Below are 72089 nucleotides of genomic sequence, written 5' to 3' on the forward strand. Positions count from 1 at the left end.
AAAAATGAATTTCATTGATATTCAATTTTATCATTTGTTTTCTTAACCGTTAGGTACACAGATGCAATACAGATGTAATAATCTTTTATAGTCATATTGCAATTTCATAACTACAAATTCCAATAAAACTAGGAAACTTTAATTTTAATAAGTGAGATCATAATGTATACAGAGCTGCCATAAGGTATAAATTAAATCATGTATATACATAAATACACATACACATTCCAAAAGCACTTTGAAGAGTTCCAAGTGTTTCTTCTTTAGCTATTGTTAGATGTTTCCAAACACAGCGTAAAACTGCTCATCACAACACCCTGTGTGGTAACGTCAAGAGGAGAGTCGAAATGGGGTGCAAGGCACAGAATTCACAGTAAGACACAGCTCACTGTGTGGACAAGGAAAGCCAGATTTGTGAGCACTGATGATTCAAACAACAATGCGGAGCCGCTGCTTTTCTGAACTGACTGTAAGAAATAGCAGTTCCTAGTACTTATACAACCTTTTACATAGGACATCATACCAGGTGCCACCCAAGTATAAAAGATCCATTCAGTTGTCTCAAGAGGTTAAGTTACATACAAATCCCAAGGACAAGAATGGGCACCTGAGAGACCAGTCCTCCTGTGGCTAGATGGTGTGCCATATGGCCCTTCTTTAGTGAGGTCCCGCTAAAGAGAATGCCAACCTTTGGCTAACGCAGGATCCTTGGATCAAACTAACAACAGTTTTCAGCCTACAGAATAAAGCATATTAAAGTCTGAGCCTTACAAGTCAATTCAGGAAGCTAGAAAATACATTAAAACATTTTTTTTTCCAAGATGGTTTAATCAGTTTTCAGAGAAACAAAACTTTCCAATGACCAAGAGAAAGCACCCCCAAATCTTCCAACAAGGTCCTCTGCCACTATCTGGGTACTGTCACATTCTTCCTCCAAAAGAAGTGTTCAATTTTCATCACCAATGTTCTTAGTAGATTCACTTTTCACTGAAAAAATAAGGAAACATACAGTCAAGTGTGTATACTGTTTCTGTTTAGCCTGTTCTGTTTTTCCCTCTTCTCTCCTCCCTTCTGATTCATACCAACAGCACTGCTCATGGGGACAGACAAACCATGTCATGTCCCAGGCAGCTGAGATATACAATTCTGGCCACCATAAATACAGAAATGATGTCTGAAAGTGGCAATTATATTTTGTGAGGTAACATCCTTCCTGCCTCTGTGGAAGACTCAGGAATGGTCACTTCACAGTGTGGGTAGGATCCGATACTTGCACCACTGGACAGACCACTATTATCACTCAGGCTGGCCAAGTGTGGTTGGCATAAATTTTTCCAGGATTTTTTTTAAACTTAAAATTGAGGGTCAGTATATATTGAATGAATGTGGGCTGACAGAAGACTAGCTAATCGCCATCTCCTTCTTTTCACAGGAAAGGAGACTGAGAGCAGAAATGGAGCTCCTTTAAAGGAGCTGTCTTGACTACAGCAAAACTATGATTTACTCACTAATGCAGAGTTCCACGAGGATAGACACTGGGCCTTTCTCTCCTATATTTATTTCCCCAGTGTAGCATGTATACTGAATTAATATAACTGTAAGCTACTCCAACTTATAGACTGTTTTTTTTTTTTTTCAATTTGCAAAATGGGAACCAGAATAACTGCTCTCTTTATTTTATTGTACAGGGAAGCTAAAAGGAAATGGCACATAAACACTTTGAAAACTGTTAAGGTTAAAATATAGATTATTTGCTTGAGGCTTATAGCCCTTTATCTCCATTGTGTAGGTAAGGAAAATAAAGCTCAGAGGCAGACTGAATGCCAAGGACCCAGCTAATAAGAGGTGATGTTAGAACCATAAATTTGGATCTTGCTTCATATTCCAATTGCCAAGTTCCTTGGGCTTGTCAATGGTACCTAGATGTAACATTGTACCAGCAACCAAACTGGTGTCCATAGGGTCATTTTCACAAGGAAGGCATTGAAATAGGTTCTACCCAAGATATGGTCCTGATCTTTGTAGAAGTTCATAAAGATCCTAGCAGAGTCCTTCAGGTCTCTCTTCATGATAATACAGGTTACTCGTCTTCTCCTCTGGCTTTCTCAGGATTGAAACCATTATAGACCTTATTGCACTGTAAAGTTGCCAAGCTGTAAAGATGGCCTGAACTCCATCCCCATCCCACTGCCCCCCCTCTCCCTCACTGCACCACATACACACAGAAACAGAAAGGCGGGGGGTGGGGGTTAAAGCAGGAGTGAGGCAGGAGAATGGAAGAAAGGATTTATTGGCCCAAGAAAAGACTGATGTGGGAATTCCCTGATGGTTTGGTGATTAGGACCCAGTGCTTTCACTGTCGAGGGCCCAGGTTCAATCCGTAGTTGGGGAACTAAAATCCCACAAGCCTCCTGTCACGGTCAAAATAAATAAATAAGAAAGGACTGATAGGTAAGTAACTTCTATATTAGTATTTTCACTAATCCAAGTAATCATTTTTGGGTTGTGTGCGTGCATGCTAAGCCACTTCAGTTGTGTCTGACTCTTTTAGACCCTATGGACCATAGCCAGCTAGGCGCCTCTGTCCAAGGGATTCTCCAGGCTAGAATGCTGGAGTGGGTTGCCATGGCCTCCTCCAAGGGGATCTTCCTCTTAAGTCTCAGTACTGGCAGTGCCACCTGAGAAACCTAAAAAGGCAGAAGTAGTCTGTGATTCGGAGTTATATTAGAGAAAAATATTTTGCTAAGTTTTAAGTTAGTGGGCTCTGTCCTGTTTGGTATTGCAGTTTGGGATGCTTTTCCTTTTGTTGCCTACTGAAGTTGCCCAGTTTTCTTCTTTTAATGGAGCTCCATTCTTTTTTTTTTTCCCCTTAGTCTGAAATGTAGCATGCCTTTACTGTGTCATTTAAATCTACCAGCTAAGTTTGGCAAACAGGACCTGTGAGACAAGAAACACCATTCTGAGCATTTCCCACTGGACTGATACAAGGTGTGGGGACAGCACTCTACACCTCCAATCCAGTGGGGCTACATTAACTGCTTAACCTTTTCCATTTCATAAAAAGCCAAAAGCAAACAAAACTTGTCTATTGCCCATAGATGGAGGCAGACTTTTTAAAAAATAAACTATGGCCATCTATACTCATAACAAACATTTTAACAATCATCAAATGTGAAAACAACTGAATCCCAGGCCAGAAATACACATTCCCCAAACTAGAAGAGAAACACCATTGCTATGAACTCAAGATCAAAATCCAACTTTTTTTGCCTCTGGAGAGAGAAAAAATTTCAAGGCTTTCCAAAGAAAATGCCCCGTTCTTATATAACACCCCCTTTCTGCCTCCCTCTGCCTCCCCCCCCACCCCCGCACTAAGGGACCACCCTGTAGAATATCCAGTGCTGTGAGAATGTACAAAGAAAAAGACACCTTGAGGTGCTTACACAAAGAAATGCATCTATAGGAAAACCTGGCAGTATTTTTAGAGTCCATGTATTCACGATGTGACAGCACTGATGTGGTCCTTAAAATCCTGCTAGGTCCTCTTCAGTTCTCTGCCACAGCAGCTCTAAATAATCCTCTATACTGAAAGCGCAAGTCACTTGAGGTTCGTGTAAATAAGTCAAATATCGAACAACCACCAAAAAAATACCAAATTTTACTTCACAGGGTTCCAAGTACACTACAAAAAGTAGCCTTTTCTTTTTGCTTCGTGACAGGAAGCCTTACTTCAATGTGCATTCCTAAACAAGGTGAAAGAGGAGCTGTGTGTGCTGTGTTTATTTACACAGACAATGTTTGCTCTGGCTAGTAACCCATATTACTAAACAACTTTCCCTGAAACCAACATTTAGAGAGAGAGAGAGCTATGTGAATTATATTAAGGAAAAAGAAAGGTATAACACAGTTTAAAAAAAAAAAAGTGAAACTGGCCATTTAGTATTGAAATTTCTAATTTAATTTGAAAAAATAAAAATGGATGTTCTCAAATTATTAAAAAAAAACACCAAAACATAAAGTCAAGAATTAACCTAAAGATTTAGAGAGCTAATTGATTATTAGAAACTTCATGTTTGCCAATTAAAAATTTGGCTTCAAATTGTGGCACTAACAAAGTTTGGCTAGTTTAAAAAACTTTTTTCTATTAACTTTCACAAAGAAAAAAAAGCTACCATACACATATACAGAGAAGACCTTACAACAAAGGCTATTAAGAGTCTATAATGCTGGTATAACAATAAAACCTGAACCATATATTTCTAATCCAAGGATTTTATGTTTCTCTGGAGTTACAATGAGACTTGACCTGTACCTATAATTCTTAGCTGAAAGTGCTATCTAGTGGTTCTGAGTTAAGGTAAGTAACTTCTTTTTCTTTTTAGAAGTAATTTTTAAATTTTATTCATCTTTTAGAATTTACATTCAGCTACATAATTAGTTTCAACAGTAACTGCAAATACGGATAAGTCACCTTATATACGAACATTTTACACATACCATTTCCAGTTTTGGTACTTCCTCCCAACTTCACTACTCATCAAAGAGGGAAAAGTATAGAATACTAAAAATGTTTTGTGATCTCTCATTTTAGGAATCTCTAAGGAGTTTTAACTAGGGAATAAATTTATCTGATCTTAGACAGACTGTTACTTAAAGATTATTACCTTAGAAAAAGACAAAATACAAAAAATTCCAAAGAGGCAAAGGACATCTTTTTAGAGGCAGACATTCAATGATTCATTCATTTTAAGTTGATAAAAGCTTACAAGCTCTCAAACAGGACAGAAGCAACAGCTCAATCATATTTTTCTTTATAGCATTATCTGTAGTTACAGAGGAAATTCAGTTAAGTGTGTAAATACAGTGGAAAAATATATAAAGACAATCACGTAACTGTTTCAATTTCACCCGTTATTTAAAAGTTACCAGGAAGAAATTTACACTCACCTTGGTGAAGAACTTTCATGTCATTACTGTATTCTTTTAATACTACATGTAATGTTGGGTACTCAATGATCACTTTGCCCCTCAAATTGTCAAGGAGACTTTTGTCAGGATCCAGCTCATAATATCTTTTAGAAAAAAAGCAAAATAAAAATAAAAATACCCTTTTATTTGAAGTTATTCATAAATAAAATGAGTTCCTTATATTAAAAAATTTTACATGGAGATGACAATAATTCAATAACTGTTTCCTTATAATATAGTAAGTTTACCACCACTAAGAAAATTGAGTAAAAGAGCTATTATTATGAGATCCCAAAGTAAATCAAAAGCATATCAAATAATTTGATATTAGGAAAGCTCTAGAATAAGTTATTCATTTTCATCTTAAGGGATAAAGGCTTTTATATAATATCTATATTTGATGTGTCATTAATTTTTCTTGGATACAATACTGACTAGCTAAAAACTCAAATTCCTCAAATATATTTAGTTTGAGCCTTAAAAGATAACCAAACAACTAGCCCTGATAGTTTATAGTAATATATGGCAGTAAAATAACTGGCTATAAAATACTCTGTGAAAATTTAATTCTAAATTATATTTTCCAAAATTTATATTACTATATAATTAATCTGGCTTTCCTTTATTTTGAAATTAAAAAAAAAAACAGGTTTGAGTTTATGAATGAGGTAAAAGCACAAAATATAAGAAATATGGAGTTTATCTATAAAGAGTTGGACACGACTGAGTGACTTGCACTTTTTGGGCTTTCTTGATAGCTCAGTTGGTAAAGAATCTGCCTGTGATACAGGAGAACCCAGTTCAATCCTGGGTTTCGAAGAGCCGCTGGAGAAGGGATAGGCTACCCACTCCAGTTTTCTTAGGCTCCAGTTTTCTTAGGCTTCCCTTGTGGCTCAGCTGGTAAAGAATCTGCCTGCAATGTGGGAGATGTGGGTTCAATTCCTGGGTTGGGAAGATCCCCTAGAGAAGGGAAGGGCTACCCACTCCAGTATGCTGGCCTGGAGAATTCCACGGATTGTATAGTCCATGGGATCGCAGAGTCAGACACATTTTCACTATGACATAAACCAGTAAATGTGTCACAGGAAATTAGATGTTAATATTCCCTAAAGACGGTAAAGCACTCGGTAAAGCGTCTGCCTACCATGCGGGAGACCCGGGTTCGATCCCGTAGTCGGAAAGATCCCCTGGAGAAGGAAATGGCAACCCACTCCAGTATTCTTGCCTGGAAAAATCTCATGGACAGAGGAGCCTGGTAGGCTGCAGTCCATGGGGTCGCTAAGAGTTGGACACGACTGAGCGACTTCACTATCTATTCCTTAAAGCATGAAATTCTCAAGTCATTATTTAAAAACATTTTTTTTTTCAGTTGATTAAAGATATATGCCCCTAGCATTCTTCCTTGCTTGCTCTCTGAGGTAGGAGAATTTCAGCTAGCTCATTAGGAGCTGTTTAAGATAATGTGCTGGCATGTGACTATCACATCATGACCAAGAGGAAAAACCTCAGAACCTCCACCAGTGTAGTGCAGAAGTTCTCCAACTTTTTTTCTCTTATCTCCACAGATGACAGATGATACTCACATGCAAAGCACATATACCAAGAGATACCAGGCCTGACAGCTGAAACACCATCCTCCTTTCTTCCACTCAAGAAAGTACTCTGAAATACCAGTGATCAAGAGTGAGGCTGCTATTGAGATACATTTGAATCTGCTGTAACTTTAAGAGTAAAACATTCAAATTTTGGTATTTCTTAATTAGCAACAAACTGTTTGCACCACACTTTGCAGCTGACTGGAGACAGGCAGCACACTACACTCTTGGTGTAGCGATTCCTCTGTATGCTAACTCTGTCCCATGCACTAGTTTTTCAGTGAGGGAAAACAGAATTTCTTCACAAAATGCAAAGCTGAGCCCACTACAAAAACTGATTTCTTTTTAAGAAATGACTGACAAGTGAGAAAACAACTGTAAACCAAAACTTTACTTATGTTTGCATGACCACAATTAAATTCTTTGCTTTAGAATCACAGAATATTTTATCTGTTGAAAAGAAACTTGAAATGCAAAACATCAGTTTTCCTAAACTAGTCACCCTCGTGCCCATAGGCCACAGAACGTGTACATTCTTTTCCCTGTGTAATATAATACAGACGTGTTTACGATATTTTAAAAGTGGTTCCAGCCTTCAAGGAATAAATGTTTCACATCTTTTGCACGTTATTTCCATTTGAAACAAGCCATATTTTTTTTTTAAGTTAACAGTGATTATACAAAAAAGAGAGACTGAATTAGATATAGATGTATACAATTAACTTTTATAAAGTAAAATATAAAAAGGATGTAACTCAATTTTTCTTAGGAGAAAGTAAGACTTGAACTTTCAAATAGGAAGTTTTCAAGTGGCATCCTACAAACACTTGTGGTAACTTATCTTCTGTACATTTTAACTAAATCATAAGGCTTCTATTAAGAGACATTTTCCAAATAAGGGAATGTTTTCTACATATTTAATTATTTTTGGTAAAGAATTTTCAGTTCATATCTAATGTTTTAGGTATTTTCTTTGTAAAATATTAAATCTTCGTTAAGCTTCTCTAGACTTCCAAAGTTAAACAATTAAAATAAACCTGGTCAGTTGTGTGGTTTTAATTAGAATCACTGAATTTTACTGTTTACTAAAAGATGTTGCAAACTTATCATAGCAATATTGCTATCGAGTGTCAATCAGCTTGGAGACCTGTTTTCCAGTTTGTCACTTAAAAGAGGTCAGACTTCACTGAAATTCTGAATTTCTTTGATTTTTCTTACTAGTGGTTACTCTTAGTCTACCATTAATATTTGCCAGTAATTAGGAAGTAAATTATATAAACTGTTTTATAAAGAAAGGCTATTAAACAGAAATATGGTAATGTTTTGTGGACCTGGCGTTTAGTTAAAGGAGGAAGTAACTTTTGCTGGTTGCTTGGGTTTGGAGTCTAACACTCAAAGTCCTGGCTCCATCTCTTACTGGTCTGTGATTCTTGACAAGTTACTTCTCTAATTCCTATTCCATGCTCGAAAGTGGAGATAATAACTGTATCATTTCAGAGAGTTATAAGGGCTAAATGATAAAACACAGATATTGTTAACTCATTTACTTAATCTGTGAACACAGTTTTACAGTTGTATTTACATAAAATAACAATGCATTCTTACAGAAACTTTAGTTCAAAACAGTCAGTCAACATTTTCAATAATGAAGAATGGCACTTATGTAGCACTAAAACACTTACTTTTTTATGCGTTCTGCATTTTAGAATGTAGCCTCACAGCCTTCCTCACAACTTTCAAATCATTGTTTCATATTACATTTACTTCCAAGAGGCTGTAACTACTTTGAATGCTTCTGTTTCCATTATCTAGAGGCAAGCTGTACAGTCTAGCTTGGCACTGCCCAAAACCTTTAGGAGTCAGCTCCTTTGCAAACCATTAAGTCACTGAATCCTAAGTGAAAGCTTCATCTTTTTAAAAAATTTTCAAGAACTCTGGTGTTCCCATTAGTAAAAGGGTTCTACTACCACAAGACAAACTACTTGGGTTTGAAAGAATTAACATACCAACATTTGTCTTTTCTTTTTCCCTTAGGGACTCTCTTAGACATTTCCTCTTGTTATTTCACTTGCTTATTACTCTCACAGGCTGACTAGCCGACCCAGCTCTAGGCATCTTCACCGGGGCATTGCAAGGGCAGCACAGCTCAGGAGGCTAAACAGGTATTACAGTGATTGACATCATATACGTAAAAGGGGACTGATATTCAAGGGTATGCTTTTAAGCTTAGCTCTGTTACTAACTTTCAAAGAAACTGGCCAAGTTCTTGAACTTCTTTCTCCGCACTTTATTAGCAAATTAGGATTTTTTAAACTTCCCATAACTCAAAAGGAGACAGATTTAAAAAAAAAAGAGAGAAGAGTCACAAACCACTCTATTTCCTATCTAACCACTGACAACCCTTAGATCACCTTCCCTTTCACCCCCTTAAAAAACAGGTGAACTAAAATTGAATATTCTCCAAATTTAACAGTTTAATAGCAATCCTGAGGCCACAGAATTTTTCCACCACAAAATAAGGTCATTGGGTGAGGTGATCACCAAGCTCCCTTCAGCTCTAAAACTGTGCAAGTTTTTTGACATTTATCTACAAAAGGCAGCACTTAACCTATATTCTTCATAGTTGTGTGTTATTTCTTAATTTAGGTTTCTAGGTTAGAAGTGCAAACTGAACACAGTCGAATCTCTTGGTGTTTAGAAAGACTTAGCCTTAACATAAATCAGTTTATTGTTATCTTACAGGCAAATGTTTTTCAAGTACGACTTATCTTGGTATAAACTGAATTCAGTAATCAATTATAAACTAAATGTTTTAGATTCATACTTATCAAATTCCTTTAAAATAAGTACTAAATTTATTTCAATAGAGCAGAAAGAGAACAGATTAAGTGAACAAACTAGTTTTTAAAATCCAAATGAAAAGGAAGAAAGAAACCAGATTGGTAATGAAGACCCAGAATAGGGGGAAAAAGGATACATAAATTCTAACTAACACATGTAAAACCAAACTAAATACAGGGGTCAGACAGTTTTTTTTAAAAACTCTTCTGTTTAAAAGAAAATGGCATTAGTTAAAATTTCTCCAAATGATACTCCCGTGTGACAATTTTTGCAACTCAAACTGTCCATGTCACATTAGAAACAGGTTTTGCCAAAGTCAAATTTTCTTCTTACCTAATTTCATTTAGTTTTCATATTAAAAATATAACAGTAGTTGAACCAGTAGTTTGCTGTGCCTTGTTTTGGGACTTTCATGTAATTTATGTAAACATGTAAATGAAGACTCCACATGCTTGGCATGGAGCACTGGTCATGAGTGGGGGCAGTGCAGACACCTGCCTCCGTTCATAAAGCTCTACAGCTCAGAAACACACAGGTAGATGATCCCAGTCTATTGATGACATGAAAGCTATGGGATGTAGTGAAATAAACTGACCAACTACACAATTTAAAACATTCTTTAAAGAGGGCTTTACGAGGCTCTTATTCTACATGCCATTAGTAGTAAGCTCAATTACTTGTAAATCCAGAAGGCTTGGGTTCTAATCTTATCACAGATCCTTACATGCTCTGATTTCTCAAGAGTATTCAGTTTTCCTCATCAGTATAATGATGGAAGTTATCTGGCTTGTAAAAGCTATCTAGCTCATCAGCTAGCTTGTAAAGATTATATCTAATAGGTGAAAATGTTTCTAAAATGTAACTTGCCAAACTAGTATCAGTAATAAGACTTTGCACTTCAAAGGTAATTTTGTCCCTTTAGCAGGGAAATAACATACTTTTCAGGAATTATGTTCATCATTTAAATGATGGACAAGTTAGCAGAAAAAAGCATAAATTCTGTAGACAAAAAGACCTGAGTCCAAATCCTGGCTTTGTAACTGTAATTTGGTTTCTTTGGGTAACTCAATTCCTCAGAGTCCACAATCCCTATCTTGTAGAGATACAGTACATGCTTCATTAGAATTAACGCACATGAAAATGTTGTCAACAGTCCCTAGCATTCATTCATCAATCAATTCCTCAAAAATTTATTTAGCATCTACTATGTAAGGTGGCTCAGATGGTAAAGAATTCGCCTGCAATGCAGGAGACACAGGTTCAAACCCTTGGCTGGGGAGATCCCCTGGAGAAGGAAATGGCAACCCACTCCAGTATTCTTGCCTGGGAAATCCCATGGACAGAGGAACCTTGAGGGCTACAGTCCACTAGGGTCGCAGAGTCAGATATGACTGAGTGACTAACACTAAGATAAAGATAGTCTCCTAGGTAATAGAAGTTCACAGAAATAAATCCTACAGTTTATTGGAAGTGCCAGTTAAAGAAACAAGCTATCACATTTCATTGGGACACGTGTCATGATAGAAATCTAAACCTAAGTAGATACTCAATAAACCTTCTCTCTTATCCCTTATTCACCTCCACATGTTCTTTCAGGCTGCAGAGGTGCCTGTAGTATCTAGGCACTTCATTTGCTAACTCAAGCTCCTTCCCTCCTTAACTGGTTTCTTAAAAATCCTTCCCCCTGCATGGATTTTCTCCTAATTAACACAGGGAATTTTAAGTAGTCTTTCTCCTGTTAACAAAGCATATCCTTCTTCTGGTGCTAGACTAAATGCAAGAGTATTATACACCTTCAATCTTCAATAGGAAGTATCACTTTGGAAAATATGATCCTGTTCCTCCAAATAACTTGCTTAAATGTTAAGCAGTTCATGAATTAACTATACCACAGAATTATTTGCCTGTTTGGTTATTCCTCACTCAACACATACTTACTAAGGTCTGCCACGTACCAGCTGCTGTTTCAAGAACTGGGAATACAATGGTGAACTATTAGGTATTCACTAGAGATGAAAAGATGAAGGCTTTCTAGGAAGAAATCACATGTACAAGGTATTAATAGAGAATATGGGAACCCACACAGAATTCAGTTTTGGTACTTATGAATTTCAGTGAGAAGTCTGGTTGAAAAGGAGATGAGGTACTTTGGCTAAAATGAATCACCTAGAAATTTCAATATGTTGTTATTCTCTCTGCAGAGTATATAAAATTTGGCACGAGTTATTATGTAATGTAACTAGCATGGATAAAATTAGTGGATTAACATCAAGCCGAGACTTAAAATTTATTTTCCAAGTTTTTAGAGAAAACTTTTTATGTTTTACATAATCCTCCTAATCAATAATCGAAATAGTATATAGTTGAAATGAGATCATTACTATGGAAACTGTAGGCTTATCATCTGTTGAGACTTTGACTGTCATATCATTTTGGATCTACTTTTCTGTACAATCTCTGTGAAATTAATATTCACAAGTTCACAGCAGCTGAAACTTCAACCACTCATCCATCCAGCTGAGTTTCAGCTTCCCTGGAGCTAAATAAGAGTCAACTTCTCTAAAGCTATGTTTACAATTCTTACCATAAAACTGCCTCAAGCAGAATGCCACACATGAAACCCATTTCATCACTGGATGTGTTGTGAGATGATGAAAATATTCAGCAACCTGTGCTACATATTTTCTTTATGTGTGCAGACATTCTTCACGTTGATTCTAACATTTTCTAGTTTTGAAATGATCCCTTGCTTCCTCTGTTCTAGAGTCTAGATCCAAAATGTGGCCAACAGTTAAGACCATTTGGAGCATACTCATCCTGCTCATGATTCTCACTTTGGAAAATAATCAATAATCCCAGCAATGGATAACAAAGAACTGGGGTTGAGTTCTACATCTTCCAAGAATGTATACTCTGATCATTTATGGTGCTGAGAGCCATGTGTTATATCGAAAAGACCATACCAAGGCTTTGGAAGCAGGTGTGCCTATGTTTGGACCTAGGTTTCACTAGTCAGTGGTTACAAATTTGCAGTCAGGGCTTTCTGGGTAATAAAACATATTTATGATGTATAATGTATGTATGTTGTTGTTTAGTCGGTAAGTCGTATCTGACTCTTTGACCCCATGGACTGTAGCCCACCAGGCTCCTCTGTCCATGGGATTTCCCAGGCAAGAAAACTGGAATGGGTTGACATTTCCTTCTCTAGGAGAACTTCTGGACCCAGGGATTAAACCCTCATCTCCTGCAGTGCAGGAGGATACTTTACCACTGAGCCACCAGGGAAGCCCAAGGTACATACTGTGTAACATAATTGTAATGTCTATAAAATGCTTAACAAAGTACTTAAAAAACAGTAGGAGGCACTCAATAAAAGTGTCATTAATACTTATATGTTCCATAAAGACATCCAGCAGCCTTTAGATTAACTCTGATTTTAAATACCCTTGCAGCAAACATTTGTGTATGTCTCCATTTGGGAAAACTTATGCACGTTCTTCACATTTTTCTGCTTATCATAATCTAAAATAATTTTAGAAAACAAAGATACTTTTGTACATTTTAAAATAGACATCTAAAATTTCATTTAAAAATCTTTATTCACAAGTTTAAACAGATTATAAAGAACATAATTTGTAGTGCAGTGCAAATACTGATAATTTAAAATGAAAAAGTTATATCACTCTTAAGCAAATTCGCTGGAATTTCACCAACTTAAAAACTGTTTGAACAAGTTCTTCCTTAATAGTTAGAAATCTTATATGGTTTCCCTTTCTCCTTGATTGTCTTTCCATTTCAATTTTCCACAGAATTTTATCCTAAATATATTCATGCTTGAAAACCTTTTACTTATCACCCAGTTATACTTCCCTATAACAAAAATGTGTATGTTAGGTAAAAATTTCATTTTATTATCTATGACCTTAAGGCTTTACACGTTAAAATTTCTTCTGGATAGAATAATTTTAATTATTATTAGTACAAAAACGATCAAAACAAAAACATATCACAAACATTTAAAGTACAATTTTACTGGGAATGCATCTCTTAATGAGATGAGTGAGTGCTGATGATGGCATCTTCTACTAACCTGCAAGGTTTTTTACAACTGATTCTTAGAATAAGTGATTTCCCCCCATTTATCTCTGCAGAATTCATTACTAGAATTAAATTCCAAAAGGGAAACAAAATGAAGTTTAAGTAATCTCATCTAGAGAGCACACTGCTGTTAGTCACTAACCCTTCCTTCATCACAGTTATTCTCAACGGATCTAACTAAAAGGCAAAACCGGTTTCTGGCTATTTACATAAGACAAGGCATCTGAAAGTAGTTAATGCCATTCTTAGAAATCCTGGAATTCCTTTAATGTTCTCTGATATATATTTAATTCTATACCATTATTATAAAAATAACCTTAAGTTCAAAGGTCTTCAGTTCCTTAATGGCAGGATTTTTTTAAAATCCTTTTAACATGTATATTATAAATTTTTTATTTAGAATATCTTCAGAGTATACTTTTCAATCATTCTCTGTAAGTCTGAAATAAGATTTAGTTTCTTACTACTAGTTTGATTAGGCAAAGGGTACAGGCCCTATCTTTAAGGATGTAGAAAATATGACTTCAAAAATTCATCCTCAGTTCAGTTCAGTTGTTCAGTCGTGTCTGACTCTGCGACCGCATGAACTGCAGCACCCCAGGCCTCCCTGTCCATCACCAACTCCCGGAGTTCACTCAAACTCATGTCCAACGAGTCGGTGATGCCATCTAGCCATCTCATCCTCTGTCGTCCCCTTCTCCTCCTGCCCCCAGTCCCTCCAAGCATCAGAGTCTTTTCCAATGAGTCAACTCTTCGCATGAGGTGGCCAAAGTACTGGAGTTTCAGCTTTAGCATCATTCCTTCCAAAGAACATGCAGGACTGATCTCCTTTATAATGGACTGGCTGGATCCTAATGTTACACATTTCTACATACAACTTCAACAACTTCACTGCATAAACATCTACCAAATACGTTTTATATAGAAAATACATTAGATACTTGTACGGGATTTAAAAATGTCCTCAAGGAGTTTACCATTCTGGGCAGTGTTTCTAAATGTGGTTCCAGGGATAACTTCTGTCAGGGTCCCTTAGGAGGCAGAGATTAAAAAATGCAGGTTCTGTGTAAGATTGACTAAACCCAAAACTCTGAAGGAGGGCTGAAAATCAACATTTTCATCCGTCCTAGATAATTATGATGGACACCGAAATCTGAGAAGCAATGTTCTGAGAAAAGAAACACAGGTTAAATAATCAGTTGTAGAGATGCTTATGCTAAGTGAGCAAAATCAGCCAGTAGGTGTCTGCTGCTGCTGCTAAGTCGCTTCAGTCGTTTCCGACTCTGTGTGACCCCATAGACGGCAGCCCACCAGGCTTCCCTGTCCCTGGGATTCTCCAGGCAAGAACACTGGAGTGGGTTGCCATTTCCTTATCCAATGAATGAAAGTGAAAAGTGAAAGTGAAGTCGCTCAGTCGTGTCTGACTCTTAGCAACCCCATGGACTGCAGCCTACCAGGCTCCTCCGTCCATGAATTTTCCAGGCAAGAGTGCTGGAGTGGGGTGTCATTGCCTTGTCCAGTAGGTGTCTGGGCGAGGTGAAAAGCAAGGAGAGACCTGGAGGAGGTGACACAGGCAGGAGACCAGGCTCTCAGAATCGACAAAGTCTGAGAGGTGGTGCCTTGCAGGCAGAATTCAGAGTCTAGGAAGTCAGAAGCTGAGCAAGTAACCTGAGCTGGGGGGTCACTCTGCTTTACGGTAGAAGTGGGCGGGAGGAGGTCTTTGCTTGCTGGTGGGTGGGTGTTAGTGAAAATAAAAAAGAAGTCAGGAGGGTCTCACTTGAGGCCTTTATGGAGGCAAAACCGATTTCTCTAAAAGGGCATAGGAGAAAGTAACCTCTTAACCTCTTAACTTCACAGTAAATGATTTTTAAATATTTCAAGTTACAGATCCAAAGAAAGTAAAGTAACTTTAGTTTTTTATTTAAAAAACATCCTCTCAGCATGGAAATAAAATCATCCAAGAGAAACAGGTCATTCTTTTGCTGGTTGCTTTTTTGCTTAAAAAAAAAAAAAAAAAAGTGTTCCAAAATTATTAGCTACAACCAACAACCAGCATAGTAGGAAACAACTAATAGAATCTGTTCAAGTACAATAGGTAGTCCCCACAAAAGAGTAATAATGTCTTTGTGATGTTCATGAAATCAAAGCTTAGACAATATTTTAATTTGGTCTGGGTTTAAAGTCTCAAATCCTGGCTCTATATGCCGATTTTTGCAAGTAGAGTGAAGACAACTGGTCTGTGCACCGATCAAAAACTGACATGCAAAGATGCCCATGTTTTCTGCTATGCCATATTATTAAATACAAATCTATTATAACATTTATCACATACCTATCTCCATTCCTCAACTGTGAGCATCTTGAGGGCTAGTCTTTTAGATGTCTATGTGTTCCTAAGGCTTAGCACTGTGCTGGCATATGGAAGGGACTCAATGAACATTAACTGAATAAATGAAAAATAAAGACTTGATCAATCTTAACCTATTGATACTTCAGGTCAAGGTTACATATCAAAAAGCCTGTTCTCTGAACAAGTGCTTTTTCTAAAGAAACTTTACATTATACTTGGCAGTTGTTTTAATAATCTATCTTTCTCTCTCATTTTAGAGAACTGAGAATTGCAGCACGCAGGAATTGGCACACAGTCAGCAGGCCAAATTCTGTCCATCGTCTGTTTTTGTAAATAAGGTCTTACAGTCATACCCAGACAGTAATTTATGTCCTGTCTACAGCTGTTTATGTGCTACTGTGGCAGCTTGACAACTGCAACTGTACTGTCTGGCCACTCGCAAAAAAGCTGTCCGAACCCCGCTTTAAAGTGGTATCAACGCCTAGCACATAGCAGGCACACATATATTTAAATGAATTAGTATACTACCTACTGGGTCTTCCCTCATGGCTCAGTTGGTAAAGAATCTGCCCGCAATGCAGGAGACCTAGGTTCGATTCCTGGCTTGGGAGGATCCCTGGAGAAGGAAATGGCAACCCATTCCAGTATTCTTGCCTGGAGAATCCCATGGACAGAGGGGTCTGGCAGGCTACAGTTCCTGGAGTCACAAGAGTCAGACACGACTTTGGAACTAAACCACCACCACACTACTTATTGAAAGAGTTAAGACTGAATTCCTACTATGGGAAAGTCACTGACTCAGCACTGTCAGGAATATAAAAATGAAGATGCATATGGCAGCCACTGTTTTCAAAAGGGAGTTTATCACCATACGGGATGTTTCATTGAGATAAATATAAGACAGGGATGCAGGAATCTATGAGAAGCTTTTGATGCTCAAAGGATATAGAAATAGGGAGCTTAGTAATAAGGGATTAATACAGAAAGGCCATTCTTTTTGAAAGTAATGACTGAGAAAATGATGACACTTCTACTTGAAACTCAATGTGCCTTAACCCTCTCCAGACCTTATCTCCATCTCTCAGAAGACAGATCCACACCAGGCACCCCAGTCAACTTTGCTTCATGTCTATTTTCTTCATTACAACAAAACTGTACCCTACTCAGTCTTATATAAACCCCAATTTTTGTAATTTATAGGCCAAGGATAGTAAATGTGCTTAATTAATGGCTTTTGAGTAAATCTGAAAAGAATGCATCCCACAACAGCTTAAACCACATTGTTATCAAAATCAGGATCTTATATGAACATCAAAGCAGCAACAAAGTAAACATAAAACAATAGAAAATGCATCTGAATTTCTTTATGGAAAATAAATGATTCTTTATGGAAAGTAAATAGTAAAATATAGGTCTAAAATTTAATAGTTTTGAAAAATTACAACTGAATGAACAACATCAAAGCTGGGAGTATTCTAACTTATTTTGTCAACAAGTTAGCAGCAATATAATGGCTGCCTCTGATGGTGCCTAGCATTACTGTCATAGCCTTTTCTGCTTCAAAACACTCATTTATTCTCTGAAAACAGAAACATGGTGAGAAATGATGTGCAAGAGAGTATCTTACATGAATTCTCCTCCTTTGGGAACATGAGCTCCACAGAGTCAAGAATGGTTTTCCTTGCTGCTATCGGTTTAATGTTCATAACACCTGGGCCACAACGGGTGCTCACTAAGTGTCTGCTGGATGAATGAATGGATTTGCTTAAGCAGACACACTTACACTTATAGTGAGCGAGTGAAAGCCGCTCAGTCACGTCTGACTCTTTGCCCCCCTATGGACTATGCAGCCCATGAAATTCTCCAGGCTAGAATACTGGAGTGGGTAGCCTTTTCCTTTTCCAGGGGATGTTCCCAACCCAGGGATGGAACTCAGGTTAGGTGGATTCTTTACCAACCGAGCTACAAGGGAAGCCCACTTACTTTTATAAGAAGATACAAATTCAATCCTGTGTATTCTGGAAAGAAAACGCCTAAAGAGCAACAAATTCCTTAGGGTGAGATACACATTCTATGATCACCTCAATCTAAACATAGAAGTTGAATAAAGTACAGCTAAAGCATGGGAAAATTTAAGATTGCTCTAGCTGATCAGTTACATAATGGGACAATTGTGATAAACCCTCCAAGAATGAAAAACACAACCAGTGGAAATCACCAATACCAAGTATTTGGTCAAAAGACTACTCTGAAGTTACTGGAGTGCTATAAATCGTATGATATATTTAAAATCAGAAAGCCACAAGAAAAATATGTTTCAACCTTCTAAGCGCTTTTCAGGAAATAATAAAATCCTCCTTATCTTAAATTAGAAGTCTGCATTTTATAACCTATAATAATCTTACTTAGATGTTCTCTGAATGTACTTTCCTTTAATGGTGTAACTGTAATTAAGTATACAATGAAGTGTAAATGCTCATCTTAGCCTATCTATGAATGTATAATCTGAAGAACACAGGTTTAAAAATCTTTAATAAAAAAAATACTTCTAAATGTATCTCCATAGTATCAAATATCATTATTCATGATTCAGTTCAGTTCAGTTGTTCAGTCATGTCTGACTCTTTGCGACCCCATGAACTGCAGCACGCCAGGCCTCCCTGTCCATCACCAACTCCCGGAGTTCACTCAAACTCATGTCCATCGAGTTGGTGATGCCATCCAGCCATCTCATCCTCTGTTGTCCCCTTCTCCTCCTATCCCCAATCCCTCCCAGCATCAGAGTCTTTTCCAATGAGTCAATTCTTGGCATGGAAGCCAATAAAACTGGGGAGTTTTGTAGAAATTAGGACAACTATACTTAAGGCTGACTTAACAGTCAAGATATAAGGATGTACCTTAGTCCAACATAGGTCCACCTTCAGGATAAAAGGTATCTCACTTAAGAGTTTCTAACATTATTATTGCCTTAAAGTGAAAAACATCACTTTATTATTTATTTATTGATTGATATATTTATAGTCAAATTACACAGCATGGCAATTTTTAAAAACAAAATTCTTAGACCTTGGTTGTAAGCTACTGCTTCCCCTTTTTGACGGCATTTTCATATATTATTGAGTTTAAGTAAACAACTCAAATAGAGAAATCTGGAAGACATGTTTTCCTACACAGATAAGGGAAAGCCAGAATGCTTTTCATGTTTCTCAGTTTGGCTTGGGTTTAGTATTCTCGGTATTCCTTAAAGTCGATACCACTCATCTTTTACTTTATTACTGTACCATTGTCTCCCCTCTGGGGATTAACAAGGTTAATCCAAGGCTCAATCGAAGTCCTTTTTAGGTTTCTAAAGAAGGAAAGCCATAACGTAAGAGAAACTAAAGGTTTTTACAGGGAATGGAGCCCAGAGAAGTTGAGTGTCTAGAATTAGGTCATCTGATCTTCACTGCAGTACAGTCCTTTGGCCTTTTTTGGTGAAGGTTTGTCCTCTTTGGTCCTTTGTTAAAATATAATCTACCAATTTCACTTGTATCTTCCTGTCTTGCTATGTTCGGATTTCTTTCTATGCAACTTCCTGTAAAGGTTTTACCAACTGCTCCCCTCTGGGTTGTGTCATGCTCCAGGTATTTCTGTCACTCTCCGAGAAAACTCTGTCCTCTAGGACAAGCTGAGATCACCATTCCCATTCTCTCTTCACAGATTTACAGTACGTATTTCCAAGTCAAAAACGAACACTTATCTAGGCCTAAGCAGTCTATCCTATATTATAAACTTTAAACTATGCAGTATCTTACATTTACCTTACCTTTTATAATAGGTAAGGAATTAAAGGCATTTTGGTTTCCTTGAATTTTGGAAGGTGTTTTGTAAGAATACATTTATCTGTTGTAATAGTAGTAATAACAGCAATAGTAGCAATAGTAATAATAAAAAGCATGCACTTACCATGTGCTAATCGTTATCTCAGTCTCTCATGACAACCTGATTATAATTACCCCCAGTTTAGAGATGAGGAAACTAAGGCAGTTAGGCTATGTAATTTACTCAAGTTAACGTAATTAGAAACAGACTGAGCCAGGATTCAAACCCCGCTTTGTTTTCACAGCTTGGATGCTTAAATCTCTAAGCTATACAAGCATATGAGACCAATCATATTTAGTCTGAAGTGAATCTAGTAGTTTTGTTAATGAAACAAAAGGGGGAAAGCATCACAGATCTTAAGAGATCAGTGTTCTGCAATTTAGTATAATGCACACATAACTGGCACTTATTAAGGACACACTGCAGGGACTCTCAAAGATCTGTCAACGTTGCCTGCTTCATCAATCCATTAAAGAAGGGACAGAGAGCCTACTGATATTAAAACTCTCAAATCACAAGGTTTGTTACAGCCTGGCTTTCTTCACGTTCTGTGTAGAGCTCTTTCCACTGTGATATATTCTATGGTCAGTTTATCACATGAATTTTTTTATTCCTAAAGCAAAACCTGGAACACTGGAACTCTGTTGTATAGAATAGGCTTCCTCGGTGCCTCAGTAGTAAAGAATCTGCTTCAGTGCAGGAGATGCAAGAGACTTGGGTTTGATCTCTAGGTCGGGAAGATCCTTTAGAGTAGGAAATGGCAACCTACTCCAGTATTCTTGCCTAGGAAATTCCATGAACAGAGGAACCTGATGGGCTACAGTTCATGGAGTTGTTAAATAGCTGGACATGACTGAGGATGCAAGCACAGACACCTGTACAGAATATTTATTGAAATAAGTTATAATGAAATTTGAAAACCTTTCAGTTGCACATGATGTTATTTCAAAATATTCTAACCAGGGTGATTTTTCAATTGCATTTATCCTATATTATGATGTGTGATTATCTAAAAATTTTAATTTGAAAGTTATTTTTAAAAGCCTAGGCTTTGCTGACAGCCAGATAATTAGTAAAATAACTAGCCACTTCCACTAAGCAAGCTACTTAGTTGTATTACAGAATTGGAAAACATTTAAAGAAATGGAAAGAGAAGCAACTTTACCTTACTAAATTTTGCTGCATATTTTCTACCTTCATTAAAATTCGGACCCCAGTCTGAGAGCAAATGTAGGCTTTCAACCTGAAATAAAAAAGTCAGATTAAAGGAAGTAAAACTGCTTTTTAGTGTATTTTAAAACTGTGTCTATGGAAAACTAAGCATCTATAAATAGCTAAGTATAATACTTAAAATTTACCTATCCAAGCACAGAAAAAGGGTTAAAGATATTTTCTAACCAACAATCCAAATGTAAAAAAAATTACCCATCTTCTCTCTGCACAGATTAATCTTGCTAATCTATTTATTATTTTTTTAAAGTATCTGATTTGATGACAGGTATTTTGCCTCACTGTTAAATATATGACCAGTGATAACAATTAGATTATTCGTAGTAAGAGGAAAGGTTTCCCTGGTGGCTCAGTGGTAAAGAATCTGCCTGGTAAGCAGGAGATGCGGGTTTGATCCCTGGGTTGGGAAGATCCCCTGGAGAAGGAAATGGCAACCCACTTCAGTATTCTTGCCTGGGAAATCCCACAAGCACAAGTCTGGGGGGCTACAGTCCATGGGATCGCAGAGAGTCAGACATGAGCTGAATGACTAAACGACAACTACAGTAAAAAGAAAAGAAACATGGCAGCCGTCCCAAAAACACTGTGTGGATGTGACATAGATCGGGTTTGAGTCAACATTTTTTATGAAAAGTAAAAGAAGAGATTTAACTAGAACTGAATCAGATGCTTTAGAATTCACCCAATTTAAAATTTAAAACAACCAAGCATTACTATCTTAAGCAGGTATCACCTGGTGCAAAGAAACTCCTGCTCAGAAACACATTCCCGTACTAACAGTTTCCTTCTGTCAGTGCTGACTACTATGTGTAACACTCTGTACCAGGAACCTTATATACATAATTTTTTAAAAGCTTCATAACAACCCCATCTAGTAAACATCATCATTCTCATTTTATTGATGGAAAAAATTAAGGCCCAGAAATTTAGGTAAGTAAGTTAGCTCCTGATCACATAGCTAATAAGGGACAAAATTAGCTATTCTAAAGCAGATATTCATAACTGAATCTTTCCACTATGCTACGTTAACCATTTTTGTCCATGTATTTCTGGACAGGAGGCAGAACTATATTAGTTTTATGAAGACTTGGCTGAAACAGGATTTCCTGTCTTTAACTACCTGGAAACTCTAATTTTCAGAGTTTTGAGCTCAACTTTGAAAGGCAGTTTAGTTTAAGGGGTAAGAGTACAGACTCTGAATCCAGACCGCCTGAATTTGAATCCTAGTTTCCCTAATTATTAGCTCTATGAGGTCACTTAACCACTTTAAGGCTCAGTTTCTCCACCTGTAAAATGGATATAATGGCAATAATCTACTTTAAAGGGTTATTGTGAGGATTAAATGAATTAATACAAAGTGTTAAGTACTGTTATTTTTACTATAACTAAAATTCTCATCCAAAACATCACCTCTGACTGACAAAGCCTTGAGTACACCCCAAGGAAATGGGACAGAAAGTAAACTGTATGAAAATATCACATTCTAATAAAAACATGGCTTTATTTAAATATGCACATAATACACACCTCATTATGTAGAATAATTTCAGAAAGTTACAAGATTTTTGAAACATACCTTTGACGAATTACAGGATCAGACTTTTCAGGATCAATGTAAGGTCTTAGGATTTCATTAATAGTTTTATCATCTGGTACTCTTCCCAACAGAAACAAAAACAATATTTATTATTTATAATTTTCAACTAAAGGTATTAATTTAGAATTATTAAATATTGTGGCTTTAGAGAAAAAAACTGAACATAGGCCTTTTATTCTAGTCTTGAAAAATATAACATCCTTTTAAGCAAAAATTACTTAGGAAAAAAGCTCATACATATTCATATACACTACTGTGCTACATATCCCTACCTGCAAAATATAAGTCCTTTCCCTGTTGTTAGTCAGTTATGCAACGTTAAATAATAAAGTTCTTCCCTAAAATTGATATGGCAATTACAAAGAGAGGACATTTATGCATAGTATGAATATATGCTAAAGATATTATTTAAAAGGCAACTTTAAAATTTTCTTAACCCAAGGAATCAAATAGCATACCACTATTCAAATTTTTAAATGGTATCTGAAAATGTTCATAATATGAAAAAAGTAGGATAAACAACTGTTATGTGAATTAATTCCAATTATGAGTATATATATTATTCATGTCCAAAATAATGTATTTTCTGAGGACACATTGTGATGTTAACAGCAGTAATTTTATCACAGTAGAATTCGGGATTATTTTCATTTCCTATATAACCACCTGCCTGAAGATGTTTGCTCCTGATTCAGCCCTCCTGATTCTTCCTATGCTGCTCTCCTTAACATCTGTCCCCATGTTGAAGTAAACACTATTGTGATTTCTGTGCTAATCACCTCCCTCAGAGTTTAACCATTACTATAGGTATTCCTAAAGAGTATACTTTTATTTTTTTCCATATTTACATACAAAAATCATACTTTATATTCGTCCTTAACTTGATTTTCTCACTCAACATTACTTTTGAGGTTCATCTATGTTGATATGTGTAATTGTAGTTGATTCTTTTTCAGTGGTGTGTAGCATTTCATTGTATGAATATACCATACTTAGTTATCCATTCTACTACTGACATCACATTTAACAGTTTATTTTAAATACGGAAACGTAATGAAAACAAGTAAATTCTGAATAGATAGTGGTGATACTATACCTTTTTTCTACATACACAGCTTGACTCTGAGGAAATTGAAGCTTCACATGCCAACAAAACTGTCGTTTTCTAAGAGAGAAAACAATCATGTGGGGGATAAAGGCAGACAACAGAAATATGAACACACAACTAACTTTCTAAATTTTTGTTTTCAGATAATAATTCTAGAAGTATTAGAGTTTAAAATTTTTTCTACTAAAAGCTATTTTCTCTTTTCTAGAATGTTAGAGGCTATGTTTTTTAAACAATATACTTGCAAGAGGTTTTAAGAGGAAAAAATATTAAGCAGAACAGAAATTCCAAGGACTTTGCATTCTTGAATTAAAAGGCAGTTTCTCATAGTTCAAGGGCTTCTGAGATCGGTGAGCTACTACTTGAAGTTTACAAATAAATTTCCTCATGACTAAAAATAAAAAGCTGATGTCTCTGCCTGACTAGTCTGGAAATTAGGTGAATGAAGTATTGTCCAGTTGAGACCAGCTGGCTGCAGATATAATTCTGAGCCATGAGTACGTGCATTCAGTAGCAAAACAGGAGACAACAACTTGGTTGCTAAGCAGAAAGCACTCTGAGTTAGTCCGTTCGCTGTTAGTCTAAACTTTGGCTTGACACAGAATCAACTGTAACAATTCACTAAATGTGTGATTTTAGAAAAATGGCCATATGCTCTATCTAATACATCAAAATTTGGAGACCATTTCTTTTTTAAAAAATTTAATGCTCAAAATATTTAATCCATTATAGAAATTTAAATGTCTTCACTACATGATCATTTTATACATGTTTTCCTTTCTTAGCAAATAAATTTCTAACAACCCACTGGCAAGTTTATTGCTAGCTGTACGTACAAGCAATGGTCAACATCTCCTATAAATCTATCCCTTAGCAGCATGGTCCTAAAATCTAAAATAATTTTTAATACTATCTGGTAGAATACCTCCCACCAAACATTTATATGATTTGGTCAATTTTTTGTGTGAAGACTAACATAAAATTAAAAATCCTTCTATTGATGTAAGTTATCACAGATTTGCTTATGGATGCTTTCTTCAGTAATAAGATAGTTTTGGGCACTAGGTAGAGAAAAACATATTGATGCTTGATAGTGCCACTTATGCAAGAAGCAATCATGTTAAATTTTTTTTGATACATTTCAGTTGTAAAGCACCCCTTTCTGATTTAAAGGTTGGATATCTAAAATCTCAGAGGAGAAAACTTAAAGAAAACAAACAAAAAAAAACCTGAACACAAACACAACAGTTACTGATTTTAAATAAAGAATTCTTCTAAAATGAAACACTTTGCAGTATTTGCTATTTGTGAAATAGGTAAGTATAGTATCAGTATCAAGAGGCCAAGAGACACCACATTTCTTAGTATGAAGTAAAGTAATTTTTTAATCTCAATGCACAATATGGTTTCCTTCTAAATATATTTAAGTTACAGAGGGAAGAGGAAAGATTACCAGCTTCTCATGTTTTGGAATTGTAAATCATAATCACGGCAATCGTTGCTTGAGTAATTTCAATAACCATTTTCCTTTCTTAACATTCCTTGGATTCCAGATACCCTCAGAAAGTACTTAACATTCCAAAAACAAAGACAGAAAAGTCCTTGGAAATAATTTTATTAGTTGTAGTTAACTAGTTGTGCTATATGGGAATCATTCATTACCATTTTATTATATATTGCTAAATTATGTCTATTATCCATTTATATTTGGCCTGAGTTCAAACATGAACAAATCTGAAAAGTGTATTTAGCTTAAAAACAAAAAGAGAATAAAAACATTCAACATACACATAGTCAACCAACTTGCATGTTGCCATATTTATATGCTTGAGATACTTTCTTCTAAGAAATGTAAGATTATAAATGTGGTTGATGAGTCTCTTCACTTTTCCTTGATCCAATTCCCCTCTCCTTAAGAGAAGCAATTACTATTCTGAGGTTGGGTATCTATTTTTGTTATTTATGGTTTTACATTTTTAATACATATATAAACGTATCTATAAGGACTATTTTGTGTGATAGCAACACCTATTTCAATGTTATCATACACTAAATACCTCATATCATGCTATTTATGTTATGCTTTGAAGACTTATGATGATACATGTAAATCAGTTCATTCATTTTAACCATTACACAGTATTCCGTTGCATGAAGAATGCCAAAATCTATTTATCGACTCTCTAGACATTTATGACTGCTTCCCATTTTTTACCACTTGTTCTTGTCCTTACATCACAGTAAAGAAAAAATAGAAGAATGGCCTCAGGGAAGGGGCTATCATCTACTTTTTCCGGTACATAGAACTTAAAGTTAACTTCACTGAAAAACTGCCTCTATGTTTTTACTCTATGATGGTATCAGGGGTATTTGTGAACAGTAATGCAGAGAGTGGACAAAGAGGTTCAAGAGTACTGTATAAAAAATTCCTGAAATGAATTAGTTAATTAATTACCTCTGAAGTGGTTCTTTAGTGTTCCTGAAATTGATGCAGTCCTGACTAAGGCAATGAAATCTCTAAGTCTGAAAGAATTAACTTTGTTTTTCATTTTTCATACATATATAGAGTGATATGGGCTTCCCTGGTGGCTCAGACAGTAAAGAATCCGCCTGCAATGCAAGAGACAGGGTTTGATCCCTGGGTCAGGAAGATCCCTTGGAGAAGGGAATGGCTACCCGCGCCAGTATTCTTGCCTGGAGAATTCCACAGACAGAGGAGGTTGGTGGGCTACACTCCATGGGGTCGCAAAGAGTCAGACACAACGGAGTAACTGAATAGCAGCATATCACTATGTGAAAGTGAAAGGAGTCACTCAGTCGCGCCCGACTCTTTGTTACCCCATGGACTGCAGCCCACCACCAGGTTCCTCTGTCCAAGGGTTTTTTCCAGACAAGAATATTGGAGGCGACTGCCATTTCTTTCTCCAGGGGATCTTCCTGACCTAGGGATCAAACCCGCATCTCCTGCATTGCAGGCAGATTCTTTACTGCTGAGCCACCAGGGAAACCCATATAGTGATAAAAGTCCTACTTAAAAGAATACATACATCAAAATGAAAGGAGTCACTCAGTCGTGCCCGACCCTTTGTGACCCCATGGACTACAGCCCACCAGGTTCCTCTGTCCATGGGTTTTTTCCAGACAAGAATACTGGAGGGGACTGCCATTTCCTTCTCCAGGGGATCTTCCTGACCTAGGGATCAAACCCGCATCTCCTGCATTGCAGGCAGATTCTTTACTGCTGAGCCACCAGGGAAGCCCGTAGAGTGATAAAAGTCCTACTTAAAAGAATACATACATCAAAATCCCAACAACATTATTTTTTGGGGGAACTGAGTCCCCGTCTCTTTTGTTTGTAAGTTTTCTGAAAGACTATTTTGTAAAAAGAAAAAAAGATTAAAATTAATAATGCTTCAGCGAGCATCTCCAGGCATACATACAATTGTTTCTGAATTTTGGGTTATTTTCTAAATATAGATTTCAAGATATAGCATCCTTAGGATAAAGCTGGGTTTCTCAACCTCAGCAGTGCTGACAATTTGGACCAGATAATTCTATTATGGTTCACGGTGGGGATACATCAACCTGTGCGCTGCAAGATGTTTAGCACCAGGCCTCTCACCGTGAGGTGCCACTAGCAACACCCACTCCCTCAGTTGTGACAACTAAAAATGTTCCCAAACACTGCAAATGTCCTCTGGGAGGCAAAATCATGATTTTTGACAGCCACTGGGATAGAGGTTTAAATATTTATTATTGTTCTTAATGCATTAGGACTTCTATTCCCTCAATTCAACAAAATACCTTCAATTATAAAGATGCCATTGTGTCCTTGCCATATTTATCAACATTCTCAAGGATGGAATTACTATACCCAGAATATTCTCAGCAACTTAGGCACCCTAAAGCACGACATTTGTAGTTCGATAATAGACCAGTGAAGTAATGGTGGCAATAATTAAATCTAATGTTCCCTTCTGGACAACCTGACAAGGTAGTAAAAACACTGGCTCATTCTCTGAGTGCCATGAAACTGAAGTAATCATTCATGCACAGCAAAGCCTTTTCTCCTCCTCTCCCAAATACACACACACATACACACACACTTTCTCACTCTCTCTCACACACACACACTTTCTCTCTCTCTCTCTCTCTCTCTCACACACACACACACACTTTCACTCTCTCTCTCACACACACACACACACACACACACACACACACACACCCCATACATTCTCAATGTGGGAAGCATCACTCCCAAAAGGCTGAAAACTGGTTCTTAACAGGGTAAAAAAAATTAGTATAATGGTTTGTTTGTGGCTCTTTGGAGGGCTCCAGTACATAAACAGATAAATACGTGGTATCAAAACATCAGGGTGGGCAGGCAGGCAGCAATTTGAGGGAAAATGTTTAAAAAGGTTCCTTGGGAGGTGATAATGAAGAAAGACTGAGAAACACCTATGTGAACAAGTATTAAATGACAAAAATAATTATTATTTTACACTTGATTTTAGTGAGTTAACATAGGGCATTTATTCAACAACTCCTGCTTACTAGAAACTGTTGAGGTTCATTCTCTCCCACAGTTCCAAGACAGTAATATGTGGATGAAACACAAATTTGGGGCTGGGGAAGTACTGTATTTATATACTCAACTACTCTTCTGACTTCATGACTTTGTATTTAGAAGTATGAAGGATACGCCCCAAATTTTAACTACGGTTATTTCTTAACATTATGAAAGGACTTCATTCTTTCTTTGTGTGTCTGTATTAAATAAACTGTTGACATAATGACTGGCTATTTTTTATTATCAGAAAAATCAAAGATGCTTTCATGGGGAAGTCACAGAACAGACAAGAATAATTTTAACATTCTTTTTAAACTTAAAGATATTTTACTCACTGACATATATACACTACCATATGTAAAACAGATTGCTAGTGGGAAGCTACTGTGTAACACAGGGAGCCCAGCCTGTGCTCTGCGAGGACCTAGATGGGTGAGATGGTGGGGGTGGGAGGGAGGCTCCAGAGGAAGAGAATATATATATGACTGATTCACGTTGCTATATGGCACAAACCATCACAACATTGTAAAGCAATTATCCTATTAAAAACAAATAAATAAAAGTGATGAATATTCAGGGGAAAATTCTCAAGTTTTTCCAAATAAAAAAATTGTATTATTAGAAGTCCTATTTTAAACTGTTTATCTCAGAAATTATTACTCAACCAGAACTAGGGTTCCTTATTTAATCTTCTGACAGCTTCAAAGCTTTGTGCCTCAAGAAATATGTTGCAACTAAGAGTAACATATGGAGACTGAATTCTAAGAACTAAGATTTCTAATACAAAGTTTAAATGCACGTGAACACTTTTGTTCCTTAAAAAAGTTGCCAATTCTCATTCCATTACATCACTGATTAACCAACATTTACTCAAAGAACACTTATGAGGGCTCGTTGGGTATTAGGGATGCAAAGAGACAGAGGGGATGAGCCCAAAGCAGCCTCTTTTTAAAAGGGCAGTGAATGAACCACCAACGCAATGTTTTTCCTTCCAAATCACTGTAAGAAGAGTATAGAGTCTCACATAAAAGAACTCTGTTCTTTATTGATACTGTACACAGAAAAGATATTCAATACATTGTAATGCACAGAGGCAGGAGAGGGGAGAGGTTAAGTGGACTCTGTTTGAATCCTACTCTTAACAAAATTTATTACTTCATGTGATCTTGAGAAAGAGACACATCTCCTCAATGCCTCAGCGTTCTCACAGTAAAACAGGGAGAACAATATTTATATCATAGGATTAGGTGAGTATATATAGGTCAAGCGCCCAGAATGCCACAACCAAAAACGTCAGTTACTGTTATTACTACTGTTATAATTTTACATTCAATTTAATGTCCTGTGCGTTATGAAGCTTAGAACAGAAATACTGGAGGTCTTCAACTTAGAATATTGTGCCACGAGTTTATAACCAAAATCTACTTTCATGGAATTCAGTGTTTATGAAACTGGATATGTGGGCTAATACCAGAGTGCAAAGGGCTCTGAATGTTCTGTCAAACAATACAGATTTTATTCTGATTAACGCACTACCAACAAAGGTTTTTAAAGAAGAGCAAAATGAAGGCTTAGAAGGAAGTCTATCATCCTGCTATTTAACTCTCCTAATAACTGTTTCTACGGTATATTCAAGCCATTAACTCTTCAACCCTTGTTTGCAGTTATTAAGGGAAGTATTTCCTACTATTGTGGAGAAGCTTGCTGATACAGTGCAGTTTAAATATGCCTGAAATTTTTACTTATGATTCATAAATACAGGTGACGTCTTGAGGTAAGTGAAAGCTAAATTTTCTACAAGTCTGGTCTTCAGACGACCATGTCACTTCAGTCGTGTCTGACTCTTCATGGCCCTATGGACTGTAGCCCGCCAGGCTTCTCTGTCCATGGAAGTCTCAGGCAAGAATACTGGAGTGGGTTGCCATGCCCTCTTCCAGGGGATCTTCCTGATCCAGGCATCCAACTCATACCATTCATTAACTCAGAAAAGTCTACAGGTTATGCAAACTACCAGTGAAGCCTTATACCAGAAAGCACTAGCTAGTAGCAACAGCAATAACAACAGTCATCCTTTGGTATCCTGGGGGAATTGGTTCAGTCCTCCCCTGCACCCTGCTGCACAGATACCAAAATTGAAGATGCTCAAGTCCTTTACATAAAATGTCTATCAGCATATAACCTACACACATCCTCCCAAATACTTTAAAATCATCTCTAGATTGCTTATAATATCTAACACAGTATAAATGCTATGTAAACAGTTGCTGGTATACAGCATATTCAAGTTTCGCTTTTTTGGAACCTTCCAAGATTTTCCGCAAATATTTTTAATCTGTGATTGATTAAATCTGTAGATGCAGAACTGGCAGATGCAGAGGGCTGACTAGTTTATTAAGTGCCTCCTGAATGCCAGGCATTGTTCTAAGTGTTTTATATGTATCAATTAATTAAATTCTTGCAGTTCTATGGGATAAAGGCTACTATTTCATTTATAGGAGAGCACACTAAGGTAAAGACAAGTCAGGCACTCTTCCAACATTATTATTCTGCTGGAAAGTGGCAGAGCTGGGGTTTGAACACAGGCAGCACTTTAATTCTTAAGAGTTTAGGCTGCAATCTAGCATACTATTATGAACTTTCCAGAAATCAAAGTTCAATAACAAACCATGTATTTTTCTGTACTAATAACTCAAATGGATCTCAATTTTATTTTAAACACTTGCCTCCATATTTTAAAATCACTTTTAAGAGTTATCTTGGACATTCTGTTTCCTTGGCAATCCTTTACCTCCATTCTCCTTCCTAATCCATAATCAGATTTTGATGAATAGATCCCATCCCCATCTCTAGGAACACACACTTACTGTTTGGCTTAAGAAAGTCACATCTTATATTCTCCTGAACACAAGGTCTCAGGATTGGACAGATGACCTAGGTGGTCCAATCACAGTGAATTTCAGGTTTCCTGTTCAGTTACACTGGGAAACAAGCACTCCTAAATATTTTACCTAAACCATTGGAAGGATTTGGCGGACATCACAGAAAATACAATGAAGAATCATCAATAAATAAACTGGGTCTTTCATGATACAATTGAGTCACTGTACCTGAAGTCTATCTTACCTGTGGACATTCAGTTATGAAAGCCTATATAATAATATACCACATTTATAGCTCAAATTAGTTTGAACTGAATATTTTAATTCATGCAAATAAAGCATCTTGTTTCATACAAGAGATTACATTTTTCTTTCTAGGTTCCTTCTTGCATTTCTAAGCCATAGTGAAGATAGATTAATCAATATATTGTCAACTGCTATAAAATTTGGAAACAGAAAATAACACCCAATGGAATATCAGGAAAAAGGAATTTTATTCCACTGTGGGTTATAAAATCTAAGCAGAAAAGAAAACCTACAAAAATGTGAAACCCTTCAATAATAAATAAATGCACATAATCCTTCACTCACAGGCATTTTATCTTTTGAAATTTAAATTTTTATCTTTTAAATTTAAAGCCTCAAAAATAAACCTAACTATCTTCAAAAAAATAACCCATCTATTTTGTTAGGATTGGTACCATAGTAAATGTTTTTGGAAGAGTGAATGCAAAGGGTTACTGGAACTGGGGAGAATGAAAACCGTAATTTTATGCCTCACATCATTATGAAATACTTTGAGAAGTTCCAGTTATATTTTAAAAACCAGTTTCACTACTGGTAATACATGATAATAATAGGAAACAGGTTAACCTATTTGTGGAGTATGTGCTAGACAGTATATTAAGAAAACGGATATAGTAGGTAAAGATCAAAATGAAAAAAAGTACATTTTGCTTCAAATAACTAATATATATTCGAACACTTAATAAGGCAGTTCTCCACCGGGAGTGGCACCAACCTCATTTGGAAGCGGCTAGGCAGTTTTGATTGTTCCAAGACTGGGGAGCACTTTAGGTATTTAGTGGGCAGGGACCAGAAATGCCAACCTTCCTGTAATGCACACAAAAGTGCCACACAACAGAAACTGTCCTGTTCAAAATGTCAACAGAGCCCTTACCAAGAAACTCTAGAATACAGAAAGGAGAACAGATACATGCATACCAAAAACGGAACACCAGCACTAAATGCAGGCATCTGTTTTACATTAACTTTGGAGAAAATATGTACCATAGGAACCCTGGCAAAGGAGACATAATGGAGAGGATGAGCTACCATGTGTACTTCACAGATGTCTAGGGAATAGGAATGGGGAAGGCATTCGAGGATTAATAATATAACCACTCTGGGTACCTTTAGTTGAACACACTAGGAAATCAGGTGGGGACATATCTGAAAATCTACTGTTTAGTATGGATCCCAATCCTTAGAGGAACAGGAGCATACTGCTTTAAGTAAGAAATATTTGAAAGAGATATTTCCAACTGCTGAAAAGTAGCAATTTCAAATGGGGGGTGGGTAGGGAGGGATAAAGGAAGGTAATTTTAGGTCACAGAAAAGAATAAAACACTTGAGACCTTCAGACAGTCCAAAGCTGGTGAGGTGACAAATTTCACCTACTGGCAATTCTGCCTGTGACTAGTACAGGTATCTTGGAGCTAATAACTCCTGTGGGCACAGAAGCAGTAAAGGATTCTGAGCAGGTGACCATAAACACACGCTTTCAGAAGATGGATTGGCATCAATGTATAAGAGTGACTGAAGTAAGGAGACACGGAAGGTACGGAGAGTTCCTTAGAGGTTCCCCAATAAGCCCAGGTGAGGCAACATGGGCCTGCCTGGGAGAAGATGATAGCTGCTGGATGCTACAGTGAAGGAAGTAGAAAGGTACTCATTCCTGAGATGACCAAGCAGACTCGATGACTGAGGACAGACTTTCCTAACTGAACCAATATGGGGACCATAACATGATCAACAATGTTTGGTTTCCACTTGCGTGAATGCTGCCTGTTGCCGTGGAAAGGTACACCCTCTCTGACACTGTGGAGTAAAAACTTCCTTACCACTGTCTACATGGCCCCAGTAAGGAAATACCTGATTAACTGAAGAACCATTAGAAAAACAGTGTGAAAGAATAGAGGCAGTAAGTCCTTATTGTTGCTTTGAAATTCTTCCATCAAACTCTTATCAGTTATGGGAAAGCACCACAGAGCTAACCATGTTCAATTAGTTAACAAGTTTGCACTGAAAACCTACTACGTCATATTCTCTAACTCACCTCTCTCATCATCTAATCCATCTCTCTCTCTCATTAGACCATAACTGCTAAACCCATTATTTCATTTTCTTTTGTTCTTTTCTTAAGTCAGTTTGCAGCAAGGTAAAAACCTATACTACTTATAAAACACCATGCCCAAAACGAAACAAAAAGCTCAAACCCACAAAAACAAAACCAAAAACCTATCCTTTAAGAAATGTATTGCCATATAATTGTTGAAGGAAAAAAGTGCTACTGATGTTAATACAGTCATGGATAGGTATATCACTGCAATAAAATTTGAATGTTATAATTTTATTCAAAAAGTAATGAAAAATAATTTTACTGAAGCGTAGTTGATTTAGAATGTTTTGCCAATCTTTGCTATACAGCAAAGTGACTTAATTATACACATTTAGACGTTTTTACAAAAAGTAATTTTAAGACTCTGTAAAAGGTTATTTCTTTACAAGAGAGACATCTAGTGGCTAGCTTCTAAAACAGGACTGGAGCTCAAATATCAATTCATACTGTTGTTTAACAATGGACACACTTCTACTATCTAAACACTCTAAGTTTAAGACAGACCCATAGACAGAGAGCCTAAGAACTCTGAGCCAAAGTAAGACAGCAACTCATTTCTAAGTTGACAGTGGTAAAGGAATGAAGATAGACTGGGATGCTTAGAACTGAGGGTCAGGGTCATGTGGAGATAAACTGCCAGAAGAGGAAGGTCAAAAGCTGGGTCCACTCCTAGGGAATAAGAGGTTAGACCACACAAGAGAGCATATGCCTGGAGATAAGGTAAATATATTACTGGGGAGGAGTCCTCAGTCCAATTCTTTTTTTAATGATAACTCAAAATATATTGCTCCTCACTGCTGAATCCTCAGCTCAGACCCTAATAGCCCAGGAAAATAAAATAAGGAACTTAGGCAACCAAATGAGATGTTATTCAAACACAATCAAGATAATCTCTAGGTTTGCTACCCATGGCTTCCTATAAAAGAAAAAATAAAAAACTAAAATACAACTGAAAAGATGAAGCCATGGATAAAAACATGGAATTTTATCTGAGTATCAGAATACTTTCCAAAGACTATAACTACAACTCAAAATGTATAATGGTCCTACCACATTTATCAATTTTTTAAAAATTATCATTTAAAAAATTCATTTATTCTTAAAATAAATATAACATGCACAGTCTAAAATTCAAAAAAGGTACAAAAGGGCACATAATTCCCACTCCTGTCCTCCTCTACATAGTTCCCCTCCCTTAAGATAACTACTATTAATAGCTTATAACATAAGAAGAGATATTATATTAACCTTTACTTTTCACACAGTGGCAGAAAATGGTAGTATATCATGAATGTAGTTCTGTATCTGCCTTTATTCACTTAGTATTTCTGGCAACCATTCCATATTCATACATTTAGAGTTGCTGAATTTTTTTCCCATTATAAAGGCACACCATAATTCACTTAAGTAGTCCACTATTGACGGGTATTTAGATTCATACTACTCTCTTACTATCAAAACACTGCACTGAATATCCTTGTACATGTTTAATTTTCCACACATATGATTATATGTGCCAGATACATTTCTAAGAGTAGCACTGTTCAGTGAACAAGTCATTATCATGCCTTCCTGATCCATCTCTCTTCAACAACTGAAGTTCCCTTTGTTCAGGGCCACTACTTATTTCAAGCCATTAGTGCAAAATGGTAAAGAAGATCATCTGAAAATCCTCTCAAAGCACGCAATAAGAAATCCTGGACAAATACAGCAAACATATTGAGCTCATCAAAAAGTAAGAAAAATCTTCAGGAGCCAAAAGGAAGCAGGAACTAAAAACCATAATGGAATGAGGAAACTACACTGCTCTGGAGGCCTCTGCCTCTGAGTAACCAAGAGGCTTAGTAATTAAAAGGCTTATGTTTCAACAGCCACCGGGTAACATGAGACAAGATAATGGTATCACATAAGGCGAAGACCTTAAATTGAGACCACTGCATAAAACTAATGAAAAGGTGAACCAGAAAAATTGTGCCTACCAGCAAAGGGAGATGAAGAAACAAGTTCATCTCAGTTTAAGCCTGAGGATCAGGGGTTGGGGGAAAGGTTTCAATTGAGAATGAATAACTATGAAATCCTCAAATGGGGTTGGAGTTCAAATCATTACCATAGTATAGTCTGATAAAATTCAAACTAAGAAATCAAAGAGGGTCCTGGACTGGTGCATTGGGGTATCTGGCATAAGCAATCGCATACCACCTTCTACATGAACTTGACTTCACAATTACATTTTAGAAAAAAACAAGGAAATAAGCCATCATAATGAAGAATCAGCAGAAACAGCAGATAGCTGTAGCAAATTTCCAAGAAATTCAGACAGAATTATTTATGCAGATAACAGATGTATTAAATTATTTAATAAAAAGGGAGGTTAAAACCTGAGAAGGGAACACATTCTTCTTAAAAGACCAGATACATTTGAAAAAGGAACATAACTCCTAGGCATGAAAAATGTAACTGAAACAAAAAACCCATCCAGTGCATGGGCTAAAGGTCAGATTAATTAGACACAACAAGGAGGGAAAAGTGACTTGGCTGATACAGCTGAATTAATTGCCCAGAATGTAGCAAAGATGAACAAAGAAGCAAAAAGTTAAGGTAACATATTAGAATTTTCCAGAATTACCCAGAAAGCATACCACCACCGAAGGAAGATAAATCATCCAAAGACAAAAATGAAGAACTTAAAAGCAATCGACATAGAAAGACTATATAAAACAACAATGTTCTCAATAGTGGCAAAAGAAGTGAGAAGACAGTGTAACAAATAATTAAACTGAAGTACTAAAATGTGACCCTGAGAAACTTCATATTCAGGTAAACTATTGTTCAAAAGCAAGGGTGGAGCTATAGGATTCATACATATGAAATTTTAAAACAGGCAAAATTCATCTTCAGGGGAAAAATTAGAATAGGTTGTCTAGGGAGGAAATGAGATAACTAGGAAAAATCTTTCGGGTGATGATAGTGTTTTACCTATTTACAGGGACTGGGTTATACAGGTATATATGCATTTGTCAAAACTCAACAAATATACACTTAAGATTTGTGTATTTCACTGCATGTAAATTTCACAACAGTAGTAAAAGTTAGCTTCTTATCTTTCAGACAACTAAACTCCAATATTATTTTTTCACTGGATATTTATCATGGATGTCATGGCATGACAATACTTCTATATCTAATTTAATGGTTGCATAGAATTCCACTGTATGAAGGCATCATTATTATTAACTTAGCTCAGTCCAGTACCGAGGGACACTCAAAGTTGTTTCCAGGTTTTGAGTTATTAAAAAGAGTACTGCACTAGATAAATATGTACATATCTCTGTGAACTGTACTAATACATGTGTAGGCTAAATTCCCTGAAGAGGCATGCATAACATTTTTAGAAATACTGCCTTCTAAAATGACTCCTAAGTTTTTACTCTCAAGAACAGTGAAAGAAGAAAATGGTCTGGGTAGCTCACACGTTCACTGTATTAGATTTTATCAATATATGCTTGTCAGATACGTACTCTGTGTGTACACACACACACACATACATGCACATCTTTCTATGACTATCTATTCTTACCCTTTGTCCTCTTTCTTAGTTACTAGTGTTTTTTCCTATCAATGCATAAACATTCTGTCATATATGTCAAAGATTTTTTTGGAGAGGGGGGGTCTTGATTTTATTATGGTCTTTTCAGGCTATACAATTTTTTTTTTAAGCTATGTAAATTTAGTTATTTTCCCTTAATGTCTTTGGATGGGATGCTTCTCTCTTCAAAATTATGAAAATATTTCCATATTTTTATTTCAAGTTTTAGATTTTACTAACATGATGTTGTAGGTCACTTAGACTTCAAAAATAAATTTACTCATTCACAGAAAATGAGATCAGATTTCTGGTTACTGAAGAGAAGGGAGAAGGAAAGGGAACTGGAGAAGGGTAGTCAAAAAGTACAAACTTCCAGTTATAAGAGAGATAAGCACTAAGGAGATAAAAAAACAACATGATAAATATAATCAATGAAAGTTGCTCAGAGAGTAAATCCTAAGCATTCTCATCACAAGAAAACCTTTCCTATTTCTTTAATTTTTTTCTCTATGAGATGAGGGATGTTTACTAAATTTATTATGATAATCACTTCATGATGTTAGTAAATCAAATCATTAGGCTGTACACCTTACACAGAGCTATATGTCAATTATATCTCAATTAATTCCACCTGGACCTTCATCAAAAGATCATTTGAATGCTGAGCAACTTTCACAAAACAACTTCTGAACACTGGTGGAGGACACCAGGCACGCAGAAAGGCAGCCCATTCTCTCCCAAAGGAGGTAGGACAAAATATAAAAGACAAGAAGAGAGGCAAAAGAGTTAGGGATGGAGACCTGTTCTGGGGAGTCGTGAAGGAGAAGTTTCCACACAATAAGAAACCCTCTCACAGGCGGGTCTGTGGGGAGTTCTGGAATCTCAGAAGGCAACATAACCTAGAGGGGGAAAAAAAAAGCCCAGAGAATACACGCCTAACCGCAACTGTGGAAAAGAGAACTTTCCCAGAAAGGCTCTGACCTAACAACCTAACATGCAGCCTGGCCTGATCACAGCACAAAGGACTGAGCAAATACCAAAGAAGAGCTAGCATGTACCAGCCCCTCCCCGCCCAGAGGCAAAGAGGCAGCCTTGACACAGCCAGAGCCTGAAGGCAAGGGGCTCCTAGCTGCAGAGAGGGCATCTTAGCCCTGGAGAGGGCATCTTCCACCAAACTGTGAGCAGGCTCCCAGCTGCTAACCATTTCTTCCTGAGATCCTGGATGGCTGACATCTGCCAGGAGGGTCACAGCCTGAGATCAGCTCTCCAGCGGAGACACATGACACACATGCTTTTACTGCGCAGACAGGACCCGGAAGGTGATTAAGACGTACAGCCCACCTGAGACAGTGCGCTCGCCAAGCACCTGGTCACCTGAGCTGTTCAGACCAGGGAAGGGCACAAAACACATGCCCAACCCACAGAAACTGAGCCAGAACTGTGTCTGAGTGTCTGGGTGAATTTAACTCACATGACCATTATATCTACTACTGTGGGCAAGAATCCCTTAGAAGAAATGGAGTAGCCATCATAGTCAACAAGAGTCTGAAATGCAGTACTTGGATGCAATCTCAAAAACAACAGAATGATCTGTTTGTTTCTAAGGCAAAACATTCAATATCACAGTAATCCAAGTCTATGTTCCGACCAGTAATGCTGAAAAAGCTGAAGTTGAACGGTTCTATGAACACCTATAAGACCTAATAGAACTAACACCCAAAAAAGATGTTCTTTTCATTACAGGGGACTGGAATGCAAAAGTAGGAAATCAAGAGCTACCTGGAGTAACAGGCAAATTTTGGCCTTGGAGTACAAAATGAAACAGGGCAAAGGCTATAGAGTTTTGTCAAGAGAACGCACTGGTCATAGTAAACACCCTTTTCCAACAACACAAGTGAAAACTCTATACATGGACACCACCAGATGGTCAACACCGAAATCAGACTGATTATATTCTTTGCAACCAAAGATGGAGAAGCTCTATAAAGTCAGCAAAAACAAGACTGGGAGCTGACTGAGGCTCAGACCATGAACTTTTTACCACCAAATTCAGACTTAAATTGAAGAAAGTAGGGAAAACCCGGAGAAGGCAATAGCACCCCACTCCAGTACTCTTGCCTGGAAAATCCCATGGGTGGAGGAGCCTGGTAGGCTGCAATCCATGGGGTTGCAAAGAGTTGGACACGACTGAGCGACTTCACTTTCATTTTCACTTTCATGCATTGGAGAAGGAAATGGCAACCCACTCCAGTGTTCTTGCCTGGAGAATCCCAGGGACAGGGGAGCCTGGTGGGCTGCCGTCTATGGAGTTGCAAAGAGTTGGACACGACTGAAGAGACTTAGCAGCAACAGCAGGGAAAACCACTAGACCATTCAGGTATGACCTAAATAAAATCCCTTACTATTTTACAGTGGAAGTGACAAACAGATTCAAGGGATTAGATCTGATAGAGTGCCTGAAGAACTATGGATGGAGGTTGCGACTCTGTACAGGAGGCAGATTTCAAGACCATCTCCAAGAAAAAGAAATGCAAAAAGGCAAAATGGCTGTCTGAGGAGGCTTTACAAATAGCTGAGAAAAGAAGAGAAGTGAAAGGCGAAGGAAAGATATACCCATCTGAATGCAGAGTTCCAAAGAATAGCTAGGAGAGATAAGAAAGCCTTCCTCAGGGATCAATGCAAAGATATAGAGGAAAATAATACATGGTAAAGACTAGAGATCTCTTCAAGAAAATAAGAGATATCAAGGGAACATTTTGTGCAAAGATGAGCACAATAAAGGACAGAAATGGTATGGATCTAACAGAAGATAATAAGAAGAGGTGGCAAGGATATACAAAACTGTACAAAAAAGAACTTCATGATCCAGATAATCACCATGGTGTGATCACTCACACTCACCTAGACCCAGACATCCTGGAATGTGAAGTCAAGTGGACCTTAAGAAGCATCACTAAGAACAAAGCTAGTGAAGGTGACGGAATTCCAGTTGAGCTATTTCAAATCCTAAAAGATGATGCTGTGAAAGTGCTGCACTCAATATGCCAGCAAATCTGGACAACTCAGCAGTGGCCACAGGACTGGAAAAAGTCAGTTTTCTCCAATCACAAAGAAAGGCAATGCCGAAGATGTTCAAACTACCACACAATTGCACTCATCTCACACACTAGTAAAGTAATGCTCAAAATTCTCCAAGCCAGGCTTCAGCAATACGTGAACCATGAACTTTCAGATGTGCAACTTGGTTTTAGAAAAGGCAGAGGAACCAGAGATCAAATTGCCAACATCCGCTGGATCATCAAAAGAGCAGGAGAGTTCCAGAAAAACATCTATTTCTGCTTTATTGACTATGCCAAAGCCTTCCATTGAGTGTATCACAACGAACTGTGGAAAATTCTGAAAGAGCTGGGAAACCAGACTACCTGACCTGTCTCCTGAGAAACCTGTACGCAGGTCAGGAAGCAACAGTTAGAACTGGACATGGAACAACAGACTGGTTCCAAATAGGAAAAGGAGTACGTCAAGTCTGTATATTGTCACCCTGCTTATTTAACTTAAATGCAGAGTACATCATGAGAAACGCTGGGCTGGAGGAAGCACAAACTTGAATCAAGATTGCAGGGAGAAATATCAATAACCTCAGATATGTAGATGACACCACCCTTATGGCAGAAAGCGAAGAACTAAAGAGCCTCTTGATGAAAGTGAAAGAGGAGAGTGAAAAAGTTGGCTTAAAGCTCAACATTCAGAAAACTTAAGATCATGGCATCTGGTCCCATCACTTCATGGGAAATAGATGGCGAAACAGTGGAAACAGTGTCAGACTTCATTTTTGGGGGCTCCAAAATCACTGCAGATGGTGATTGCAGCCATGAAATTAAAAGATGCTTACTCTTTGGAAGGAAAGTTATGATCAACCTAGACAGCATATTAAAAAGCAGAGACATTACTTTGCCAACAAAGGTCCGTCTAGTCAAGGCTATGGTTTTTCCAGTGGTCATGTATGATGTGAGAGTTGGACTGTGAAGAAAGCTGAGTGCTGAAGAATTGATGCTTTTGAACTGTGGTGTTGGAGAAGACTCTTGAGAGTCTCTTGGACTGCGAGAAGATCCAACCAGTCCATCCTAAAGGAGATCGGTCCTGAGTGTTCATTGGAAGGACTGATGTTGAAGCTGAAACTCCAATACTTTGGCCACCTGATGCAAAGAGGTGACTCATTTGAAAAGACCCTGATGTTGGGAAAGATTGAGGGCAGGAGGAGAAGGGGACAATTGAGGATGAGATGGTGGATGGCATCACCGATCAATGGACATGGGTTTGGGTAGACTCCAGCAGTTGGTGATGGAGAGGGAGGCCTGGTGTGCTGTGGTTTACGGGGTTGCAAAGAGTTGGACACAACTGAGCGACTGAACTGAACTGAACTGAGTTGGAGGTGTTGGCATTCTAGTTGAGCTATTTCAAATATTAAAGATGATGCTGTGAAAGTGCTGCACTCAATATGCCAGCAAATTTGGAAAACTCAGCAGTAGCCACAGGACTGGAAAAGGTCAGTTTTCATTCCAATCCCAAAGAAAGGCAATGCCAAAGAATGCCAAAGTACTACACAATGGCACTCATCTCTCACATTGGCAAAGTAATGCTCAAAATTCTCCATGTCAGGTTTCTACAGTATGTGAACCATGAACTTCCAGATTTTTAAGCTGGATTTAGAAAAGGCAGAGGAACCAGAGATCCAATTGCCAACATCTGTCGGATCATCAAAAAAGCATGAGAGTTCCAGAAAACATCTACTTCTGCTTTTGACTATGCCAAAGGCTTTGACTGTGTGGATCACAAGAAACTGTGGAAAATTCTTACAGAGATGGGAATACCAGATCACCTGACCTGCCTCCTGAGAAATCTGTATCCATGTCAAGAAGCAATAGTTAGAAATGGACATCGAACAGACTGGTTCCAAATTGGGAAAGGAGTACATCAAGGCTGTATATTGTCACTCTGCTTATCATGCAAAATGCCAGGCTACATGAAGCACAAGTTGGAATCAAGATTGCTGGGAGAAATATCAGTAACCTCAGATACACAGATGATACCACCCTTATGGCAGAAAGCGAAGAAGAACTAAAGAGCCTCTTGATGAAAGTGAAAGAGGAGAGTGAAAAAGTTGGCTTAAAACTCATTCAGAAAACTAAGATCATGGCATCCGGTCCTATCACTTCATGGCAAATAGACAGGGAAACAATGGAAACAGTGAGACTATTTTTTTGGGCTCCAAAATCACTGCAGATGGTGACTGCAGCCATGAAAGATGAGTGCCAAAGAATTGATGCTTTTGAAGGGTGGTGTTGGAGAAGACTGTTGAGAGTCCCTTGGATTGCAAGGAGATCCAACCAGTCCATCCTAAAGGAAATCAGTCCTGAATATTCACTGGAAGGATTGATGTTGAAGCTGAAACTCTAAAACGCTGGCCGTCTGATGCAAAGAACCGACTCATTTGAAAAGATCCTGATGCTGGGAAAGATTGGAGGTGGGAAGAAAAGGGGATGACAGGGAATGAGATGGTTGGATGGCATCACCGATGCAATGTACATGAGTTTGAGTATGCTCCGGGAGTTGGTGATGGAACAGGGAAGGTTGGCGTGCTGTGGTCTCTGGGGTCACAAAGAGCTGGACACTACTGAGAAATTGAACTGACTGGACATTCTAGTAAAAAAAACAACAACAAAAAAACTGTCAAATGGCAGGCTGTCTCAACTGCATTTATTAAATAAGTCATTATCTATACTAATTTGAAATGCTATCTCTATCTGATCATATACTAGAATGCCAAATAGCCTCATGTCTAATATCTATAATCTCACTGTAGATTTTTACATCAATACCATAAAACTTTACTATAATTTCATACATTTTAATGAGTCCAGCCTTATTCCTCTTTCCCCCCCCTGGTTTTTCCTGGTGCTTCTCCCATGTTTATTTTTCAGAAAAAACTAAAATCATTTTATGGATCCTTTCCTTCTCCCCCCCGAAAATAATTTCCAAAATAAAAAACAAACAGAATTTTATTAGTGATTTCATTAGGACCATATCAGATTTAAAGATCATTTAAGAAATAAATGTTGCTTCTGTAATATTGAGTCAGCTAATAACAAGGTCCTTTTCCCCCATTTGCTTGACTTTTTTTAAGCCATTCAGTAGAATTTTAAGTTTTCTTCGTACAGATCTTTCCTATTCTTTCAACAGTTTCTGATTAGCCCTGGGTGAGAATAAATATAGTTATATGCCATACAAAAAGCTGAGGCAGAGCATTTACCTCTGAAAGAGTCACTATTTAAAAGAAGTAGTTTGGGGTTCACTCTAAATGTTGGCCAACTGATGCAGAGAGTCAATTCACCGGAAAAGACCCTGATGCTGGGAAAGAGTGAAGGCAGGAGAACAGGGCGACAGAGGATGAGATGGTTGGATGGCATCACCGACTCAACAGACATGATTCTGAGCAAACTCCATGAGATACTGAAAGACAGCGAAATCTGCGTGCTGAAGTCCATGGCGTTGCAAATAGTTGGACATGACATAGTGGCTGAATAACAATGACTAAAATAAGTAGGGGAGCCTTATACCATTTTCCTACCAAGCTCCTCTATTTTTAACAGAGAATGTCTATTTTGTATTGGCTCAAGTTATTCTTAACATAAGCATCTCTTAACTTTTCTTTGTTCATTAAAGTTATCCATTGTGACATTCCAGCAAATTCACCAGTCCTTTAAAATTTACAGCTATGAAATATACTTTTGACATCACAGGCTGGGTAATGTTATATCACACTTCGACTATAAAATGAAAATTATGGTTCCGAGTCTTAGAAAATTTTATTTATCACATAATTTTGCATATGATTTTGGAAATTTGAAGTCATACTGGTCAAAAACTTCTACCATAAAGAATGCCTGGCTTAAAATGAACCTATGATTCTAAGGTATTAATGCACTTGCTACTATATAACTTGCTATTAGTCCTACAGAGGTAATTCAGGCACAATGTACATTAGTCACACTTCATGGAGGCAGGGGCGGGGAGGGGGGGGTGTAGGTATTTAATTTTTTTTAAACCCTCTTATTTTCAAATAATTTCAAACTTTACAGAAAAGTTACAAAAATACCACAAAGAATTCTTCACTCAGATTGCTCAAAAGTTACCACTGGAACATTCAATTTTAAATAACTTCAATTTGAGTTTTTGTATATATTGTAGCTCAAGCTGCTTAAATAAGCAAAAGACCAATTTAATGCCTAGGGAGTAATTACAATAATCTTAGTACAGGACCAAAATCACATGGGAACAATTCCAAGCCCTGAATCTCTGAAGCTGAAAGATTTTCATAACTCCTCCAGCAGCAAAAAACTGACTGAGCTCATTTATACTCATTATTTTCCCATTTTAATTTAAACATTTGGAGGTTTCACTGGAGAAATAGTATTGTTTGATTATAATGCTGCCCTAGACCTACTAGGAATGAATATAATATAGTAAATGTATTCCCAAAGATTTCTAGTACGAAAATGCAGATCTTTTATTGCTGTACATTATCTACTAGTTGCTGGGTATTATTTTAATATTATTTCATTTATTCCCATCAACAATCTAGCAAATTCACTTTTGCCCAAGGACACCTAACATATACCAAGTGTAGAAACAACATTCAAATTCACGTTTATCTCAGTCAAAACTTTAACCACTTCTTAAAGTTTAAAAAAGCATTATAAACAATTCTCTTAAAAACAGAATATCGGAGATATGGGAGGTAAAAATAATTCTTTGATAAGAGATAGTATTCCCTTCTTCCTTCCTTCCAGCAAATAACATCATGATCCTCAAAAGTTTTTACCATTTTCATACAAATGTCTGCGAAACCACAGGCATCACAAAGAATTCCTTTGTGTGTTTGTTACCAATATCCAGTGAGTAGAGGCCAGGGATGCTGCTAAACATCCTAAAGGGCACACTCACAATAGGAGCTCTGTGGTTAAATATTTTAGCAGCACCAAGATAAGAAATCATGACCTAAATCACTGATGAAAATGCTGAAAAATGAACAAAGTATAAGGACACACTCAAAAGACTTCCAAGCTATTAACCAACTGAGCAGACTATTGACTAAGCATGGCTATCAACTAAATGGGAACTCACCTTCATGCTTTATTATTCAAGGAACATCCAAATACAGACGTTTTAAATTCAGTTTGTGGCATGATTATTTTCCATTTAGAAATAATAATGGGCAATTTAACTAAGAACAAATGGAAAAATTCTGTCCCACAGATCTGAATTACTTATTTTACCAAAACAGTTCTAAGATCATCTTACTACCACAGATTAGATTAAGTCAAACTTCTCATTTGAATTTTAAAATATTGCTTTGAAACACATGGGCAAATACTCCATATCTATGTAGCAATTAAGTAAAAGCAAATTAAAATAATTTCCACCTTCCAAAATAGCAACAAATATTAAAAAAGAGACAATTCAGTGCTACTGAAATGTTTAAATAGGATTTCTAAGTTACTGTCAATGGAAATGAAAACTGGCTTATCCCTAGTTTATTATTACTAGCCCTACTTTATAGATAAGGAACTGAAGCACAAGGAAGTTAGGTGGCTTAGCTTAGTATCACATGGCTAGAAGAGGAAGGTCAGAAATTTGAACCCAGGCAGCCTAGCTCCAGTTTGTGTTCTTAACCACTCCACTTTACTATCTTTATGTTTTATAGAACCTTTCTTCTTTTTAGCAATTCTTTACAATGCATCAAAAATGACCAGTAGGCCAAATAAAGCATGGAAAGACTGGTAAAAACATTTACAATGCATGCAACTGATCAAGATGAGATAAAAACATGCATATCTGAATGAAAAAGTTGAAGAATTCAACCTCTAATCAGATAGGCAAAGAGGTTTAATAATATTCAGTTAAAGCACAGTATAACTAAAATAAGTACTCATACATTTTTGTAAAAACTACAAAGTGGTATTTTTTTTTTGAGAGGACAATTTGGAGTTTCTCTCAACAGTTTAAATGCATGTAATCTGTGACCCAGTAATGCCACTTATCAGGAATCGATCTACAGAAAAGTCACATAAGCATGCAAAACAATTTGTTCAGGGATGTTTACAACAGCATTATTTGTAATAATTAAAAACCAGAAATTAAGCAACTGTTCGTGAATCTGGTAATAAATAAATTAGGATACAGTAGTTATAGTTTAAATATACTACTTAAAACAAAGCAGACTGCATTAACAAGCATGCAGTTCATAATATGTTGCTAAATAGGGAAAAGCTAGCTGTAGAAAAAAGTGTACCTTTATTTATAAAGTAATGCTTAACTTGAGGAGAGTCAAGCAAATTTTTATACTTTTATGTAAGGATTTATTATATTTTATTTTATTAATTGAAAAAACAGAAGCAAAGATGAGAAGGAAACATGAAATATTATCATTGGTTATCTCTACATAGTGGAATTACAGTTGCTATTTTTCCTTTAAACTCTTGATGCTGAGGGTTTATTACTTTCACAATTGCTACTATATGGTGATTTCTTCCTACCCTCAAGTTAGTGTCTAGGTAAATTAACACACTAAGGTCAGGACTACACAGTAGCTATCATTAGCTCCGTTTTACAGAGGTGAAAACAGCTGAAAAACTAATTAAAGTCTATTGTGTTCTATGTTGCTAATCTCTTCATGGCAAGACACTAAAAATATAAAAACATCAAGCCCAAATCATTGTAAAGTCATGAGTAAATGGCATAATGCAAGAAGAGTCTGATTTGCTACCTCACAGATGAGGAATTCCAAAATAACAGCATAAATTTGTAATCTAAACCCAGAAAATACACTGAATGTAGTAGTCTTGGAAAAAACTTCCCACAAACATTTATGTATCTAGAGACCTCAAAGTTTTACATTTGAGGCTCTGAATGTTTTCTTTCACAAAACAGGAATATATTTTATATTTCAGAAGGCACAAACCAGTTACTTTAAATTTCAAACAAATCATGTCAATTTCAATGTCAGTTTCAAAACACACAAAAGAATTATCTCCTATTTGATAAATGCAAAGTGAAATGAAGTCGCTCAGTCGTGTCTGACTCTTTGCGACCCCATGGACTATATAGCCTGCCAGAATACTGTAGTGGGTTGCTATTTCCTTCTCCAGGGGATCTTCCCAACCCAGGGATCAAGCCTGGTCTCCCGCACTGCAGGCAGACTATGGCCTAAGCCACCAGGGAAGTCTGATAAATGCATAATATTACTATAATCTTGGAAACCAACCAAAAAAAGAAAAAACCACCTTTATAACTATTTGTTTTGAAATATATAACTGGATAACACCATTCTCTAAAAATATAGCATGTTGAAAAGGTGGAAGATTTTTAGAATAATGATAATTCTGATGGTTCTGTTTTTTAAATTTACGTAATAAAATTAGCGTTACCTAGTTCAACCCCCACCATTATACAGATAGAGCCTGGAGAAAGGAAGTTATTTGCTCAAGGCCTTGCGGTTACTAAGAGGCTAAAGAGGGAGGGACTCAGGCTTTTTGATTCTAAAACCTGAATCTTGACTTTGTAAAGGTATTATCTAATAATTTAATGGGCTACTTACAGTACTTTGGGATCCTGTTCTCCTCTGTACGAATGGGGCCTTTTTGACCTAGCAATTTCAGAGAGCAAAAAACTAATCTCTAACGTATTATCTCTATTCAGATTTTCTATAGAGTAAGAGTAGATGTTTTCCAAGTTCCCCTTCCTCTCCATCACTGACTCTCAAATGAATTACTATTTGGAATTCCAAAGTAGAAAGCAGTATAAAAGTCAAGCTCCTCTTGTTAAAATATGCAGAAATTCTGCTTTGACTTCTTGTTTTGTCCTTGAAGCTTCTGAAATACTTTCATGGTATTTTAGGTCTCAGAGGGAAAGATACATACATATACACTACACGCTACCTTCTCTCCATCTCTCTCTCTCAAACACACAGGGAGCAAACCAAAAATGTTCAAGTCACATGACATAAAACTAGCATAAGTTCCTAAATGCTTAAGTCCAGTTTCTGCAGTCATCTTGTCCTCTACCAATCAATGACAAACATCTCACAGGCCACACTTAGAGGAGCAATGTTCCAAGCAAACCAAACCTTAAAAGATGCGCCTCATCAAATTAGAACATCTAATATACTAAAAAAGAAGTCAGAAACTTACTTCTTATCAAAAAATGTTGAATTTTCTTTTCTTTTTGTGAATCCATTGGGTAGAAGTTTTAAATTAATACCTTGCTTTCGAGCACGATTTTTCATAAAGTACATCTAACAAACAAAAACAAATAGACAAATTAATTTTCAAATAGCTTAAATTCCAAAAGCACATAAAACAATGTTTAAAACATAAGTTAAGATTTATCAAATACTTACGCTTCACAAACTACACTAAACAGCAATATATCATTTAATCCTCACAATATTATGAAGCCAGTACTATTATTACTCTCATTTCTGCTATTTCAGAGATGTAAAGTCTACATTTAAATCCAGGTCTGTCTAATTGCAGTCTGTACTTTTAACCATGTATCTTATAAGCCAAAAGAAGAATTTCATGGGGATTGTAAAAAAATACAGGTTTTAGCAATCACAGGGATTACCTATACAGTTTTTTTCCTTCTTTTTTACTGATGGTTTCATACCATAGTTAGCTATATATATATGCCTGCTTCTGTTTACTCGGCAGGTAGGTCATTCAGGGAAGGAACTATGGCGCTGCCTAGTATAAGCTTAATTTAAAAGTAGCCACTGATGTAGGATGTACAAAATGAGGTACGAGAATTCTAGCTCTGACATGTATTATTCCACTGACCACGTAGGTTGGTTGAGCTGAATTAGTCAACTCCAGAGAGTACTGAAGGAAGTAATATCATCAAGGAAGAAGAAAGATCACTCAAAGAAGTGGCAAAATATAAATGCAACTTTTAAAGTGAGTGGCATGTAGACTTTGCAATGTACAGAGTTAGACAATCAAGTCATAAGTCAAGAGGAAGGGAGGGTCAGTAAAAAATGACTTAAGAAATTACATGCAATTTCACAGTGCATGGAACTTTGGTTTCAGTAATGACAGTGATTATAAGGACCCAACTCTCCTACTAAAAACATCTAAGAATGCTATATATATTTGTGTGTGTGTATATATATATGTGTGTGTGTAAATATTTTTAAAGATCACCTTAAAAGCACTGAAGAGCTGACAGAAACAAGAAACTACAGGCCAATATTTAATGAAAAGTGAAACTCAGAGAAGCAAAAAGCACTGAAGCCACTTTTGCTAATTATGGCAAATATAGGCTTCCCCTTTCTAGAGCCTCCTCAGCAAGATAGTCAAGATCCAGTTATATTTGTGGAACATAACATTTCATTTCTCAAATGAAATGAAACTGAGTCACAGAATAATACACCCTCAGGATAAGGGTCACCAGAGCATACTAGGAATTTTTTTATTAGTCTGACTGGAACAGGGGGAATAAGAAAAATCCATTAGAAATCGTCTAGCCTGGCCATGGCAGTCCATGCTCAGACTGGAAATGATTTGCCTTGCTTTGGGATTAATGTAATCTTAAGCCTTCAACCTGGTTTAAGATAGTCTAGATCTGCAATGCTTCTAGGTATCTGGTAGAATAAAAGAAGGCCTATTTATTTATTCCAGCCTTCAAACAATTCTCATAAGTAATTTTTAAAGGGAAAAATAAAAGGAGTACTCAATAAAAAATAAACAAGCACAACCAATATAAGAAAATAAGAGGGTCTTCCCTGGTGGTCTAGTGATTAAGAATCCACCTGCCAATGCAGCTTTGATCCCTGGTTAGGGGACTAAGATCCTATATGCCAAGGGGCAACTAAGTCCAAGTGCCACAGGTGCTGAGCTGTATGCTGCAACCACTAAAGCTGATGCACTGTAGAGTCTGAGCTCTGCAACAACAGAAGCCACCACAATGAAAAAAAAATAAAGAAGAAAGTAAGCCTCAGTATACAGGATCCAAAAGAGAAAAAGAGATTCAGTTAAGAGTTACAGATTGTCAAAATGGAGAAAAACTAGAACTATATGGTACTTTGAAAAGACACACACAGAACATAAGGATACAAAAAGGCCTAAAGTAAAAGTCAGTGATAAAATACACCAAAGGAGTGAAATAGTTTAATAACAGACAAATAAGGGTTACAACATAGGGCCAAAGGTTAAATATACCAATAATTTCCTGAAGTATGCATCTAATAACGTACCCTTAAAGCATATGAAGCAAAGCTAACTGAACCACAAGGAGAAACATACAAATCCTTCTGATTTTATCTGCTGGGAAGTATTAACATATGTCTCTCAGTAACTGGTAGAAAAAGAAAGAAACAAACAAACAAAAAATGAGAAATGTTATAATTTGAACAACGTATTTAACAAACCTGACCTAAAAGGAATATGTTTAGAATAAGATATTTAGCAATTGCAGAATACTTACCCTGCTCACCCAAGAAAACAGGGAACGTTACAAAATTTGACTATATGCTGGGACATAAACACAAGTCTTAACACATTTTTAAAAAAATGAACTCAGAAAAAAATATGTTCTTTGACCATAATGCAATTAAGCTAAAAATAAAAAAGGATATAACAGAAGAGGACACAGTAACTAAATAGAAAAGGAATCCGTAATAGCAACTGATCTAGAAAAAAAGACATAAGTAAGCAATATCACAAATGATAATACTACAATTCCTACAGACACATTAAGGAAAATGTTATGAAGAACTTTATGTCAATACATTGGAAAATTTAGGTAAAATGAACAAATTCTTAGGAAAATGTAGTCTTAAGACAGAATAATGACGTGAGACAGAGAAAACCTGAACGGTCCCATTAATAATAAAGAATAAACTTCTGCAACCTATTAAAAAATTATATCAAACTCCCAAGGAACAAATAATCCCAATATTAATGTATTTAAGAACAAAATGGGAACATCATCAAATAATTTTATGAAACTGGAATCACATCAATAGAGAAACTTAAGAATACCAAAAAGGAAAATTAGAAGTTATCTCACTCATGAACAGAAATGCAAAATGAATGAAAGGATAATGTGTTCACATATATAACACAACTGAATTCTGCAAAGTATAAAAAGCATGATATGATAATACACCATGCAAGTTTAGCTTAAAATAGAAAATCAGCTGAAAGATTATTCATGTTCTTATTAGAATATTACATATTAAAATAATAAAATATAGAAAAAACGTTTGATAAAATATAACCACCATTCATGTTAACATGTGTTAGCAAACTGGGAACAGAATTTCTTTAATCTAGGTATCAAACTATACCTACAAACTGAAAAGTAAACATGGTGAAATCTTAAAACTTTTCTCTCTATGATCAGGGTTATAAAACAAAGATATAGAAAAGAGCTAACATACGAGGCCTGAAACTTATCCTTAGAAAGCTCTGTTGGCAACGTTTGCTCTTGGCTGATGTCTGGTAATTTGACTGACTGGTAAATGGAACCTAAACTGACAAAAAATTTCTCCTAAAATGGTAGGAAAAATGGTAGGTTCTGCTTCATTATGCTGAAATTGTACAAAAATGTGGTTTTTATCTGCTTTCCTTCTGCGTGTATGGAACTTGGCAAATGCTAGGCTAAGGGTGTTTCTGCAACCAGTCCCCATAAAAACCTTGGGCACTGAGTCTCTAATGAGTTTCCCTGGTAGACAATAAACTTTAAACATTAGTTATCACAACCCGTTGCCGGAGGAAATTAACTGTGTATTGTATGACTCCAATAGGAGAGGAATCTGGGAAGCTTGTGGCTGGATTCCTACAGGCTTAGCCCCATATACATTTTCCTTTTGCAAAGTCTGCTCTGTATCCTTTGACTGTAATAAACTTTAGTCATGAGTTCCACTGTATGTTGCATTCTGTGAACCCCTCGAGCAAATCATCAAACTCAGGAGTGGACTTTAAATATCTACTATCATCACTACTATTTCACATTACTGGAAGTTCTTACTATTCTAATAAGGTAAGAAGAAGAGATAAAAGAATAAGGACAGAAAGCTAGAAACAAATTGTGATGAACTGTTTATAGAGAAAACCTCAAAAAATCTATAGATAAGGTATTGGAATAGATTTTAATATGACTACTACCATAAAATGGACAACAACAAAAACTTTCATTCCTGAATACCAACAAGAAGATAATAAAAAAAATTTAAAAGAAAATACTATTTAAAATACTATGAAAACATAAAGTACTCAAGAATAAGTCTAACAAAAAATGTGCAAGACCTTCACTGAGAAAATTACAGAGGTGTTAAAGACCCAAATAAATGCAGAGATACAACAATCAAGGATTTAAATATTCAATGCCATAAAATCCAATCACCCAAGTAACTCTACAAAATAAACACTAATCCAATCAAAATACCCAAGTGCGGAAGGTAGGACTATAAATCAGTTGGCTGATTTTTCACATTTGTATAAAGTTGCAAAGAGCCAGATCTGTATTTCAGACAATACTCTAGAAAACAGTCTAGAAAAATGGCTATGGTCTAATCTAAACAATGAACAAAGTGAGAAGATTTACTTCTTCAGTGAGTTCAGGAAAGACTATAATAGTTGCAAGAGACAAGAGGTATAACAGAACAGAACAGACAGGCCAGAAACAAACAGGCCAAGCATATGTGGATGCCTGATAATATAACAGAGATGGTCCTGCAAAGCAGGGGAGAAAGGATGAAGTTTTCAATAACTGGTACTAGAAAAAGGAGATTATTCATTTGGAAAATTAAATAGGACCTCTACTTCACATGATAAACAAAAATCAGTTCCATGTTTACAGACATAAATGGGAGACGTGATACTACAAAGCTTTCAGAAAATCATTACAGGAGAGAACCTTCATAACCTCAAGGAAGGGAAGGATTTCTTTAAAAACACATAAAACTATTAACTATAAAGGAAACACAAGACAATTTCTACTACATTAAATTTTAAAAAAGCTGTTTACCGTAAGACATGAAAAAGAGTACAAACACAAGCCACAGAATGAAGGATTTATAACATACACAATCAAAACACAAAGAAAACCAATAGAAAAAAAACAGACCAAAGACAAGATGAGCAAAGACTTAACAGGCATACACCACAAAGGGGAATATCCAAAGACCACTAAAATATTTGAAAGGTGCCCAATCTCATTAAGAGGCTTCCTTGATAGCTCAGTTGGTAAAGAATCCACCTGCAATGCAGGAGATCCCGGTTCAACTCCTGGGTCGAGAAGATCCACTGGAGAAGGGATAAGCTATCCACTCCAGTATTCTTGGGCTTCTCTTGTGGCTCAGCTGGTAAAGAATCTGCCTGCAATGCAGGAGACCTGGGTTCTACCCCTGGGGTGGGAAGATCCCCTGGAGAAGGGTAAGGCGACCCACTCCAGTATTCTGGCCTGGAGAATTCCATGGACCATATAGTCCATGGGGTTGCAAAGAGTCAGACACAACTGAGCAACTTTTACTGTCATTTTCAATCTCATTAAGAATTGGACAACTGTAGATTAAAAATCATAATAAAGTAACAGAGCCATCAAACTGACAAAAGCTCAAAAACTATGACCAAGTCAAGAATCTGGAGAGGATGTGACAACAGGTATACTTAAATACTGTGAGTATAAACTGGCATCACCACTTTGGAAAATATTTTGGTAACATACAGTCAAATTGAAGATATGCATACTCCACAACAAAGCAATTTCACTCCTAGGTATGAACTCCAGAAAAACATATGCATAAGCAAACCGCAATTCCTAAACAAAAGTGTTCACTATAGCTTTGTTCATAAAATTTATTACAGAAAACCCAGAAATAAGAATGGTTCAGGGATGGGCATAACATGGCAGTAGGAATTCTTGAGAAGCTGGTTATGTTCTCATTCTAGATCTATGTGGTAACTACATGGATGCTCACTCCATAATTATTATTAAATGGTATATTTCTGTTTTATGCTTTTTATATGGATGCCATATTTCATAAAAAGAAAAATTTAAAAAGCAGTTTATCCTTTTTGCAACCCCATGGATAGTAGCCTGCACCAAGCTCCTCCGTCCATGGGATTTTCAAGGCAAGAGTACTAGAGTGGGTTGCCATTTCCTTCTCCAGGGAATCTTCCCAACCCAGAGATCGAACCCAGGTCTCTCATATTGTAGACAGACGCTTTACAGTGTGAGCCACCAGGGAAGTAAGTATATAACTTAATGATGTTTAATTAAGCTCGAGGAAAAAAAACTTGATGTATGGTAATTTTTCTTTCAGACATGTGTAATGTCATGTCTGTACCAATAATACCAATAAAATAAACTGTTTAAAGAGTATTAAAATTCTGCAACTCCAATACCACTATGGTCTCTGAAAAACAAAGATAATTCCATGATGTGATTAAGTAATATTAAAGAATTTTTAGAACAACAGCAGTTGGAAAATATTTCCAATATGTAAGCTTTTAATTGTGCACAGTGCTTAAGGAATGAAAAAGAAATTAAAGAGTATAACAAGTTTATTAAAATAGCAAGTCTTATTAGCCCTTCTTTCAAAATTCAAATCTAATCACTTCCCCTGTATAGCACAGGGAACTCAGTGCTTGTGGTGATCTAAATGGAAGGCAATCTAAGGAAGAGAGGATATACATTTATACATGTTGCTGATTCACTCTGCTGTACAGCAGAAACTAATATAACATTGTAAAGCAACTATACGCCAATTTAAAAAAACACATCTAATCACTTCCCAATAATTCTGTGATCAGAACCACAACAACAGCTCTGTAACTGATCTCCCAGCTTCCAATCTTCCACTCTTGCCAATTCAAGTCCACTTTCCAGAGAGCCTCAAGAGTGATCTTTCAAAAAGCAAACATGCTCAATTGCCTCCCATGGCCTCCATTTTTACTTTGAATACATTAGGAGACTTCATCAGTTTCTTTAACCTCACCGTTCAGCATGCTCCTCACTCAACTATGCTACAGTCACTGGGCTCCTCTTTTAAGCCCTCAAACACACTAACTCTGACCCTGATTCATTCTATACTTCTGCTTTTGTCTCGTCTGTAAAGTCTTCCTTCAAACGATCACGTGACTGCCTCTTTCTCATCATTCCCATTGCTGCTTGATGTCATCTCTTCGAGAAGACTCTCCTGACTACTCTCAGAACCCCCTCCCCCCACAAACACCGTTTTGATTTTCTAAGGAGATCAGCCCTGGGATTTCTGTGGAAGGAATGATGCTAAAGCTGAAACTCCAATACTCTGGCCACCTCATGCGAAGAATTGACTCATTGTAAAAGACTGATGCTGGGAGGGATTGGGGGCAGGAGGAGAAGGGGACGAGAGAGGATGAGATAGCTGGATGGTATCACTGACTCGATGGACGTGAGTCTGAGTAAATTCCGGGAGTTGGTGATGGACAGGGAGGCCTGCCGTGCTGCGATTCATGGGGTTGCGAAGAGTCAAACACGACTGAGTGATTGAACTGAACTAAACTGAACTAAACCTACTGTTGTCCTCTATCTTTCAGATGCACTTAACTCTATCTGAAATTATATTTGTTCCTATACTCATCCCCTGTCTCTCCCGCTACAAGTTCCATGAGGGGAAGGACTTAGTTTTGGTCACTGCTGTATCCCTAGCAACTGGAATAGCCCTGGATCATAGTAGCCACTTAATACACTATTTGTTGAGTGCAAAAAGAAAAAAAAGAATCCATTTGACTAGAAGAAATTCTAACTGGGAAAGAACAGAAGAAATACTTACATGTTTATTGCTGATTGGTCTTTTCAAGAAAGCATCTCTAGAAATATGGTCTGCTGTTCTTGCCACATCTTCTAAAAATCGATAATCTACAAATTTAAAAAAAAACAGAAAAATAAATAAATGATATATGCCTATGGCCAAGAAGCATCAGTCTGCTATACATAAGATGGCTTACCACTTAGGAGATTCATTTCTGTAAACTGTTGTATTGAAACATACGCAGTTTTATCTCGAACTCCATTACATGTTAGTTCTGCTTTGTGTTTCTTTACACAGGGCAAACTGAAGGGACAAAGAGAAGGAACTTTTACCTTTTGAGATAAAAAGGGTACAGGCAGAGATAATAAGGTAGAAATTACATATATACCTGCAGGAATACCGCAAACAACGTGGACATCTGTACTTTGCTTCTTCTGTACCACAAGTTTCACATCTACAAAAGCCCATAAGAAACTTAATAAGTTATCAAATATTAATTCTATATATTTATTTATAAACTTTTAATCCATCACAATTCACAGACATGCAGTCACAGTGAATAAAGTAGATGCAAGTAACTCTAATGAAATAATGGACAGCTATCAAACATTATTAGAAAATTCCCCTCTAGGAAACCATCTCTAAATGACACTACATTTACAATGTTGTTTAATGATAGGTAATTCAAGAAAACATGTACTACATTAAAAAAATTATCTCACTGAGACTTCCTTTTCTAAATAATCAGACAGTGAGATCGTTTATTGATATTTTAACTTTGTAACTCCTGACACTGTTAACAACTGTGTGTGTGCACATACCCAGAAGTCCAATCCATGAGCTGTGTATATATCTTAAAGGCAGACACATTCAGAAAAAGAAGACCCAGGCACATTTAGAGAGCAGCAGTTGCATCTTTTTTCCTCAGTTCCTCACCCAACTGAGAATGGGCACCAAAACCCTCTAGAAATACTACTACCCATCATCTGTCTCCAACTGATCTTTCACTTGAGTGACAGTGTACAATGACAATCAAACTACAAACAGACAAGCAAACTACATGTTGGTTCACTGTATTCGAGACAGAAATGGTCCCAAGAATCTGACTACTCTCATGCCACATGATCACACTATAAAGAAATTAAATCAAAAGCAATAAATGTTCACAGTACCCATAGAGAAACTAGCGAAGTGAGTGAGTCACAATGTACTTTGCCTAATTTTAACTTACTCCACTTTTCCTTGCTGGTTTGATTAGACTGTTCCTCACACCTATCCTCTCTCAAAGGAATACTGAGCCAAGGGCATACAAAGTCAAGCCAGATTCTGGTCCACGGGTTTTCCGGTCCCAAGAATTTTCACTTCCTAACTTGGCCACTGGACACTAGTACCAACCTCACATATTTCCACAGAATTTGCTGTTATCAGACAAAACCCTCCTTTCCTAATCGCCCCTCCCTCCACCACTCAGACTCCCGGCCCAAACACGCGCTTATTTTTCATTATTCCACACCTTACTGATCGTGTAGTTTCTTTCAACCTAGATAACAAAGGACCTTCACAGCTCTGCCCTACCTTGACATGGCCAGTTTCCGCTTGGAGCCCACTGAGGGATTTATTTGAGGCTCTTCTTTCACCCTTGTATCATCCATCATTTCTTCTTTGGGGAAATACTTCTCTTCTTTTACATACACTTCATCCATTATTTCCTCCTTTTTAATATTCTGATCAAGAGACACTTCCTCACGTTTAATATCCAAGCTATCTTTCTTCTCTTCCTTCACTTCCAGCCAGTCCATCACTTCTTCCTTCACCTTCACTTTCTCTTCCTTTATCTCTGTTTCTTCCACCTTTTCTTCTTTTACCATCAAACTACTATCCATCTCCTGCTTCACCTCCAGTGTGGCTGGTTTTTCCTCTTTCACCTCATGTCCGTCCTCCTCCTGCTTTGCCCACTGGCCATTCAGTGTACCTTCTACCATTTCTGACCAGTCCATTACTTCTTGCTTCACAACCGTTAGGGCTATTCGCATCTCCTCTGCTCTTCGTCTACTTTCTTCTTCCCCTGCCCCTGTCTTCTCCATTCCGGTCAGACCATTCTCCGCCCCTCCATCGCCAGACTCCTCCGTCCTTACTTTCTCTTGATCTGACTCGAGACTTAGCCGCGCCCCCTCAGCTTCACTCTGGAGACCTCCTCCCGACATCTCTTCACTTTCAGCAGCAAAATCCATCAGCTCAAGACCCTTGACCTCCGTTGCCACTCCGTCCTTCAATGTGTTTGGTTCACGCCAAGAGGGCTGAGTTACCTGCAAAAACACGAAGAGCTGCCCACGTGCATAACAGAGAAGTAGCAAGCAGTGAACGCCAACCCGGCGCGCCTGTCCCAACGGTCGTAAAGCAACGCTTCCGCACCGTGCCCTTTCACGACTCATGGAGCTCTTTACGGCTCTGCGGCAGTCGCGCCCAGATCTTCCCGGGATCCGTCTGAGACCACGCCCACTTCGATCCCGCCTGCGGGGCGGGGTTTCATCAAACCCTTCCCTTGGAGAGGCGGTGCTTTCTGCACGGGGCCACATGCTTCCGCTTTAACAGACCGGAGGAGTTCAGAATAAGGGAGAGAGGCGGAATCCTCGCTACATTTGAATGTGAAGACCTACCCTACTCTGTTCTAAGCTTGCATGAAGATGGAAGAAATACCTAATAGCACTATTCTCCATGCTTCAGTTTCTTAAGCAGTACTCCAGAGACGATGGTATTATAAATCTCTTAGTTTAGTTTGATGTTACGTGTAATAATGTATGGAAATAAGCTAGCAGTGATAAAACAAACAACATATCGTCTCTATTATTACCGGGAGGTTTCAGGTAGAAAGAAGGCATTATTTTTATTCTTTCAGTTATTTGTCAATAACAGCTGGCATCAGCCAGTTCCCTATTTACAGCATATATTTAAAGACTGGGTCAAAAAAATCAGTCTCCAGGATTTCCTAGAACTTATAGGGGAAAAAACCCAAAACAACCCTCAATAAATGAAAATTTTTCTGGCATCCATTTCAGTTACTTTTGTTGTTGTTGTGTTGTTGAGTTGCTAAGTCATTTCCAACTCTTTTGCAAGTCCACCAGGCTCCTCCTCTGTACTCTAGGCAAGAGTACTGAAATTGGTTGCCATTTTCTTCTTTAGGGAATCTTCCCTACCCAGGAGTTGAACTTGTATCTCCAGCGTCTTTGCATTGCAAGTGGATTTTTACCACTGAGCCACCAGTTACTTTTAAAGATTGTTATCACGTACTGATAACCATGATGGTGTGATCACTCACCTAGAGCCAGATATCCTGAAATGTGAAGTCAAGTGGGCCTTAGAAAGCATCACTATGAACAAAGCTAGTGGAGGTGATGGAATTCCAGTTGAGCTATTTCAGATTCTAAAAGATGATGCTGTGAAAGTGCTACACTCAATATGCCAGCAAATTTGGAAAACTTAGCGTGGCCACAGGACTGAAAAAGGTCAGTTTTCATTCTAATCCCAAAGAAAGGCAATGCCAAAGAATGCTCAAACCACTGCACGATTACACTCATCTCACATGCTAGTGAAGTAATGCTCAAAATGCTCCAAGCCAGGCTTCAGCAATATGTGAACCGTGAACTTCCAGATGTTCAAGTTGGTTTTAGAAAAGACAGAGGAACCAGAGATCAAATTGCCAACATCCGCTAGATCATGGAAAAAGCAAGAGAGTTCCAGAAAAACCTCTATTTCTGCTTTATTGACTATGCCAAATCCTTTAACTGGGTGGATTACGATAAACTGGAAAATTCTGAGAGAGATGGGAATACCAGACCACCTGACCTGCCTCTTGAGAAACCTATATGCAGATCAGGAAGCAACAGTTAGAACTGAACATGGAACAACAGACTGGTTCCAAATAGGAAAAGGAGTACATCAAGGCTGTATATTGTCACTCTGTTTATTTAACTTATATGCAGAGTACATCATGAGAAAGGCTGGTCTGGAAGAAGCACAAGCTTGAATCAAGATTGCCGGGAGAAATATCAATAACCTCAGATATGCAGATGACACCACCCTTATGGCAAAAAGTGAAGAGGAACTAAAAAGCCTCTTGATGAAAGTGAAAGAGTAGAGTGAAAAAATTGACTTAAAGCTCAACATTCAGAAAACGAAGATCATGGCATCTGGTCCCACCATCACTTCATGGGAAATAGATGGGGAAACAGTGGAAACAGTGCTAGACTTTACTTTTTTGGGCTCCAAAATCACTGCAGATGGTAACTGCAGCCATGAAATTAAAAGATGCTTACTCCTTGGAGGGAAAGTTATGACCAACCTAGATAGCATATTGAAAAGCAGAGACATTACTGCCGACTAAGGTCCATCTAGTGAAGGCTATGGTTTTTCCTGTGGTCATGTATGGATGTGAGAGTTGGACTGTGAAGAAAGCTGAACGCCAAAGAATTGATGCTTTTAAACTGTGATGTTGGAGAAGACTCTTGAAAGTCCCTTGGAGACTGCAAGGAGATCCAACCAGTTCATTCTAAAGGAGATCAGTCCTGGGTATTCATTGGAAGGACTGATGCTGAAGCTGAAAACTCCAGTACTTTGGCCACCACATGCGAAGAATTGACTCATTGGAAAAGACCTTGATGGGAGGGATTGTGGGCAGGAGGAGAAGGGGACGACAGAGGATGAGATGGCTGGATGGCATCACTGTCTCGATGGACATGAGTTTGGGTAAACTCCGGGAGTTGGCGATGGACAGGGAGGCCTGGTGTGCTGCGATTCATGGGGTCGTAAACAGTCAGACACGACTGAGTGACTGAACTGAACTGGTCACGTACTGGGCATTAAGAGTTTTCACTTAATGTTTGCATAGTGTCTATGAGATACACTATTTTTCTCTGTGCGTAAGGAGACTTCAAAGAAATGGATTTTTAGCTGTGGGCTGCTTTCTTTTACTCCCTCAAATTCTGTTACGGTTTGCAGGATGCTCAGCTGTTATCACTCATTCACACTTGATGAAGGAGTGGGTGAGAAGAATGAGGATATTTTGAAACTTTAGTTGAGGCTGCACTGATTGAGCAGCACTGGAAGTAGCACTGAAGTATGTCGGGAAAGTTTTGTGAAATTTTCTTATGGGTTAAGGTAAAGAGGCTTACAGAGAAGTCCTGACAGTGTTTTCTGAGATACTTAGAGGTACCACCTGCCCATAGAGTCAAAGAGCCTTACTGGTAACCCTGTTAGCGATCAGGTTTTTTGGACTCCTTCATCAATAGAAATTGCTAAGAGACCAGGCAAGAAAATCAGGCATGGCTTTATTGGGAGGGAAAGCAAGGAACAGATGATTTTGCTCACTGCTGGGAATGGGGGAGGGGTGCTCCAGGGCAAGCTGGTTCCTTTTATGGGGTGAGGGTAGGGGTGGGTCTAGGGTTCTGGGATTAAAGGGTGGCTTAGTTGGTCTGCCTCACCCCTTGGTGGTGCTGTGTGCCGGATGTGTGCACAGTTCCCTGCTTTTGTTCCAGACTCTTTAGAAGTGGTAGTTAGGTTTTTGGTCTTTTTTCTCTTGTTCATAATTTGCCCCAGCTGCCCATGCAGGCAGTTATATTTTTAGTCCCTTATGGTTTCTTTGTATTTTGTTGCTGGAGGAGACTTTTGTCCAGGTGCAAGCACTGCAGCAAAGGGTCGCAGGTCTCACGGCCCAGCCTGTCTCAGATTTGCAGGCCGGATTACATGTTTATGCGAGGAATAGTGCTAAATAACAAGGAATCCACGTGGCCTTGCTAAAGACAAAATTTGGGGGAAGATAGTAACAGGAGGATGTGTTTATCCTCAAGAGAATAAAACCATCTGGATTTCCATTTAAGATTACAGGGCAAGTTGTGAAACTACAAATCAGACACCAGAAGTAAAAACACTTTGGAGTATTTTTGATATTTGTCGTTTTCCTACATTTGTTCTTGTAATCTCTGTGTGTTTTTTAACGGTCATTGGAGGGAAAATTGTTAAACCAGTAAGGATTCTTGACAGCATCACAGCTAATCACTTACCTGAGTTAAACAATTAACACTGTAAGACTAGTTTTAATGGAGGTATCAGAGGTTATGGGGCTTCCCTGGTGGCTCAGGGATAAAGAATCTGCCTACAATGCAGGAAATGCAGGTTTGATTCCTGAGTGGGGAAGATCCCCTGAAGGAGGGAATGGCAACCCACTTCAGGATTCTTGCCTGGAGAATCACATGGACAGAGGAACCTGGCAGGCTTCAGTCTATAGGGTCGCAAAGAGTCAGACATGACTGAAGTGACTGAGCATGCATGCATGCAGAAGTTGTGATGATATTGTTAAAGGGCAGTTTTGAAGGAGGAGGGGGACTTGAGTGGTCCAGACAACCCTAGAACTTTGGGTTGTCTGAGCATAGAGCAACCTGCTATGTCTAGGACAGACATGGCAGGGATTCTGGGTTAGGGGGGAGGGAGAAGTTATTTGTGAGGCTCTCATCGAATTCCTATCCAGTTCCTCAGACTCTTCGCCCTCCCTTTTTTTGCTTCAATGGAGTAGAAGGACAAGCCTAGCTCCTTCAGTATAGGATTGAAACTTCATGCTGTCCCTGTCGTCTCTGTCCACCATCCCTGCATAAGGCATCATGGTGCTCTGTCCTCCTCACTTTGGCAGCTGGCGCTTTGCCGAAATCATAGTTGGTTCAATTTAACAGCTAGGAAGCTGGGAATGCTTTCTATGAAAGCATTTTAGCTCAGACTGAAATACCATGAGGGAGTGTGTAGTAGGGATGGTTAAAGCCATTTTGGTGGCTCAGCAGGCACTGTGAGTAGTCAACTGTCTAGTTGACTATAGAGTGAAATTAGGAGTGTATTTTCCTGACCACTCAATGGACAGATAAGGAAATGGAGACCCATGGAAAGACAATGCTTTGCTCAGTGTTATGTGTCTATTGGTGGCAGTACTGAAGTAGAAAATGATCTGGTCAGAGCCTTTTGTTCACACTTGAGTCTGGTTAAGACAAAGGCTGGTAAGTGCGGCTGTGTCCACATGAGAAGCAGGAGCCGGAAAGCCTGAATTTTACCTTGTGCCCATGTGTTGTGATGTATTGCAGGTTAGGTTACTGAGAAACAGATGCTGATAGGAGTTATTAGGGTTCAATGCTTATAAAAGGAAGGAGGATGAAGCAGGACTGGCCAAAGAAAAAAAATTAAGTTGTGATGCAGACCTGACAAATCTTTGGCCAACCTGTAGGGTGTTGCTGAGAAAGCATTTTCTTCTCGAGTGTCCCCGATCAGGGCAGAGCTGCCCCATACTTTATATCTAACCCCACTCAGTCTCCTGACGGGTCCTGTCCCAGAAAGGGAATCATCTTGGGCAATGGGCTTCCCTGCAGCTGGAGGTCACAGCGGGAGGCTGATGACTGCCCTTCTTGTAACAAGTAACAAGCTGGGTAACAAGTTAAGGGAGATTTAGGTGGTGGTTCTCCATGGCTACCACCGTGTGAATGTGTATTTGCCTTGGTGGTCATGGGGCCTTTTGTCGCTGAATTTGCTTGGTTCTTCTTTCTTAAAATGGAGATAGGTATGCCTATTTCACAAAGCTGTTTTGAGAATTAAATGAGAAAATGTATGTGAGCTTTTGAACAGTAAAGGCAGTTATAACTATTATTTTCCTCATTCTACTAGTAATTTTGAAATCTCCCAATGGTGACAGCTTACTTGTTTTCTCAGACTGGAGGACAAAGCTGAGATAATCACATTCACTAGTTCTTGGCACGTTCTCACCATATGCGACAACCCTCTCTGTTTTCACCATTTGTACGTCACCACTGTCATTACCCTTCCTCTCACTCTCATGCATTTGATATGATTCTTTACATAAACACATGTCTTTGTGAAGTACATAGTATTGTTTTATCGTGTGCTATTTTTTAACAACTTCATTGAGATATGCCTGTGTGTGCTCAGTCATGTTGAACTTTTTGTAGCACCATGGACTGTAGCCTACCAGGCTCATCTATCCATAGAATTTCCCAGGCAAGGATATTGGAGTGGGTTGCCATTTCCTTCTCCAGGGGATCTTCCCAACCCATGTCTCCTGCATTGGCAGGAGGATTTTTTACCACTGCGCCTGGGAAGCCCCTCATTGAAGTATAGTTTACATGAAAACATACCTGTTAAAAAATACACCCACAATAAACTTACAGTTCAGTAACTTTACATTTATAGAGTTGTTCAATCACCACTATCCAGTTTTAGAACATTTTAATTTTCTCCTTAATTTCCCTTGTTTCTGTTTGCAGTCAATCCCTGTTCCTAGGCCTAGCCCCAGGCAACCATTGATCTGCTTTCTATCTCTTGAGATTTGCCTTTTTTGGAAGTTTCATATGAAATCATATAATACATGATCTTTTGAGTTTGGCTTCTTTTATTTAGCATAAAGTTTTTGAGGCTTATCTATGTTGTAGCATGTGTCAGTAGTTTGTTCCTTTTTATTGCTGAATAATATTCCATTGTATCAATATATCGCATTTTGTTCATTCCTTTACTAGTTGATGGACATTTGGATTATTTCCAGATTTGGTATTATGAATGATTTTGCTTCCATAGTCACATGTAAATCTTTGTGTATACATATATTTTTCACTTCCCTTTGGTGGATAGGAACCTGGGAGTGGAATTTCTGGGCCATGTGTAAAGTTTGTGTTTAATGTTTTGATGGTCAAACTGTTTCCCAAAGAGGCTATGCCATTTTACATTCCCAGTAATAATGTATTGAGGTTCTAATTTCTCTACATCCTTACTAAAATTTGGTATGGTCAGTCTTTTTGATTATGTGTATATAGGGGCTACCAAGGTGGCTTAGTGGTAAAGAATTCTGCCAGTGCAAGAGACACAGGTTTGATCCCTGTGTTAGGAAGATCCCCTGGAGAAGGAAATGGTAACCCAAATTGCTGTTCTTGCCTGGAAAATTATATGAACTGAGGAGTCTGGTGGGCTGCAGTCCGTGGGCTTGCAAGAGTCAGACACAACTGAGCATGCATGGGCATATGTAGTAATATCTCATTGTGAATTTCACTTGCATTCTCTTAATCATCTAAAGGAGATCAGCCCTGGGTGTTCTTTGGAACGAATGACAGTAAAGTCGAAACTCCAGTACTTTGGCCGCCTCACCTGAAAAGTTGACTCATTGGAAAAGACTCTGATGCTGCAAGGGATTAGGGGCAGGAGGAAAAGGGGACAACAGAGGATGAGATGGCTGGATGGCATCACCGACTCGATGGCCGTGAGTCTGAGTGAACTCCAGGAGTTGGTGATGGACAGGGAGGCCTGGCGTGCTGTGATTCATGGGGTCGCAAAAAGTCAGACACGACTGAGCGCCTGAACTGAACTGAACTGAATCACTAGTAATGATATTGAGTATCTTTTCATGTGCTTACTGGTCATTTGTATGTGAAATGTTTATTAGTAAAACATTTATTCAGATCTTTTGCCTGTTTTTTAATGTTATTTTTTATTTTTCAAATTAAAATTTTAATACAATTTTAAAAAGCTACTTTCCATTTAGTTATTACGAAGTATTGGCTGTATTACCTGTGTCGTATGATATGCTTGAGCTTACCTCACAGTCAATAGTTGGTACCTCTCACTCCCCTACTCTTGTATTGCCCTGCCCCCTGCATCCTCACTGGTTACCAGTAGTTTGTTCTCTGTCTGTGAGTCTGATTTATTTTGTTATTATGTATTAGTGGTAGGGCTAGTGTGCAGTGGTAGGGCTAGTGGTAGGGCTTCCCAGGTGGTGCTAGTGGTAAAGTGGTGTACTGCCTGCCAATGCAGGAGGTATAAGAATCGTGAGTTCTATCCCTGGGTCAGGAAGATCCCTTGGAGAGGGCATGGCAGCTCACTCCAGTGTTCTTGCTTGGAGAATCCCATGGACAGAGGAGCCTGGAGGGCTACAGTCCATAGGGTCCAAAGGAGCTGGACTCAACTGAAGCGACTTGGCATACAGTATGCAGCCATTAGCGTGAGACCATTAGGGCCTAACCATTAGCACTTGTGGGTTAGAAGTACTACTCCACCAGTAGTCTGCTATCAGTCATTCTCGGGGCAGAGAGTGAGGTAAGAAGCTGATCTCCCCAGGGCCCTCCAGGCCCTCTGACCTTGGGCTGGTGAGTGAGCTGGGAGTGGAGGTGGGACAGGCTGAGGGCTGTGTCCTGCAAAGCTCCAGAGCCCTCAGCATGGCTGCCCACTGTCCAGACCTGGGTCTTCAGCAGCAGCAATCCTTTCCCCTTTCCCTACCTCTGTGACCTATTGTGGTGGCAGTATCCTTCGGTTGCAGTCGGGGAAACTCGGCACCCATTTGGGTGGCCTGAGGAATCTGAGGGCCAGCTGAGTCCTGGGTGCCTGGTTCCCTCAGTGATGACAGCTGGTCAGGGTCTGGGAACCTCACCCTGAGGGCACTGCCACCTGGGATATGCCTTTTTAGCTGGGCCTGGACATTGGCAAGAGGATCCAGACTGGGTATTGGAAGAAAGCTCTTGGGCAGGGTAACCAGTCCTTACAGGGATCTCCCCCTCCTTTTACCCAGGGCCTGAACCTCTGAGGGCAAAAATTGAGCCTTGGAACTTGTCTTTGCTTTTCAGAACAGTGAATACATTTCTTTCAGTGGAGGTTTACAGGAATGTTATGACCTGACTTCACTTCAGGAACAAAGGATCCGACATCAAGAAGTTTGCAACAGCTAATCATGCCCCTTCCTCACCTTTCTTATAAAAGGCTATGCTGAAAGTCCTCAGTGAGTTTGAGGTTTTTAAGGCATGAGTAACCGTCTCCTTGCATGGTGCTTCACTAAACCTTCTCTGCTCTAAACTCTGACCGTTTGTATTATTTGGTCTCACTTTGCGTTGGGCGCATGGATTTGTATTCATTCCGTAACATTTATATTCACTAGTCTGTTGTGTTTTCTAGATTTCACATAGAAATAGTATCATACATTATCTGTTTGGCTTATTTTGCTTAGCATAATGCCCTCCAAATTCCTACAGAGGGCAAAATTTTGCTCTTTTCATGGCTGAGTAGTATTCCATCATCTAGACATACCGCTTCTTCTGTATCTATTTATCTGCTGAGGAACACTTAAGTTGCTTTCATGTCTTGGTGATTGTAAATAATGCTGCTATTAACCTTGGGGTGCATGTATTTTTTCAAATTGTTTTGTTTTCTTCAGACATATACCCAGGAATCCAATTGGCATTCTATTTTCAGTTATATTTATGGTCTTTTTGAGAAACCTCCATACTGTTTTCTACAGCAACTTCACTAGTTTACATTCCCATCAACTGTGTACACAGGCTGCTTTGTTTTTGTTGTTGTTTTGAACTGCTCGGTTTTAATTGAATGAATTTAGAATTGGGAGAATTTTTCCAAGAAAGATATGAAACTTATGCCTAAAATTCAAGGCTACTTAGACCCTTATTGTTATGGTTTTTCTTTTCTCATTCTCAATCGGTCTCTATCTCTGGATTTTTTTACTTAATCATAAAGTACTAATGCATAAAGTTTTGAGCCAGGAGAAGGTAAAAACACTGAAATTCTTGGAGTTTCTTGAAATGCTATGGGTTACCAGAGTTCAGAGTAGTTTTTTCTAATGAAATAAAGTGAGACTTTGTCTTTTGTCTTATTAGAGCATATGAATTATATTACCATAGTGTATTAAAAGTACTTATTTTTAGATATATTTATCCAAATTAACATTATCCTTCTAAGTAGTCACCTAGGGATTGCATATACTTACTTTTCTTGATGCTATTGTTTAAAGATAGGCTTTATAAATTTTTTTCTTAAATTTATCTTCTGGAATACTTTGAATCAAGCTAAAGTTTGTTTCACATATTATTTTTATTATTTTTAAAAATTATTTTTATTGGAGTACAGTTGATGTACAATGTTGTGTTTCAGGTGTACAGCAAAATGATTCAGTTATACATATATATTCTGTTTTCCAGATTCTTTTCTCATATACATTATTAGAGAATATTGAGTAGAGTTCCCTGCATTATATACTAGGACTTTATAGAGTATCAATTTTATATATAATAAAAAATTATATAAAAAATATATATTTAAATTTAAAATTATATATTTAATTTATATTTTATATATATAAAAATATGGTATATATATATGTTAATCTAGAATTCCTAATTTATCCCTTCTCCCACCATTTCCGTTTGGTAAATAGAAGTCTTCTATGTCTGTGAGTCTGTGCTGTGTAATTAAGTTATTTCATATCATTTTTTTTGATTCTATATATAAGTGATATTATATGATATTTGACTTTGTCTGATTTATATCACTTAGTATGATAATCTCTAGGTCCATCCATGTTGCTGCAAATGGTATTTCATTCTTTTTAATGGCTGAGCAATATTCCATTGTATATATGTACCACATATTTATCCATTCATGTGCTGATGTACATTTAGGTTGCTTCCATGTCTTGTCTACTGTAAATAGTGCTGCAATGAATATTGGGGTGCATGTATTTTTCTAAGTGTGGTTTTCTTCAAATATTTGCCCCCAAGTGGGATTGGTGGATTGTATGGTAGCTCCATTTTTAGTTTTGTAAGAAACCTGAACTGTTCTCCATAGTGGTTGTACCAGTTTACATTTCTCCCAACAGTGTGGGAGGGTTTTTTTCTCCACACCCTGTCCAGCTTTTAGTGCTTATAGACTTTTTGATGGTGACCATTCTGACGCTGTGAGGTGATACCGCATTGTAGTTTTGATTTGCATTTCTCTAATTATTATTTGCTCAGTCATGTCTGACTCTTTGTGACCCTATGCACTGTAGACTGCCAGACTTCTCTGTCCATGGGATTCCCCAGGCAAGAAACTGGAGTGGGTTGCCATTTCCTTCTCCAGGGAATTTTGCTGACCCAGGGATCAAACCCAGGTCTCCTGCATTGCAGGGAGATTCTTTACCATCTGACGTTGAGCATCTTTTCATATACTTTTTGGCCATCTGTATGTCTTCTTTGGACAAATAGCTAGTTAGATCTTCTACTCATTTTTTAATTGGGTTGTTTGTTGTTGTTTTTTTATATTGAGCTGCATGAGCTATTTGTAGATATTGGAGATTGATTGCTTGACAGTCTCTTTGTTTGCAAATATTATCTCCCATTCTGTGAGTTGGCTTTTTGTTTTATGATTTCCTTTGCCATGCAAAAGCTTTGAAGGTTAATTAGGTCTCATTTGTTTATTTTTGTTTTTATTTTCATTACTCTAGCAGGTGGGTCCCAAAAGATATTATTGCAATTTATGTCTGATTTATGCAGAGTGTCCTGCCTATGTTTTCCTCAAAGAGATTTATAGCATCCAGCCTTCCATTAGTCCTTTGTTTCTGTTTTGAGTTTATTTTGGGGTAAGGTATTAGAGGGAGAAGGCAATGGCAACCCACTCCGGTACTCTTGCCTGGAAAATCCCATGGATGGAGGAACCTGGTGGGCTGCAGTCCATGGGGTCACAAAGAGTCAGACATGATTGAGCGACATCACTTTCACTTTTCACTTGCATGCATTGGAGAAGGAAATGGCAACCCACTCCAGTGTCCTTGTCTGGAGAATCCCAGGGATGGGGGATCCTGGTGGGCTGCCATCTATGGGGTAGTACAGAGTCGGACATGACTGAAGCGACTTAGTAGCAGCAGCAGCAGATTGCTTTGCCTGTTTGGGCTCTTTTGTGTTTGCATATACATTTTAAGATTTTTTTTTTCTTCTAGATCTGTAAAAAATGCCATCAGTAATTTGATAGAGATTGCATTGAATCTGTAGATTGCCTTGGGTGGTATAGTCATTCGGACAATATGGATTCTTTCAGTCTAGGAACATATTTCCATGTGTTCATCTCATCTTTAGTTTCTTTCTTCACTGTCTATAGTTTTATGAGTATAGATCATTTGCCTCTTCAGGTAGGTTTATTCCTAGTTATTTTATTCTTTTTGATATGATAGTAAAAGGAGTTTTTCCCCTTCCTTGTTATAGAAATGTAACAGAATTCTGTGTATTTTGTAACCTGCAAATTTACTGAATTCATTGAGCTCTAGTAGTTTTCTGGTAGAATCTTTAGGATTTTTTAATATAAAGTATCATGTTATCAGGAAACAGTAACAGCTTTGTTTCTCCTTTTCCAGTTTGGATTCATTTAATTTAATTTCCTTCTGATTGCTCTGGCTAGGATTTCCAAAACTATGTTGAATAAATGTGGCGAGAATCAACATCCTTGTCTTGCTTCTGATCTTAGTGGAAATATTTTCAGCTTTTCACCATTCAGTTCAGTCAATTGCTCAGTCATGTCTGACTTGCGACCCCATGTACTGTAGCACACCAGGCCTCCCTGTCCATCACCAACTCCCAGAACTTGCTCAAACTCATGTCCATCGAGTTGGTGATGCTATTCAACCATCGCATCCTCTGTCATTCCCTTTTCCTCCTGCCTTCAATCTTTCCCAGCATTAGGGTCTTTTCCAGTGAGTCAGTTCTTCACATAAGGTGGCCAAAATATTGGAGTTTCAGCTTTAACATCAGTCCTTCCAGTGAACACCCAGGACTGATCTCCTTTAGGATGGACTGGTTGGATCTCCTTGCAGTCCAAGGAATTCTCAAGAGTCTTCTCCAACACCACAGTTCAAAAGCATCAATTCTTTGGTGCTCAGCTTCTTTTATAGCCCAACTCTCACATCTATACATGACTACTGGAAAAACCATAGCTTTGACTAGACAGACCTTTGTTGGCAAATTAATGTCTCTGCTTTTTAATATGCTGTCTAGGTTGGTCATAGCTTTTCTTGCAAGGAGTAAGCATCTTTTAATTTCATGGCTGAAGTCACCATCTTCAGTGATCTTGGAGCCCAAGAAAATAAAGTCTGTCATTGTTTTGATTGTTCCCTATCTATTTGCCATGAAGTGATGGGACCAGATGCCATGATCTTAGTTTTTTGAGTGTTGAATTTTAAGCCAGCCTTTTCACTCTCCTCTTTCACTTTCATTAAGAGGCTCTTTAGTTCCTCTTCATTTTTTTGCCATAATGGGGACATCATCTGAGTATCTGAGGTTATTGATATTTCTCCTGGCAGTTTTGGTACCAGCTTGTGCTTCATCCAGCCTGGCATTTCACATGATGTACTCTGCATATAAGTTAAATGGGCAGGGTGACGATATACAGCCTTGACTTACTCCTTTCCCCATTTGGAACCAGTCTGTTGTTCCATGTCTGGTTCTAACCCGCATGCTTCTTGACCCGCATACAGATTTCTCAGGAGGCAGGTAAGATGGTCTGGTATTCCCATCTCTCGAAGAATTTTCCACAGTTTGTTGTGATCTATACAGTCAAAGGCTTTTGCATACTCAATAAAGCAAAAGTAGATGTTTTTCTGGAATTCTCTTGCTTTTTGTATGATCCAATGGATGTTGGCAATTTGATCTCTAGTTCCTCTGCTGTTTTTAAATCCAGCTTGAACATCTGGAAGTTCATGGTTCACATACTGTTGAAGCCTGGCTTGAGAATTTTCACCATTTGTATGATAGTTGAGCATGATGTAAGCTGTAGGACATATGTGGCCTTTATTATGTTGAGGTAGGTTCATTCCCTCTATGCCTGCTTTATTGAGTTTTTATCATAAATGGGTGTTGAATTTTGTCAAAAGGTTTTTCTCCATTTATTGAGATGACCATATGGCGTTTATTCCTTGGTTTGTTGATGTGATGTGTCAAACTGATTGATTTGAGGATATTGAAAAATCCTTGAATCCTTAGGAGAAATCCCACTTGATCATGGTGTATGATCATTTTAATGTATCTTTGATTCAATTTTCTAGTGTTTTGTTGAGGATTTTTCATCTGTTCGTCAGTGATATTAGCCTGTAATTTTGTGTGTGTGTGTGTGTGTGTGTGCAGGCGGGGTAGGGAGGACTCTCTTTGATGTTGGTATCAGAATGATAGTGGCCTCATAGAATGAGTTTGGGAGTTCTTCCTCTGCAATTTTTGGGAATATTTTCAGAAGGATAGGTGTTCCTTCTTCTCTAAATGTTTGATAGAATTCACCTGTGAAGCCATCTGGTCCTGGACTTTTGTTGTAAGTTTT

General features: G+C 37.8%; 1 protein-coding gene across 3 annotated transcripts; it reads right to left on the bottom strand.

Annotated features, from left to right (window-relative positions):
- Positions 1–807: 807 nt before the first annotated feature.
- On the bottom strand, positions 808–58446 carry ZNHIT6 (zinc finger HIT-type containing 6). Of its 3 annotated transcripts, XM_069596629.1 has the most exons (10): positions 57519–58446; positions 56332–56397; positions 56140–56246; positions 55965–56050; positions 48337–48440; positions 23637–23705; positions 22520–22600; positions 20879–20956; positions 4948–5072; positions 808–987 (listed from the first exon to the last, which is right to left on the bottom strand). In XM_069596629.1, exons 1-10 carry the CDS (start codon positions 58373–58375, stop codon positions 947–949), a joined length of 1614 nt encoding a protein of 537 aa, XP_069452730.1. In that variant the 5' UTR covers positions 58376–58446; the 3' UTR covers positions 808–946. The 3 variants fall into 3 exon arrangements, with proteins under 3 accessions (XP_069452730.1, XP_069452741.1, XP_069452749.1); XM_069596640.1 differs by lacking the exon at positions 20879–20956; XM_069596648.1 differs by lacking the exon at positions 4948–5072.
- Positions 58447–72089: the final 13643 nt, after the last annotated feature.

This window comes from Ovis canadensis, chromosome 1 (genome assembly GCF_042477335.2).
Source record: "Ovis canadensis isolate MfBH-ARS-UI-01 breed Bighorn chromosome 1, ARS-UI_OviCan_v2, whole genome shotgun sequence".
NCBI classification, from domain to species: Eukaryota; Metazoa; Chordata; class Mammalia; order Artiodactyla; family Bovidae; genus Ovis; species Ovis canadensis.

Coding starts and splice junctions, on each gene's coding strand:
- ZNHIT6 (XM_069596629.1), bottom strand. CDS start 58,375: ATGAGTCGTGAAAGGGCACGGTGCGGAAGCGTTGCTTTACGACCGTTG. Junction 56,398..57,518: donor CGGAAACTGGCCATGTCAAG/GTAGGGCAGAGC, acceptor GGGCTTTTGTAG/ATGTGAAACTTGTGGTACAG. Junction 56,051..56,139: donor AGAAATGAATCTCCTAAGTG/GTAAGCCATCTT, acceptor TTAAATTTGTAG/ATTATCGATTTTTAGAAGAT.